The sequence below is a fragment of the Somniosus microcephalus genome, chromosome 10, assembly GCF_052327205.1.
Source record: "Somniosus microcephalus isolate GS21.2 chromosome 10, FLI_Smic_1.0, whole genome shotgun sequence".
Taxonomy (NCBI): Eukaryota; Metazoa; Chordata; class Chondrichthyes; order Squaliformes; family Somniosidae; genus Somniosus; species Somniosus microcephalus.
In genome coordinates, this window is record NC_140996.1 from 134,158,740 (window position 1) to 134,220,867 (window position 62,128).

At 45.4% G+C, this 62,128-nt stretch overlaps 1 protein-coding gene across 2 annotated transcripts; it reads right to left on the reverse strand.

Annotated features, from left to right (window-relative positions):
• Positions 1–6,112: 6,112 nt before the first annotated feature.
• Positions 6,113–51,415, reverse strand: hikeshi (heat shock protein nuclear import factor hikeshi). Of its 2 annotated transcripts, none has more exons than XM_085998815.1 (5): positions 51,125–51,415; positions 41,986–42,223; positions 25,821–25,972; positions 16,803–16,921; positions 6,113–15,263 (listed from the first exon to the last, which is right to left on the reverse strand). In XM_085998815.1, the coding sequence occupies exons 1-5, from the start codon at positions 51,152–51,154 to the stop codon at positions 15,209–15,211; spliced, it is 594 nt and encodes a 197-aa protein (XP_085854941.1). In that variant the 5' UTR covers positions 51,155–51,415; the 3' UTR covers positions 6,113–15,208. The 2 variants fall into 2 exon arrangements, with proteins under 2 accessions (XP_085854941.1, XP_085854942.1); XM_085998816.1 differs by having other exon boundaries at positions 51,256–51,403.
• Between the last annotated feature and the right edge of the window lie 10,713 nt (positions 51,416–62,128).

The following is a 62,128-nucleotide window of genomic DNA, read 5'->3' on the forward strand; positions in this document are numbered from 1 at the left end:
ATTCATGACAGGAAGTCAATCCAGAGAAGTGTGAGGTAAGGCAAGGGAATACAGAATAAATTATAGCATACCGTGTAGAGGAAGAGCGAGACCTTGCAGTGCATGTCCACAGATCCCTGAAGGTAGCAGGACAGGTAGATAAGGTGGTTAAGAAGGCATATGGGATACTTTCCTTTATTAGTTGAGGCATAGAATATAAGAGCAGGGAGGTTATGCTTGAACTGTATCAAACACTACTTAGGCCACAGCTAGAATACTATATACAGTTCTGGTCACCACATTACAGGAAAGATGTGATTGCACTAGCAGGGGTACAGAGGAGATTTATGAGGATATTGCCAGGACTGGAGAATTTTTAGCTATGAGGAAAGATTGGATAGGCTGGGGTTGTTTTCTTTGGAACAGAGGGGGCTGAGGGGAGACTTGATTGAGGTTTATAAAATTATGAGTGGATAGAGTGGATAGGAAGGACCTATTTCCCCTAGCAGAGAGGTCAATAACCAGGGGGCATAGATTTAAAGTAATTGGTAGAAGGACTAGAAGGGAGTTGAGAAGACCTTTTTTCACCCAGATGATGGCGGGGGTCTGGAACTCACTGCCTGAAAGGGTGGTCGAGGCAGAAAGGCTCACCACATTTAAAAAGTACTTGGATATGCACTTGAAGTGCCGTAACCTACAGGGCTATGGACCAAGAGCTGGAAAGTGGGATTCGGCTGGATAGCTCTTTTTCGGCCGGCAAATACAATGCATCGAATGACCTCCTGTGCTGTAAATTTCTACGATTCTATGATTCACACTTCTGTGTTAAATTTCATCTGTCATGTGTCTGCCCATTTCACCAGTCTGTCTAGATCCTCCTGAAGTCTGTTACTATCCTCTTCACCGATTACTACATTTCCATGTTTCGTGTCATCTACAAACTTTGAAATTATGCCCTGCACACCCAAGTCCAGGTTATTAATATATTCAAAAGAGCAGTGTTCCTACTACTGACCGCAGGGGAACAGCACTTTATACTTCCCTCCAGTAACCAGCCAGTGGCTCAGTTGGTAGCACCCTTGCATCTGAGTCAGAAGGTTGTGGGTTCAAGTCCCACTCTAGAGACTTGAGCACAAAAATCTAGGCTGACACTCCAGTGCAGTACTGAGGGAGTGCTGCACTGTCGGAGGTGCTGTCTTTCGGATGAGACATTAAACCGAGGCCCCGTCTACTTGCTCAGGTAAAATATCCCATGGCACTATTTTGAAGAGCAGGGATGTTATTCCCCAGTGTCCTGGCCAATATTTATCCCTCAATCAACATCACTAAAATTGATTATCTGGTAATTATCACATTGCTGTTTGTGGAAGTTTGCTGTCCACAAATTGTCTGCCACATTTCCCACATTACAACGGTGACTACACTTCAAAAAGTACTTCATTGGCTGTAAAGTGCTTTGGGACGTCCGGTGGTCATGAAAGGTGCTATATAAATGCAAGTCTTTCTCTTTTCCAATCTGAAAATTGGTTCACCACTGAACTCTGCTTTCTGTCCCTTAACCAATTTCATATCCATACTGCCAATGTCCCTTTAATTCCATGGGGTTCAATTGTACTAACAAGTCTATTATGTGGTACTTTATCAAATGCCTTTTGCAAGTCCATATACACATCAACTGCACTACCCTCATCAACCCTCTCCATTATTTCAGCAAAGAACTCAATCAAATTAGTCAAACACAATTTGTGTTTAAGAAATCCGTGCTGACTTTCATTTATTAGCCCATATTTTTCCAAATGGCAATTAATTTTGTTCCTGAATATTGTCTATAAGTTTTCCCACCACCGACGTTAAGCTGACTGGCCTGTAGTTTATCTCTCTCCCCTTTTTTAAACAGGGGCATAACATTTGCAATCCTCCAGTCCTCTGGCGCCACCACCATATCTAAGGAGGATTGTAAGATTGTGATTGTGGCCAGAGCCTCTGCAATTTCATCCCTTGCTGCCCTCAATGGCCTAGGAGGCATCCCATCCAGACCGGGTGACTTTTCTACTTTGAATCTGCTGATATACACCCTGGAGAGGCAATATAAACTAAAGGGTACAATTCTAAAGGGGATGCATGAACAGAGACCTGGGGGTATATGTGCACAAATTGTTGAAGGTGGCAGGGCAGGTTCAGAAAGCGGTTAAAAAAGCATACGGGATCCTGGGCTTCATAAATAGAGGCTTAGAGTACAAAAGCAAGGAAGTTATGATGAACCTTTATAAAACACTGGTTCGGCCTCAACTGGAGAGTATTGTGTCCAATTCTGGGCACTGTACTTTAGGAAGGATGTGAAGGCCTTAGAGAGGGTGCAGAAAAGATTTACAAGAATGGTTCCAGGGATGAGGGTCTTCAGTTATGTGGATAGACTGGAGAAGTTGGGGTTGTTCTCCTTAGAGCAGAGAAGGTTGAGAGGAGATTTGATAGGTGTTCAAAGTCATGAGGGGTCTAGACAGAGTAGATAGAAACTGTTCCCATTGGCAGAAAGGTCGAGAACCAGAGGACACAGATTTAAGGCGATTGGCAGAAGAACCAAAGGCGACATGAGGAAAAACTTTTTTATGCAGCGAGTGGTTAGGATCTGGAATGCACTGCCTGAAATGGTGGTGGAGGCAGATTCAATTGTGGCTTTCAAAAGTGAATTGGATAGTACCTGAAGGAAAAAAAATTGCATGGCTGCGGGAAAAGGATGGGAAGTGGGACTAGCTGAAGTGCTCTTGCAGAGAGCCGGCATGGGCTCGATGGGCCAAATGGCCTCCTTCTGTGCTGTAACCATTCTATGACTCTATGATGGTTTTAACAGGCCCCATCTCTCTCCCTAACTCTTTGGACTATGGTTTGAACTCAGGTTGTGTATGAAGGTGACTACCCTGAACTGGGAGCCTCAGTTAGAACCAATCTGTACTTGGACTTCACACATCAAAAACCAGGTGGCATAGACCGACCTGAACCAAATTGAGAGATCGCACAAAGAACAGCGAGCTCAGTGGTTGGGACACTTTTCACAGAGCACATCATCCTAAACTCAACATCAACATTTGTAAGCCACTCCCCTGGGCTCAGACACAAAAAAGGAGAATTTTAATAGAATCATAGAAATCACCCCATTCCTTACCTGTCTCCCCAAATCCTCTTACATTTCTCCTTTTCAAATAGTTATCCCATCCCTTTTTAAATTATATTCTAGTCTTTGGCTCAACAGCCATTTATGGTGAAGCATCCTGTGGTTTAATGGCCTTTTTCTCCGTTCAATAACCTTTCTTACATAGGATATACAGCACAGAAACAGGCTATTCGGCATTTATGCTCTATCAAGTCTCGTCCCGTCTTTCCTCATCTAACTCTATCAGCATAACCCTCTATTCCCTTCTCCCTAATATGCTTATCTAGCCTCCCCTTAAATGCATCTATACTATTTGCTTCAACCACTCCCTGTGGTAGCAAGTTCCACATTCTCACCACTCACTGGGTAAAGAAGTTTCTTCTGAATTCCCTATTTGATTTCTTGGTGACTATCTTATATTGATGGCCTTCAGTTTTGCTCTTCCCCAGAAGTGGAAATACACTCTGCTACTCTATCAAAACCTTTCATCAGTTTAAAGACCTCTATTAGGTCACCCCTCAGCCTTCTCTTTTTAAAAAAAGAAACCCAGCCTGTTCATCCTTTCCTGATCTGGTATCATCAATGTAAATCTTTTTTGCACCCTCTCCAATACCTCTATATCCTTTTTATATGGCAACCAGAATTGTACAAGGTACTCCAAGTATGGTCTAAGGTTTGATACAAGTTTAGCATAACTTCTCTACTTTTCAATTCCCCTCCCATCCCACGCCTCCCTCTAGAAATAAACCCTTGGTTTGCTTTTTTATGGCCTTATTAACCTGTGTCCTTCGCCTTTCCCCCTTGGTTTTTCCAGTGAGGATCCTGAGTCTCCATTCCCTTGTTCCCCATTCGCCCATCTGTGGAAACAATCTTTCACTATTTACCCACAGTAAAGTTCCCAGGTTTCATACGCCCCTTTACTGGCTGCTCCTTTCAGTGCCACTCCCACCATGTTGCTGCTGCTGCTCTTGGCTCTGCAGGAAAAACTGGGCCCAGCTCCTACCCCCTACTCTCCCACCTGCCTGAGCCCCAATCGCCCTCCCTCTCTTTCCCCCACCCCCCCCTTCCTCTCTTTCCGCCCATCCCACATCTCCCTCTCTCCTCCATTCCACAGTCTCCCCTATCCCCAACGCCCATTCCCCAGGAAACAGAGTAAAAGGGCATTTTCTCAGAGCGGTTAGAAATAGCAGTATCCCACAGGGTTCCGTTCTGGGACCACTTATGTTCACTGTGTACATCAATGATTTGGATAGAGGTGTAGAAGGAATAGTGTTCAAATTTGCAGGCAATACTAAAATAGGGAGCACAATAAATAATTCTGAGGATCAAAGGAAGTTGCAAAGGGTTAATGATAATATGGTAGAATGGCAAAGAAAGTGGCAGATGAAATTCAATGTGTGTAAATGTTAGGCGGTACATTTTGGTAAAATTTTTTTTAAAGTAATAATTATACTTTGAGTCAGGAAAATTGGGTGATGTGGAAAAACAGATTTTGGGGTTCAGGTTCACAAGATATTAAAAGCAGCACCACAAGTGGATAAGCCATAAAGAAAGTTACTGGTATTTATGGCAAGAGGTATAGAATATAAAAGTCAAGATGTGATGGTGAATGTATATAAAACTTTTGGAAGACCAAAGTGGGAGTACTGTAGGCTCCACACTACAGGAAGGATGTTGAGGCAATAGGGAGAACACAGCAGTTTCATTAGGATGATGCCCAGTATGAGGAAGTACAATGAAAGACTTAAAAAAATGGAGCTGTGTTCATTAGAACACAGGAGATTAAGGGGTGATTTGATAGATGTATTTACAATTATGAAGGAATGGGTAGATAGAAATAGACTTTTTAGTGATTGAGGGAGTCCAGATCAAGGGGACATAGATACAAGATTAAAAGCAAGAGATTTAGGACAAAGGGCAGGATAAACTTTTTATTAATACAGAGGGTTGTGAAGCTGTGGAATGAACTACCAGTGATTGAAGAGACCATGTCAACATTTAAAAATAGGTTAGAGAGGTGGTTGAAGGAAAGGGAAAAAGGGATATGGGAACAGAACAGAATGGGCATATGAGATTTTTTCAGTCATAGGATAGATCTGCTCATGTGGAAGATAAACACCAACATAGCCATTTTCAGTGTTGTAATTTCTATGTGTCTGACAACTGTCTAGTTTTGGACTAGATAATCCAGCACATTTTAAAAATCCAACAGAAAAAAATGCTTTTTTAAAAAAAGGAAAATAAAAGTCTGCTTTTTCAACGTACCTGTATGGAATTGTTCTATCTGTGAATCCCATACCATCATCCCAAAGGTAATGAACATCCTTCCATGCTTCTGATAGCTTAGGTTGTAGCCTGTTGTATTTTATGTCACTGCCAGCAGCCATTTTTCTAAAGTTATGATTCCACCCCTGCTTGCCCCATTTGGTTTTGGATTTAACAAAGGTGGAAATCCGAATACTATCAACCCTCATTCTGACTCGAGTAAACTGTTAGTTATAAGGTATCACCAGAAATTCTTTTTCCCCACAACAGTGGAGATGTGGAACAGAATCCCAGTTAATCCTGTGAATAAATGTTAGGATAAATATCTATTGAAGATGGCAGTCTTCCTAATTATTATGTGTGGTAAAAAAATGAATTATTAATTTGAATTAAGCAAAATAACTAATACAGCAAAGTGGGAAATTAATGCTCAAAATAAATGATCAGATAATTTTAATTAAGTGACTGAATGAGAGTAGACTGTATATGGATAAGTGCAACCAGAGATGATCAAATATGGTGTAATGTCATGTCAAGGCAAGTAACTACTCAATATTTGAATAGATATGGCTAGATTGATACTCCGAGGTTTCACCTGCTTACTTTTTGGGTCAGTAAGAAACTTTGCAGCATCTTTCCTCAAGGGATTAATTGCACCAGGTAGAGTTCATTACAAGAGAAATTATTTGTGTTATGGAAGAACAGATTTGATACACTGAATAACTTCTATATTTTATGTTCTTGCAAAATACCAGGACTCCATCAATTTGTATTTGGATTACATCTGGGTTTAAATGAATAAAATTCTGTAATTTGTTACATTTCACATACTACTGTTTACGCTCATTAACATTTATTTATCCCTAATGTTACAACTTTACTGTAAGGAAGGCTTACTGATAATGATCTATAGTTGTGTTCTGCAGCCCAACAGTTCAGAAGGTAGGATTAGAATCAAGTTATTAATAGACAATGGCTAACAAAACAGTTCAGAGACAATTATCCATTTATGTAATGACAGGATTACCAAACGCAGTAACTACTGCACTTGGTGGTGATGCACTATATAATGAATAACCAAGTATAACAAACAGGGACCCGGACCTGGTCTTCCAATATCTAAAATTGCACTGAGAGTCACCTGCTGGCTTTTACAATAGTAAAAATGTAGTTTATGTTTTGATGGAGCATGTAATATATACACCAATACATTAATAGAGCATTTTCCTAAGTAGGTAGGCATAAGGCTATGTTTTAGTACCATAGACAACGTTAATTGCGCAGTTGTGACACAATAGTTCTGTTACTTCAGCTTATAAATTTGTACCATATTGCTCAGTATTTGTGACATCAGTTTTAACTTGAGTAAATTGCTGAGATATGCAAGAGCACATCAGTCTTAGCTGCTTTTGTTCACTTCTCAGTAGGCAGCTTTGACAGTGGCCAAGATTTGCTATTTATATAGGCAAGAAGTGTGCATGGTAGGATGTGGTGGCATAAATCAATGGTTTTTCTCCCTTTTCAGAACAGAATTTCTCATTTCAATTCATTCATTGGTAGTCAGTAGAATCACATTTTATACTGCCAGTGCCAGGCTGTCCATTGTCACTATAAATTTATATTTGCCTATTACCATTCTTAAAGGACGAATCCATTTTGAATTGGACTACTGCTATAAACTACAAGAGCACTGAGTTATGATCAGAGGGCAATAATGAAAATGCATACCCACTGTGGATTCAGCAAAGACAAGTCTCTATCAAAGTCAAAAGAGTGATTGTAGCACAAGAAAAATGAACTTAATTTTAGTGCAGCTGTACTCCTGCTTTGAATAAATCTATCTTTCACATACCATTTCCTAACCATGTGAAGACAACTTTGTTATTAAAATTATATGGGGACTGGATGACATTATGGATTAGCATATTGTCCTTTTGACTTTATAACCTGGGTTTTAGCCTAACTCACATCAGTGGGATGAATGTACCTTCTACAGATCCTGCAAGGCCGACATGAGTTTGGGCAGCCTCAATTCAATTCCTAATGGCTGCATGTATAACGCAAAACTGCCCACAATTCAGCATAAATTGGTCATTTTACTCAGTATGTCTGATACTGTTGACAGAAGTTAAACTTCATCCTGTTGCAAATTATAAAATCATGGTACTTATCAAGCTCCTTTTTAAGGAGTCAATTGATGCTGCTTGGACTCTAATTCACTATTCTGGTGGAGTTTCTGAGAAGATGTAGAAGTGTATTCTCCATGTTCACTGGATGCTGAGCCAGAGATGTAGCCTTGTATTTTCAGCACTACTGTCCTAGCATTAGGCATTTGATAGGGTTCTACCTAGTTTTTTGTTTGGAATTCCTATTCTAATATGCATTACTTTATACTTAAATGCACTTGCCAGTCTTTAACCAATCTGCACAATTAGTTCAAAGGCAAAATACTGCGGATGCTGGAAATCTGAAATATAAACAGAAAATGTTAGAAATACTCAGCAGGTCAGATAGCATCTGTGGAGAGAGAAATAGAGTTAACATTTCAGGTTAATGATCTTTCGTCAGAATTGGAAAATGTTACAGATTTTTAGCAAGCACAGAGGCAGGAAAAGTGTTGGGGCGGGGGTGGGTGCAGAGGGGAGGAAAGAACAAAAGGGGAAAGAAAGTCTGTTATAGGGTGGAAGGTAGGAGTGATTTAATGAACAGCAGAATCATTACCAGCACCTGAGCCAGAGATATAGCCTTGTATGTTCTGCACCAGTGTTCTATTATTAGGGCATTTGCTCAGGTACTTGTTGACTGTACTATGTATTATTATTGTATTATTACTGAAGTGTTGGCCATCCATGTTTGAGAAGAGTAAAATTGTTGCAAAACTAGATTGCCCTGAGATCCAGTTTCTTAACAATTTGTGGTAATGAAGGTAAAAAGGGACCAAAAAAGAAATCAGGGTTTCAGATAGCATTGGCACTCATGTTATTCAATATAATCTAGCATACCTACTAAGATTGACATTGCAGTTAGGTCAAACAAGGAAGAAGATGCTGCCAAAGTGGGGGGGGGGGGGGGCGCAAACAGTGAGGATGATACCAATCGACTGCAACAGGACATAGAAAGGCTAGCAGAATAAACAGGGAAAGGCAATATAAACTTAATGGCAGTTTTAAAGAGTGTGCAGGGACAGAGGGACCTGGGAGTTAAGGTACATAGATCCCTGAAGGTGGCAGGACATATTGAGAGAGTGATTAGCAAAGCATATGGGATTCTTGGGCTTCATAAATAGAGGTATTGAGTGCAAAAGTAGAGAAGTTATGCTGAACCTTTATAAAGCGCTGGTTAGGCCACAGCTGGAGTATTGCGTCCAGTTCTGGTCACCACACTTTAGGAAGGACGTGAAGGCCCTTGAGAAGGTGCAGAGATTTACCAGAATGGTTCCGGGGATGGGGGATCTTAGCTACAAGGACAGGTTGGAGAAACTGGATTTGTTTTCATTAGAGCAAAGGAGGTTGAGGGGCGATTTAATAGAGGTGGACAAGATTATGACAGGGTTGGATAGGCTAGACGGGGAAAGGCTGTTCCCACTAGTTAATGGTACAAGAACTAGGCGACACAGATTTAAGGTTTTGGGCAAGAGATACAGGGGGACGTGAGGAAAAACTTTTTTACGCAGCGAGTGGCGAGGACCTGGAACTCGCTGCCAACTGAAGTGCTGGAAGCGGAGACACTCAATATTTTCAAGGGGAGACTAGATAGGCACTTGAGGGAAATAAACTTGCAGGGCTGCGGGGATAGAGCGGGGGAATGGGACTGACTGGATTGCTCTACAGAGAGCTGGCATGGACTCAATGGGCCGAACGGCCTCCATCTGTGCCGTTATGACTATGAGAACGGGATGGGATGCATCCTAGGATGCTGAAGGAGGTTAAGGAGGAAATTATGGAGGTACTTGCCATAATCTTCCAATCCTTAGATATGGGGTGGTGCCAGAGGACTGGATAATGGCAAATATTACACACTTGTTCACATAAGGGTGTAAGGATAAACCTAGTAACTACATGCCAGAGTTTAACCTCGGTAGTGGGAAAGCTTTTAGAAATGATAATCAGGGACAAAATTAACAGTCACTTGGACAATTGTAGATTAAGGAAAGCCAGCACGGATTTGTTAAAGGCAAATAGTGTTTAACTAACTTGATCAAGTTTTTTGATGAGGTAACAGAGAGGGTTGATAAGTGCAATGCTGTTGACATAGTGTATATGGACTTCCAAAAGGCGATTGATAAAAGTGCCACATAATAGGCTTGCCAGTAAAGTTGAAGCCCATGGAATAAAAGGGACTGTGGCAGCATGGATATGAAATTGGTTAAGTGACAGGAAACAGAGAGTAGTGGTGAACGGTTGTTTTTCAGACTGGAGGAAGGTATACAGTGGTGTTCCCCAGGGGTCGGTACTAGGACCACTGCTTTTCTTGATATAGATTAATGACTTGGACTTGTGAGTACAGGGCACAATTTCAAAATCTGCAGATGAGACAAAACCTGGAAGTATAGTGAGCAGTGAGGATAGTGATAGACTTCAAGAAGACAGAGAGGCTGGTGAAATGGGCGGACACATGGCAGAACCTCCCAAACCCGCGACCTCTTCCACCTAGAAGGGTAAGGGCAGCAGGCGCATGGGAACACCACCACTTCCAAGTTCACCTCCAGGTCACACACCATCCTGACTTAGAAGTATATCGCCGATTCTTCATCGTCTCTGGGTCAAAATCCTGGGACTCCCTACCTAACAGCACTGTGGGAGTACCTTCACAACACGGACTGCAGCGGTTCAAGGCGGCGGCTCACCATCACCTTCTCGAGGGTAATTAGGGATGGGCCATAAATGTTGGCCTTGCCAGCGACACCCACATCCCACAAAAAAAATGAAAAAAAAGAGATTTAACGCAGAAAAGTGCTAAGTGATACATTTTGATAGGAAGAACAAGGAAAAGCAATATAAACTAAAGGATACAATCCTAAAGGGGGTGCATGAACAGTGAGACCTGGGGATATAGGTGCACAATTCGTTGAAGGTGGCAGGGCAGGTTGAGAAAGCGGTTAAAAAAGCATACGGGATACTGGGCTTCATAGAGGCATAGGTCGCAATTTTATCGGCGCTGAGAAGACGGGTTTGGAAGCGGGTCAAAGGTTAAATGTTTTGATTAACAGTGGGATCCGATCCTGCTGTCAACCCGCCTCCAAACAATTTTCCCCAAGTGTCGGGTCCCCAATTTGCACAAGGACCCTACCTCTAGCGGCGGGAAGAGGATTAAAGCCAATTACCTGCCTGTTTACAGGTAGTTGAGAGTAGTTAACAGGCTATTTTTTAATTTTGTCGCTTCTGCCTCGGGCTTCCCGACGTCCGGACACCACACCAGGTAAGTGTGGCGTGTTGTGAGTCTGCTGTAATGTTTCTGCATTGATGACAGCTGCAGAAGTGGGGTGAAGAATCCAATGGTGCACTGGTGAGTTTCAGAGATAAGAAAATGTTGGGAAAATCATTTTTAAAGCATTTACACATTTCTTTAGGTAACGAGTTTTGAAAACGCTATCTAGTGCCACCTTATTGGGAGAACCTCTCTCACCAGTGACAGATCGCTTCTGTAAACTCACCTGCAGCTGCCATCTGTTCCAGCCTATGGAGGGAGTCATTGGAGAGGCTGGATGCAAGCACTCACCTTTGTACAGTGATTGTCAGTGTTTGCTGCCCCTCAATGCTGTCAAACACTGAGAAATGAGCAGTCAAAAAAACATTGTGCGTGGTCCCTTTAAGAAAAACGGCAGATGACACATCATCAAATGACATCATCTGACCAGCTTCCTCTTAATTGGCTGGCAAGCCTGCAGGGCGGGCTTAACAAGGTCAATCAACGTAAAATCACGTCCGTGGGCTGGATGCAGTTGGGGGGCAGGACTGGAAGCCAGAAACCACCTGACCCGCTCCCAACCGACAAAATCGTGGCCATAGAGTACAAAAGCAAGGAAGTTATGATGAAACTTTATAAAACACCAGTTCGGTCTCAACTGGAGTATTGTGTCCAATTCTGGGCACCGCACTTTAGGAAGGATGTGAAGGCCTTAGAGAGGGTGCAGAAAAGATTTACGAGAATGATTCCAAGGATGAGGGACTTCAGTTACGTGGATAGACTGGAGAAGCTGGGGTTGTTCTCCTCAGAGCATAGAAGGTTGAGAGGAGATTTGATAGAGGTATTCAAAATCATGAGGGGTCTAGACAGAGTAGATAGAGAGAAACTGTTCCCACAGCCGGAAGGGTCAAGAACCAGAGGACACAGATTTAAGGTAACTGGCAAAAGAACCAAAGGCGACATGAGAAAAAACTAGTTACGCAGTGAGTGGTTAGGATCTGGAATGCACTGCCTGAAAGAGTGGTGGAGGCAGACTCAATCGTGGCTTTCAAAAGAAAATTGGATAAGTACCTGAAGGAAAATATTTGCGAGGCTACGGGGAAAGGGAGAGGGGGTGGGACTAGCTTAAGTGCTCTTGCAGAGAACCGGCACAGGCTCAACGGGCCGAATGGCCTCCTTCTGTGCTGTAACCATTCTATGATTCTATAACAGCATATCCAGGCGCTTGACTGACCTTAACAACCAGTCTAGGATAGATAATATACAGTTGGATAGATACTGAAACATCACAATCACCAGTGTTCAGACTAGCATTGAAACCTCAACTAATTTGACTGGTTTATACTTATATACAGGTCACAGCAAGATCCAGACGGGGAGGATGGAAAAGGTAGCAGGGGAAACAACGTAGGAAATTTATTTTTAAGATAAGAGGATCTGCTTAACTAAGTGTGAAATAGTACAGAAAGATAAAATAGGGAAGCAAGGACAAGCAGAATAGATAAAAGATTACTACAGACAATTTCTGATTGGGATGCAATTAGGCTGCTGGGCCCACTAACATAACTTAACAGTAGTATTCTCAGTTTGACATTTAAAAATAAAACCCATGTTGATTATAAATATTTATGATCTTGGGCCTTAATTAGCTGAAAAAAATGCATTTGGAGATAGTTCTCATGCAAAAGCCCAAATTTTATCATGTAGGTCCCACTTCAAAAAGATGAACCCTATAAAGGCAGAGAAAAAAATGGGAATTAATAAAAAAACCTATGCATCTGGAAGAGTGTAAATACCTGCCATCTGGGCCAAATCCCATAGGTAAATTAATGGTACTGTTCTTTGCAGATGTCTTAGTTCTAGACTATTACCTGTATCAGATATCACTGTTACTATTTTTGATGAATCTTAGAAGGATGATAGATCTTGAGAAGGATCAGGTTTAGTCTTTTTCTTGTTGCTTCAGAAATGCCCTGAAATTTGAAATGAAGGGTGTACTGCATTGTAAAAGCTTTCTTACGTGTGCATCTCTATTGAATTGTGAACAGTTAAAATAGAGAGAATAATTTTTGGAACAAGTTTACTAAATTTTCAATTTATGCAGCTCCAATCCTTTATTTAACTGCTAATGTGTATTTGAAGAGTTTACAAAAGAGATTCTCTTGTTATCTTGCCAACAGATGCAATTGTTTTGAAAGCTGTTCAACTTATGTGGAGACTGACTTAAATGATGTCTGCAATCCCTTCAGGGGATCAATGAGTTTCTGATTTTAGCATAACAATTAGTTGACACTGTTCAGTTCCATTTGCAACTCCTCAGATAATGAAGCAGTCCTTGCTCGCATGCAGCAAGACCTGGACAACGTTAACGCTTATGCTGCTAAGTGGCAAGTAACATTTGTGCCACACAAGTGCCAGGCAATGACCATCTCCAACAAGAGTCTAAACACATCCCCTTGACATTCAACAGTGTTACCATCATTGAATCCCTCACTATCAACATCCTGGGGGGGTCACCATTGACCAGAAACTTAACTGGACCAGTCACATAAATACTGTGGCTACAAGAGCAGGCCAGAGGCTGGGAATTCTGTGGTGAGTGACTCAACTCAACTCCCCAACGCCTTTCCACCATCTACAAGGCACAAGTCAGGAGTGTGATGGAATACTCTCCACTTGCCTGGATGAGTGCAGCTCCAACAACACTCAAGAAGCTCGACACCATCCAGAACAAAGCAGCCCGCTTCATTGGCACCCCATCCAACACATTAAACATTCATTCCCTCCACCACCGTGGCTGCAGTGTGCACCATCTACAAGATGCACTGCAGAAACTCAGCAAGGCTTCTTCGACAGCATCTCCCAAACTCCTGACCTCTACCACCTAGAAGGACAAGGGCAGCAGGTGTGTGGGAACACCACCACTCCAAGTTCCCCTCCAAATCACACATCATCTTGACTTGGAAATATATTGCCGTTCCTTCATCGTCGTTGGGTCAAACTCCTGGAACTCAGCACTATGGGAAGTACCTTCACCACATGGACTGCAGTGGTTCAAGAAGATAGCTCACCACCACCCTCTCAAGGGCAATTAGGGATGGGCAATAAATGCTGGCCTTGCCAGTGACACCCACATCCCATGAATGAATTTAAAAAATTCATTAAACACTACCTATTCCTTCTATGGACTGTACACATTTTTGTTTTGCAGTGTCCGATCAATTAGGACTGCAATGCTCCACTAAGATGACAGTTTCCCTTACTACATATCCATTTCCAATTCCACAAGTATCTTCTGCATACTTAGCTTTTCCCTCAATTTTTTTGCCTTGCGTTTTTTTCCTGCTCACCCTACTCTTCAGCATTTACTGTAAGCACTTTGCCTAGGGGAGAGGGTCCAAGTACATAAAATAGTATAAAGGGAGAGGTAAGTCATTTTCTTATTTAGTGCTAGTCTGCCTACTCCTGTCTGGTTAAGTAAGATACAGCACATCACTCCATGAAATACCCTTGGTTTACTGCAAAACCACTCCAGTTATGTGAAATCCATGACTTCTGACAGGCACCACTTGCTAACCACTCATTTACCCCCATAATTCTACTCAAGGCAGTTTATCAATATGGGACTACATAGCAATGCTTTGAAATACAAATTAGAGCAGAATTTTGGCTCTAATGCATACAGACAGTATACAGCATTCCTCTACACATTTTAAGCACTGCAACAGTCCAATTTTTCAGTTCACTTTCTTCTAGAACTTCAATCAGATCTTAAAACAAGATAGTCATCACAAAGGAAAAGCATCACATGCAGAGGTAATGTACATTACTGACTGGAATGGAGAAATCAATATAGGACTTAAAACATAAGTTAAAGCAGTATTTGTTGAAACAAGGCCCCTCCTCTTCATAAAGTAGACGTAATGACTGGTACTGATGGTAGAAAGAAAAATTTGAAAGTGGAGAATTGAGGACATCTTAGACACTACAGGAAGAAAAAAGATTGCATAGTTTCATAAAGATTTATCTTGAACTGGTATCCGTGAGATTTGTTTTCTAGATGATTGACAACCTACTCATGGCATATGGAGTATAATGAAGTTTTACAACATAATACAGCTTCTAAACTTTCTCAGTGGTGCTCAAATCCAATTTAGATCCAGTTCGTGAGTTAAAATAAAACTGGCAGTTCAAACATGATTAAAAAGATTGTTACTATCCATTGTAACACAAGTGTGACAGGTATCGGAAGCAACATATTCCAAAATAATTTTCAAACCAGCTTGATTACTATGAAAAGCAGCATGTATTCAAAAATGGCATCTTGCAGAAAAGAAAAGGATTTGAAAAAATCAGTTTATACAGATTGAACACCATTGGTTGTAACAATTAACTTCTTTAGCAAATGGTTTATGATTTCCAAAAATTTGGGTTTTGGGATAATCTTCTGTGAAAATTCTCATACCTGAGGGGTAGAAAGAGAGAAAAAATACACAGGGGTTAGCAGCATAATTATCATTACAAAATAAACAACATTAAAATAATTAAAGCATTGGTTTTCTTGGTGTTATCTACAGAATTTAGTATGTATTAGCAGTTTCTGATCCTCTTTTGGTCAATCTCTTCCTTTTGAATCCTTTAAATGCAAAAAATAACATTTAAAACATATTGACTACTACAATTTAAGACGCACAAAAAAATTCATGGGAAATATTTATAATGTATAATGGATAAATTTAGTTTTTGATTTTCCAAGATAATTTAATTTTTATGGATTTTTAGGGATATAAACTAGGGTGGATGAAGACGATAGAAGGCCACTATAAGGAGATTGAAATATTTTTTCCCAGCAGTGTGATTGATCATTTATGTGGCAGCCGCCAGTTATTCAATGGTTGTGTTTTAGTGAAATGAACAAGACAATGAAATAACAGTTTTATGGATAACTTTATTTTAAATGAGTTGCTTACATCTAATCAATGTGCTTCACACCCTGCAGACGCATCAAAAATTTCAACATGCCAATATATTTTCCCAACACATCAAAAATTTCCCCTGCCTTACATATGCAGGCCAGACTTTTATTTCTATAGAAGATGGATTTAAGTTCAAACTTTGGGCAGATCGCTGCTTCGCATCGTATGGAAAATGTAAAGTTCTTAAAAAGTAACCAGTAATGAAGATTAGAATGTTTATTATACACACATGCATATAGCATTAAGAGATGAGGAGGGGAAAATTGAGTCGAGCCCCCTTTGGGGCGCTAACTTCGCCAGGGCGCTACTTTTAGCGAAAAATTGGTGCCCCCCCACAGCCGAAATTAATTGGTAACGCCCCAAGATTACTACTGGAAGTGCCCCGCCTCCCTTTTGGGGCGCTGCGAGTGAATATTGTAGTGCTATGTGCCGCACCGCGGTACTGCAGGTCTTCCTCCCCTTAAAGGGGAGGGGCCTTCCGCAGCACGACCCGGGGCCCCCCTGGGCCACCAGTGATCGGAGTGCCGGCAAAAGAGCCCGGCACTCAACAGAAGTGCCGGGCTCACGGAGCGCAGTCGGCATTCCGCAGGGGGGCTTCAGAGGAGGTCAGGGACAGCAGAGGGGGCAGGTTCTGGCAGGCGGGCAGCAACAAAAATGGCCGCCCGGCACCGTCCCTTTAATTAGTGCCGCCCCGGCTGCAGGTAGGCCACCCTGACCCCGTCGGATATGGCGTCTGGTGGTAAGTCAGGGGGTGCTATTGAAGATCGCTAGCGAAGCGCTGCGCACAGCGATGACATCATTGCCATCGCTGCTAACCTCCCGCTGAATTTCACGGGAGGCGTTGGCACCGCCGCGCCTGGACGCTAGTTGCTTTGCGCCCCATTAGCGCCCTCTTTGGAGCAACTGAATTTTTAGGCCGAGAACTTTTCCAAAACTAACAGTTCAATCAAGGTGTGTACACTTAGGGAAAAGTAACTGTGTTTCTACTTGCTGTTGTAAATAGATATACAGTAGAGATTTATATTTACCATTTCAAGACAATGCTTGCTGGGATAAACATCTCAGAAGGATTTGGGATCATCTGAGCCTGGGTCAGTGCAAATGAGGTTGTAAAATTGTAGAAGTTGTCTAGCATCTTCTGTGTAAACTGAAAGTATGAGAAACTTATAATTATTTATATATATGGCAATCAGACTGTAGCATTCAGTATTCAACATACAACAAGTAAAATACTGGAAATAAGAAAAAATTATGTGCAGCAGCCCAGAGGTTCAAAGACAAATGTTCAAACTTGGTTACTGATCAAAATGTCAGTTTCCAGAAAATGTTACTTCCATAGTAGAAAACAGACACTTTACTGCCATGAACTGATTGCTCATGCTAGCAGATTTTCAGAGCAGCATTTGTATTAGAAATCTATAGAAAGTTTGTATCACAGTTTAGGATTTTTTCACGGAAAGGACTTGACATGAGCTATGTTAAGATGTGCTTTTTAGAAAAAGCATGCCTGAAAGGGATTAGCTTCCCCCCAAAAATTCCATGCTGTGTTATGGATCGACAGGCAGATTAATGATAATTACAAAAGGAAACGTGAAGTTGTTTTTCCCTCAGAGAACCAAACAATCAACGGTTTGTTAGCCATGTCTGGCTATTCAGAAAGACATTTTGGACCTTGTTGTGGAACCTTCCTTTGATCTCTGTGGGGGCTATGAGAGAAGCTTTTTTTAAAAAATCGTACAGAGTCCTTCATTAAGGAAACAGTAGCAGGGCATTTGGAAAATCATAATGCAGTCAAGCAGAGACAGCATGGTTTTATGAAAGGGAAATCATATTTAACAAATTTGCTAGCGTTCTTTGAGGATGTAACGGGCAGGGTGGACAAGGGTGAGCCAGTAGATGTAGTGCATTTGGATTTCCAGAAGGCATTCGATAAGGTGCCACGTAAAAGGATTTCTGCATAAGGTAAGAGCTCACAGAGTTGGGGGTAATATATTAGCATGGATAGAGGATTGGCTAACTAACAGAAAGCAGAGAGTCAGGATAAATGGGTCATTTTCCAGTTGGCAAACGGTAACTAGTGGGGTGCCACAGGGATCGGTGCTGGGGCCTCAACTATTTACAATCTACATTAATGACTTGGATGAAGGGACCAAGTGTAATGTAGCCAAGTTTGCGGATGATACAAAGATGGGTGGGAAAGCAAGTTGTGCAGAGGACTCAAAGAATCTGCAATGGGATATAGACAGGCTAAGTGAGTGGGCAAACATTTGGCAGATGGAGTATAATGTGGGAAAGTTCGGCTGCCCTCAAAAGTTTGTCACTATCCTCCGCCTGCTTCACGACGACATGCAAGCCGTGATCCTGACCAACGGTTCCACCACAGACCCAATTCACGTATGAACCGGGGTCAAGCAAGGCTGTGTCATCGCACCAACGCTCTTCTTAATCTTCCTTGCTGCAATGCTCCATCTCACCCTCAGTAAGCTCCCCACTGGAGTGGAGCTAATTTACAGAACAAACAGGAAACTGTTCAACCTCCGTCACCTCCAGTCCAGATCCAAGGTTGTCCCATCCTCTGTCGTCGAATTACAGTATGCAGACGATGCTTGCGTCTGCGCTAGCTCGGAGGTCGAACTCCAAACCATCGTAAACACCTTCACCGAAGCATACGAGAGCATGGGCCTTACACTAAACATCCATAAGACAAAGGTCCTCTACCAACCTGTGCCCGCCACACAGTGCTGCCCTCCGATTATCAAAATCCACGACAAGGCCTTGGACAACGTGGACCACTTTCCATACCTCGGGAGCCTACTGTCAACAACACCGCCTTCAGTGTGCCAGTGCAGCCTTTGGTCACCTGAGGAAGAGAGTATTTGAAGCCCAGGACCTCAAACCCGGCACTAAGCTCATGGTCTACAGGGCAGCAGTGATACCTGCCCTGCTGTATGCCTCAGAGACATGGACCATGTACAGCAGGCACCTCAAAGCACTGGAAAGGTACCATCAACGCTGCCTCCGCAAGATCCTGCAAATCCATTGGCAGGATAGGCGCACCAACGTCAGTGTTCTTGCTCAGGCCAACATCCCCAGCATCGAAGCTCTGACCACGCTCAATCAGCTCCGATGGACGGGTCACATTGTCCGCATGCCCGATTCGAGACTCCAAAAACAAGCGTTCTACTCGGAGCTCCGGCACGGCAAGAGAGCCCCAGGTGGGCAGAGGAAATGCTTCAAGGACACCCTCAAAGCCTCCTTGAAAAAGTGTAACATCCCCACCGACACCTGGGAATCCCTGGCCCAAGACCGCACAAAGTGGAGGAGAAGCATCCGGGAAGGCGCCGAACACCTCGAGTCTCTTCGCCGGGAGCAAGCAGAAGCCAAGTGCAGGCAGCGCAAGGAGCGCACGTCAACCCAAGCACCCCACCCACCCACCCGCCCCTTCAACCACCGTCTGCCCCACCCGTGACAGAGACTGTAGGTCCCGCATTGGACTAATCAGTCACCTGCGAACTCATTTTTAATGTGGAAGCAAGTCATCCTCGGTTCCGAGGGACTGCCTAAGAAGAAGAGAATGTGGGAAAGTGCAAGGTTATCCACTTTGGCAGGAAAAATAAAAAAGCTAATTATTATTTAAATGGAGAGAGATTACAAAATACTACAGTTCAGGGGGACCTGGGGGGTCCTTGTGCATGAAATACAAAAAGTTAGCATGCAGGTACAAAAAGTAATCAAAAAGGCAAATGGAATGTTGGCCTTTATTGCAAGGGGGTTGGAGTATAAAAGCAGGGAAGTCCTGCTACAACTGTACAGGGTATTGGCGAGACCACAACTTGAGTACCGCGTACAGTTTTGGTCTCCTTATTTAAGGAAGGATATACTTGCATTGGAAGCAGTTCAGAGACGATTCACTAGGTTAATTCCAGAGATGAGAGGGTTGACTTATGAGGAAAGGTTGAGCAGGTTGGGTCTATACTCGTTGGAATTGAGAATAATGAGAGGTGATCTTATTGAAACATATGATACCGAGGGGGCTCGACAAGGTAGATGCAGAGAGGATGTTTCCCCTCGTGGGGAAATCTAGAACTCGGGGGGGGGGCATAGTTTCAGAATAAAGGGTCGCCCTTTTAGAACTGAGATGGGAAGGAATTTCTTCTCTCAGTGGGTCGTAAATCTGTGGAATTCTCTGCCCGACAGCCGTGGAGGCTGGGTCATTAAATACATTTAAGGTGGAGATAGACAGATTTTTGCATGATAAGGGAGTGAAGGGTTATGAGGAGTGGTTAGGGAAGTGGCTTTGAGCTCAAGATCAGCCATGATCTTACTGAATGGTGGAGCAGGCTCGAGGGGCCAAGTGGCCTATTCCTGCTCCTATTTCTTATGTTCTTATAGAGTCATAGAGTTATACAGCACAGAGAGAGGCCCTTCGGCCCATCGTGTCTGCACCGGCAATCAAGCCCTATCTATTCTAATCCCATTTTCCAGCATTTGGTCCGTAGCCTTGTATGCTATGGCGTTTCAAATGCTCATCTAAATATTTCTTGAATGTTGTGAGGGTTCCTGCCTCTACCACCCTTTCAGGCAGTGAGTTCCAGATTTCAACCACCTTCTGGGTGAAAAAGTTTTTCCTCAAATCCCCTCTAAACCTCCTGCCCCTTACCTTGAAACTATGCCCCCTGGTTATTGACCCCTCTACTAAAGGGGAAAAGTTCCTTTCTATCTACCCTATCTATGCCCCTCATAATTTTGTACACCTCAATCAGGTCCCCACTCAGCCTTCTCTGCTCCAAGGAAAACAACACCAGCCTGTCCAGTCTTTCTTCATAGCTGAAGCGCTCCAGCCCAGGTAACATCCTGGTGAATCTCCTCTGCACCCTCTCTAATGCAATCACATCCTTCCTATAGTGTGATGACCAGAACTGCACACAGTACTCCAGCTGTGGCCTAACTAGCGTTTTGTACAGCTCCATCATAACCTCCCTGCTCTTATATTCTATGCCTTGGCTAATGAAGGCAAGTATCCCAAATGCCTTCTTAACCACCTTAACTACCTGTCCTGCTGCCTTCAGGGATCTATGTACATGCACACCAAGGTCCCTCTGATCCTCTGTCCTTCCTAGGGTCCTACCATTCATTGTGTATTCCCTTGCCTTGTAAGTCCTCCCAAAATGCATCACCTCACACTTTTCAGGGTTAAATTCCATTTGCCACTGTTCTGCCCATCTGACCAACCCGTCTATATCGTCCTGTAGCCTGAGGCTTCCCTGCTCACTATTTACCACTCCACCAATTTTCGTGTCATCTGCGAACTTACTGATCATACCTCCTACATTCATATCTAAATCATTAATGTACACTACAAACAGCACCAGTCCCTGCGGTACACCACTGGACATAGGCTTCCAGTCACAAAAACAACCTTCGACCATCACCCTCTGCCTCCTGCCACTAAGCCAACTTTGGATCTAATTGTGCCAAATTGCCCTGGACCCAATGGGCTCTTACCTTCTTGACCAGTCTCCCATGCAGAACTTTGTCAAAAGCCTTACTGAAGTCCATGTAGACTACATCAACTGCACTACCCTCATCCACACACCTAGTCACCCCCTCGAAAAATTCAATCAATTTGGTTAGACATGACCTCCCCCTGACAAAGCCATGCTGACTATCCTTGATTAATCCTTGCCTCTCCAAGTGGAGACTAATTCTGTCCCTCAGAATTTTTTCTAATAATTTCCCTACCACTGACATTAGGCTCACTGGCCTGTAATTCCCTGGTTTATCCCTACTACCCTTCTTGAATAATGGTACTACGTTAGCTGTCCTCAAGTCCTCTGGCACCATCCCTATGGCCAGAGAGATTCTGAAAATGTGTGTCAGAGCCCCTGCAATCTCCTCCCTTGCCTCACACAGCAGCCTGGGATACATCTCGTCTGGGCCTGGGGATTTATCCACTTTTAAGCCCGCTAAAACCGCTAGTACCTCCTCATGTTTTTGATATGGTTCCAATTACAGATAGAGAAAACACTCTTGCACTAGCCAGAATTTAAAAAAACTGATCTAGAAACCAAATTGAAAACAGTGGAAATCTGGAACTATGGAGAGACAGCCAACACATGATACATGGTCATTAGGCTGAATCACAAACCAAATGATGTATAACTTACATTTTTTGTTTAAGTCTTAGTTCTAATCAGGCCATAGAGCCTGCAAAGATTGAACTTCCAAATGGCTGTAATCCTATATTGGATACCACATCTACTGAAAACTATAGCTGTTAGCTAGATGCATATTTACCTTAAAAGCATTCAGAATCTATTCAGTATCTGCAGCCAGTTGGGGTTAACCACAGAAGAATCAGCTTAAAATGCAAAGAAATACCTTGATGGGTCAGAAACTAGCAATCTGTGATCTGACCACAAGGGCTGGCTGCACCAAAAGTAAACAACAATATTTTGCTTCAGCCCCAGGGCTGATACATAGATACATAGAAGATAGGAGCAGGAGTAGGCCATTTGGCCCTTCGAGCCTGCTCCGCCATTCAATGAGATCATGGCTGATCATCCAAATTCAGTACCCGGTCCCTGCCTTCTCCCCATATCCCTTGATCCTTAAGAAATATATCCAACTCTTTCTTGAATATACTTAATGAACTGGCCTCCACCGCCCTCTGCGGCAGAGAATTCCACAGGTTTATCACTCTCTGGGTGAAGAAATTCCTCCTCATTTCAGTCCTAAATGGCTTACCCCTTATCCTTAGACTATGACCCCTGGTTCTGGACTCCCCGGCCATCAGAAACATCCTTCCTGCATCTAGTCTGTCCAGGCCTGACAGAATTTTATAGGTTTCGATGAGATCCCCTCTCAATCTTCTAAGCTCCAGTGAGTATAAGCCCAATCGACACAATCTCTCCTCATACGTCATTCCTGCCATCCCAGGTATCAGCCTGGTGAATCTTCGCTGCACTCCTTCCATGGCAAGAACATCCTTCCTCAGATAAAGCGACCAAAACTGCACACAATACTCAAGATGTAGTCTCACCAAGGCCCTGTACAACTGCAGCAAGACATCATTGTTCTTGTACTCGAACCCTCTCGCTACGAAGGCCAACATACCATTTGCCTTCTTAACCGCCTGCTGCACCTGCATGCTTACCTTCAGCGACTGGTGTACAAGAACACCCAGGTCTCTTTGCACTTCCCCTTCTCCCAATCTATTACCATTCAAATAATAATCTGCCTTCCTGTTTTTGCCACCAAAGTGGATAACCTCACATTTATCCACATTATAGTGCATTTGCCATGTTTCTGCCCAATCACCCAACCTGTCCAAATCGTGCTGGAGTTTCACGACATCCTCCTCACACCATACCCTCCCCCCCAGCTTTGTGTCGTCTGCAAATTTGGAGATATTACATCCACTTCCCTCGTCCAGATCATTAATATATATTGTGAACAGCTGAGGTCCTAGGACCGATCCTTGCGGTACCCCACTAGTCACTGCCTGCCACTCGGAAAACGACCCGTTTATTCCAACTCTTAGCTTTCTGTCCGCCAACCAGTTCTCTAACCAAGTCAATACCTTGCCCCCAATCCCATGTACCTTAATTTTGCACGCTAATCTCTTATGCGGGACCTTATCGAAAGCCTTCTGAAAGTCCAAATACACCACATCCACTGGTTCTCCCTTATCTATTTCACCAGTTACATCCACAAAAAATTCCAGTAGATTAGTCAAGCATGATTTACCTTTTGTAAATCCATGTTGACTTTGTCCGATCCAGTCACTGCTTTCCAAGTGCTCTGCTATTACATCTTTTATAATGGACTCTAGCATTTTCCCCACTACCGATGTCAAGCTTACCGGTCTATAATTCCCCGCCTTTTCTCTACCACCTTTTTTGAATAGTGGGGTAACATTAGCTACCCGCCAATCCATGGGTACCGTTCCAGAGTCTATCGAGTTCTGGAAGATGACCAGCAATGCATCTACTATTTCTAGGGCCACTTCCTTAAGTACCCTGGGATGTAGATTATCAGGCCCTGGGGATTTATCGGCCTTCAGTCCCATCAATTTTCCTAACACCAGTTCCATACAAATACTGATTTCTTTCAGTTCCACCCTTTCATCAGATCCTATGTTCCCGGCATCTCTGGGAGGTTATTTGTGTCCTCCTTTGTGAAGACAGAACCAAAATATGTATTCAGTTGGTCTGCCATTTCTTTGTTCCCCATTATAAATTCCCCCGATTCTGACTGCAAGGGACCTACGCTTGACTTCACCAATCTTTTTCTCTTCACATATCTATAAAAGCTTTTACAGTCAGTTTTTATGTTCTCTGCAAGCTTACTCTCATATTCTATTTTCCCTTTCTTAATTAATCCCTTTGTTGAATCCTAAACTGCTCCCAATCCTCAGGATTATTGCTTTTTCTGGCCAATTTATATGCCCTCTCCTTGGACCTTATGCTATTCCTAATTTCCCTTGTTAGCCACGGTTGGGTCACCTTTTTTGTTTTATTTTTATGCCAAACTGGGATGAACAAATTCTGTAGTTCATCCATTCGGTCTTTGAATGTTTGCCATTGCCTATCCACCGTCAACCCTTTGAGTGCCATTCCCCAATCAATTCTACCCAACTCGCTCCGCAGACCATCATAGTTTCCTTTATTTAAATTGAGGACCCTAGTCTCTGAATCAACTACTTCATTCTCCATCTTAATGAAGAATTCTATCATATTATGATCGCTCCGACCCAAGGGGCCTCGTACAACAAGATTGCTAATTAATCCTTTCTCGTTACATAATACCCAGTCTAAGATGGCCTGATCTCTGGTTGGTTCCTCGACATATTGGTCCAGGAAACCATCCCGTAAACACTCTAGGAATTCCTCCTCCACAGTATTGTTACTCATTTGGTTGGCCCAATCTATATGTAGATTAAAGTCACCCATGATGACTGCTGTGCCCTTATTGCACGCTTCTTTAATTTCTCTTTTAATGCCATCCCCAACCTCCACCTTACTGTTTGGAGGTCTATAAACCACTCCCACTAACATTTTTTTCCCCTTAGTATTTCTCAATTCTACCCATACAGATTCCACCTCATCAGAGCGAATATCCTTCATTACAATTGTGTTAATCCCTTCTTTAACCAGTAATGCTACCCCACCTCCCTTTCCTTTTTGCCTATCTTTCCTGAATATCGAATACCCCTGGATGTTGAGTTCCCAGTCCTGGCCTTCCTTGAGCCACGTTTCCGTAATCCCAACCAAATCGTATTTGTTTACTTCTATTTGCGCAGCCAATTCATCCACCTTATTACAAATGCTCCTCGCATTAAGACACAAAGCCTTCTGATCAACAGTTTAGACTACATTTTACTCTAGCTGCATCACTGAATATGTACAGATCCCTTCTAAATGTTTTACAAAGTCATACCGTCTCCTACCCATTTTCTGCATTTGTACAATTAAGAGAAATTTAAACAGTACCCATTGAGTTAATAGCTGTGGAGGTTTTAACAGATATATCTTAAGTACTTCACAGGCCACCACTTCAATGTATGATGACAATACCCTAAAAGGTGCAAAACAAGTCTGTTCAGCCCTCTGAATATCTCTATATAGTAATTGACATCAATTCTACTATAAGCAATTTTCTCGCATTATAAATGTACTGCCCTCCCAGTAGGCAACAGATTAAGATAAAAGATGTTAATACTTAGGAAATGGCAAATGTGAGGCTACGGCTTACAAATGTGATGTGTCAATGTAAGGTTATGGATTGTAACTTTATCTATACTATACACTCCAGCAATCCCTTCAAATTATAAAAGAGTCAGCATCATAGGATACAAGTTACATACCAAAATAACCAGCAACCAGAGCCATTTTCAATATTCCAGCAGGACAAATCCTAATTTGATATTTTCAAAATGATGCATTTGCACACTATGGGATGATTTATAAAATTCACATTCAGAAGTGATTTTTTTTCAGCCCAATATATCCATGTAGTCTGAATATCTTAGTTATTGTACTTACCTGCGTAAATGAATCAACTGTTGATACAGCTGCACTTGCAACTGGAGTTTGCTGCGTCAATAGTTCCATAGGTTCCACGGAGATCCCAATTTGAGCAACAGATTGAGTTTGTGCAATATTCATCATTCCAAAAGGATGCTGGCCACCTTCCTCTGCAAGGAGATATACATTCCTGCTATTAATATGTAATTTTTCATCAAAAAGCCAGATCAATACAATGTAAACTCTTTTCCAAGCAAATGCAAAATCATAGAATTGTAACACAATGAAGCAGCTTAAAGCTGAAGTGAAAAACATAGAATTATTAACACAATGGCCCTGAATTCGCGGTCGGCATTATGGCATACTCCGAGTACAACGTCATACCGCCTTTGAAATTGACCGCATGCGCTAAATCTCTAACTTGTGATCTGTCAAGCTCCGACTGCGCATCGGCTTCACTGCACATTTCACCTACCCATTCAAATCAATGTACTGGCCAAAAATTGGGCGAATTGCCCACCTACTGTGCATTAATTACCCTGAAAATGTTTACGTCTGGTGAAAACAGGTGCAGGTTGTTGTATCCATGTGTTAATGGAGACACGGAATGCAGGAGTTGGTTTAACAGGTGTTTACTGAACAAAGTCTGGAGGTGAACTAAAAGATACAAGACGCTATACAGGCTTATATACCCGAGTGGTCACTACCGGTATTACAGTACACAGGGGCTCTTAAAGGCACATACACCACAATTCCTCCCCTTTTAGACAACCAGTACATAACATTTTAAGTAATCATTAATTAACATGTTTACAAGAACAATAATCTACACATTTGCTGCAGTTAATTAATTATAAGTCAGTCTCTCTGGAGGCTTCCTGACTCGGTCTGGATAACGCCTCGGTGGTGTAGTAGTTTTCGGTGGTGTAGTAGGTTCTTTTGGCAAGGTCGATTCGGCTTGAATGCCAGTGTCGGGTTCATCTGGTTCCAGTATCACCGGATCGGAGGTAGATACTATGGGTATCTCTGCTTCATCATTAGGCGTATAGAGTTGTGGTGTAGGTTGTCCCTTTTCGGATGACTCTATGATCTGGTCAGCATGGCGCCTTATTATGCTTTCTCCAATGTCCACGGTATACATCAGCGGTCCTAGTCCTGTGCAAATAGTTCCAGGCTGCCATTTCTTGGTATGGTAGTCCCGGGCCAAAACTTGTTGACCTATCTGGAAGGTTCTAGTTGGCCTTTCATTCATGCCTTGAAATTGCCGGTTCTCTACGTCCCTTCTGATGTTTGGCTTGATCAAATCCAGCCGGCATCTTAGTCTTCTATTGCAAAACATCATGGCGGGAGTTTGGTTTGTAACCACGTGTTGCATTCCTGTATGCAAACAAGAAGTTATCTACCTTATGCTGTAGATTTATGTCTTCATTACCCATGGCCTTCTTGAAGGTCTGGACAAACCTTTCAGCCAATCCATTGGTGGCGGGATGGTATGGGGCAGACGTGTAGTGCTTAACCCCATTGTTTTTTTTAAGAACTTCCTGAATTCTTCGGACACAAATTGCGGTCCATTATCAGAACAGATCTGTTCAGGCAGCCCATTCCTGGCAAATATGGTCCTTAATACTGTGATGGTTTTTTCCGTGGTGGTGGAGGACATCTTTATTACCTCCGTCCACTTGGAGTGTGCATCAACCGCGATTAAGAACATTGAGTCCATAAATGGACCAGCAAAGTCAATGTGTACCCTTTGCCATGGAGATGAGGGCCACTCCCATGGATGTAGAGGGGCTTGTGGTGGGGCGTTTTGGACCTTCTGGCATCCTAGACAGCCCCTGGTCATTTCTTCGATGTCTCCATCGATACCTGGCCACCACACAAACGCTCTGGCTAGGTTCTTCATTTTCACTCCACCCAGATGCCCCTCGTGAAGCTCCTTTAGCACTTTATCCTGGAGTTTGGGTGGAATCACCACTCTGGATCCACACATCAAGGTTCCTCGGCACACTGACAGCTGTTCTCTTCTTTGCGAGAATGCTGGCAACAGTGGTTCGCCATGTGCTGGCCATCCCTTCACCGTTAAATCGTAGACTCGTGAGAGAGTCGGGTCATTTCTCGTTTCCTTTTCAATGGTAGAATTTGTTACTGGTAGACATTCCACTATGGTTGAGTGGAACATCTCCACTGGGTCCACTGTAGGTGCCTCTTCTACCGTTGGCAATGGTAGACGCGATAAACCGTCAGCATTTCCATGCTGTTTTGATCCTTTGTATTCTATGTCATATTGCTGTGCCCCTAGGAAAAGGGACCACCTCTGTAGCCTTTGCGCTGTCATAATGGGAACGCCCTTTTTAGGGTTGAATATGGAGACGAGGGGTTGATGGTCAGTCAACAAGGTAAATTTTTGTCCGTGTAGGTAATGGTTGAATTTCTTCACTCCCCATACCAGGCTGAGTGCTTCCCCGTTGATCTGGGCATAGTTACGCTCAGCTGAGTTCAATGAGCGTGACGCAAAAGCTATCGGCCGCTCCGAGCCATCAGGGAATCTATGCGATAATACCGCTCCTACGCCGTAAGGGGATGCATCGCACGCCAGTCTGATTGGCAGTGATGGGTTGTAATGAGCCAAAACTTCCTTGGACGTGATCAAGCCCTTGCATTTATGGAAGGCACGTTTACAGTCTTCGCTCCATTTCCAAATTACTCCCATTTGTAGCAGTTCGTTAAGAGGGTGCAGAACAGTTGACAAGTTCGGTAAAAATTTATGATAGTAACATAGAAACATAGAAGAAAGGAGCAGGAGTAGGCCATTCGACCCTTCGAGCCTGCTCCGCCATTCAACGAGATCATGGCTGATCATCCAAACCCTAGCAACCCGGTCCCTACACTGACAGCCATCACACCCAAGCCCTATCCCCGTAACCCCACGTATTTAATCCCCCCTAACACTAAGGGCCAATTTTTATCATGGCCAATCAACCTAACCCGCACATCTTTGGACTGTGGGAGGAAACCGGAGCACCCGGTGGAAACCCACGCAAACACGGGGAGAATGTGCAAACTCCACACAGAGTTTGTCAATCCCAGGAACGACCTTAATTGTGAGACATTTTCAGGTGCTGGGGCTTTTATGACCGCTTCAATTTTTTCAGGTGACTTATGCAACCCTTCTTCGTTAATTATGTGGCCACAATATGATATTTGTTTCTGGAAAAATTCGCACTTGGGGCGATTTGCTCGTAGGCCCCGTTCTCTCAGCCGAGTGAGCACCTGCTCCAAATTGGCAAGGTGCTCGTTGTCGTTTTCTCCTGTTACAAGGATGTCGTCTAGGTAGCATTGAGTCCCCGGAATCCCTTGCAGGACTTGCTCCATAGCTCTTTGCCAGATAGCTGGAGCTGATGCTTCCCTGTCGATCTGGGCATAGTTACGCTCAGCTGAGTTCAATGAGCGTGACGCAAAAGCCATCGGCCGCTCCGAGCCATCAGGGAATCTATGCGATAATACCACTCCTACGCCGTAAGGGGATGCATCGCATGCCAGTCTGATTGGCAGTGATGGGTTGTAATGAGCCAACACTTCCTTGGACGTGATCAAGCCTTTGCATTTATGGAAGGCATGTTTACGGTCTTCGCTCCATTTCCAAATTACTCCCGTTTGTAGCAGTGCGTTAAGAGGGTGCAGAACAGTTGACAAGTTCGGTAAAAATTTATGATAGTAATTTATCAATCCCAGGAACGACCTTAATTGTGAGACATTTTCAGGTGCTGGGGCTTTTATGACCGCTTCAATTTTTTCAGGGGACTTATGCAACCCTTCTTCGTTAATTATATGGCCACAATATGATATTTGTTTCTGGAACAATTTGCACTTGGGGCGATTTGCTCGTAGGCCCCGTTCTCTCAGCCTAGTGAGCACCTGCTCCAAATTGGCACGGTGCTCATTGTCGTTTTCTCCTGTTACAAGGATATCGTCTAGGTAGCATTGAGTCCCCGGAATCCCTTGCAGGACTTGCTCCACAGCTCTTTGCCAGATAGCTGGAGCTGATGCTACTCCGAAAACCAGTCGATTGTACTGATACAGGCCTTTGTGTGTGTTTATCGTGAGATACTTTTTAGAGGCCTCCTCAACCTCCATCTGTAGATATGCCTGTGCCAAGTCAATTTTGGTGAAACGTTTCCCTCCGGATAGTGAGGCGAAAATATCTTCGATCCTCGGAAGAGGATACTGTACTGTGTGAAGGACCGGGTTTACAGTCACCTTGAAGTCCCCACAGATGCAAATTTTTCTCTTCTTCAGATTTATCATTATTCAACGTTTTCTTCATGACCGGGACGATGGGTGTTGCCCACTCGCTCCAATCTACCTTGGATAACACGCCTGCCTTTTCCAAATTCTCCAGCTCTGCCTCGACTGCTGGACGAATTGCGTATGGCACCGGTCTTGCCTTAAAAAACTTGGGAATTGCCGCATCTTCTACTTTTATTGAGGCGATGACGCCTTTCAAGGTTCCTAGTTCCTGTTGAAACACTTCTTTGGCGTTGGCCAAGATGTCTTTTAATCGTTCAGGTATGACGTCATCATCATTTTTTTTCTTACTGGTCACCGTCAGTGCCTGAATGGAGTGCCAGTCTAAACGTATCTTCCTGATCTATTCACGTCCCAACAGCGGTGGACCACCATCTTGCAGAACGTATAAATACAACTTCTGTATTTCCTTGCCGTTGTATACAACAGGCACCCTTATTTTCCCTCTGGGGTATACTTTCTGCCCCGTATATGTCTTCAAGATAATGGATGTGTCTTTCAAAGGTATATGCGGAAATAGCCGCTCGTAATCCTGTCGACTTATGACGGTCAGAGCTGATCCTGTATCTAGTTCCATTTTAACTGGGGACCCCGCTATCGTGAGGGTAACCCAAATGGTCTGGTAATCTTCTTTGGCAATTACATTATGTAATTTGAGACAGCTTAGTCTCTTGTTTCCGGAGACGCTATCTCTCCTGGTCTTCGGAGCTACTGTCCGTCATCATTTGTACCTTTCTGTACTTTTCCTTATTGATTTTTTTTTTGTCAGTGGATTTTTTTTTTTCCAGATCGGCATACACGTGTTAAGTGTCCCATCTTTCCGCATTGCCTGCATGCTTTGTCCTTGAACCAGCAGTCCCTCTGGTCATGGGTGGATCTGCCGCAGCGATAACATCTCTCGAAACCCCGTGTCATTTCATGGGTGCCGAAGTCCTGTGGCTTTTGCTGTATCTCTGCAGCTCCTCTTGCTGCTGCTTCGTATGATTCAGCCACACTGAAAGCCTTGTCCAGTGTCAAATCTTTCTCAGAAAGTAGCCTTTTCTGTGTTCCTTCACTTAGGAGACCGCAGACGAATTTGTCTCGTAGAGAATCTGCCAGTCCTGCCCCGAATTGGCAGTGCTTTGATAGCTTTCGTAATTCGGTGAGGTAATCAGCGTTACTTTCATTCTTGTGCTGATTCCTCCTGAAGAATTTGAATCGTTCCGCTATCAGCAGCAGTGTTGGGTTTAAGTGCTCCTGTAGGGTATCAACAATCTCCTTAAAATTCTTGTCCATCGGTTTGGCTGGAGTGATCAAGTTTGGTAACAGCCCGTATGTCCTTGCGCCCATCAGATTTAGAAGTACCGATGCCTTTTTATCACCCTCTACTTCATTCGCTGTGCAATATACCTCCACTCTTTCCACATGTGGTCCAATCCTCTATATCACTATCGAAAACAGTAATATTGCCAGTCTTAGGCATCCTGAAAATCAAAAATGGCGCCTCCCGCGCTTTCCTTTCTTCCCTGCCGAGAAAAAATGGCGCCTCCCGCGCTTTCCCGCTGCTGACAACGCTGTTCTCCGCGGTTTTTATTTACACAGATATTTTTAATAGTTGGAGACTCGTTCCCGCTGGACTCTCTGGGACTTTTCCCTCCCTCTGCTTGGTCCGAACGCCGACCTGCTTTGCAGCGCCGGCCGTCTCCCGAGTGCTCCACCCTCCGTCTCGCTGCTCGGTCCCGCTGCAGAGCCACCCGATCGAGCCCCAGCCCGCCGCCCAGGAAGGATTAGTGCAGTACCTGCCACCAGCCCGGCTAGCTGGTGAACTCACAGGTTTTTTTTTCTTCGACCTTCGTCTGAGGAATCGATCTCCTTGAGGTGCTGCCGAATTGCAGGTAAGTCCGTTTCCAATTCGTCGCCACTGTTGTATCCGTGTGTTAATGGAGACACGGAATGCAGGAGTTGGTTTAACAGGTGTTTACTGAACAAAGTCTGGAGGTGAACTAAAAGATACAAGACGCTATACAGGCTTATATACCCGAGTGGTCACTACCGGTATTACACTACACAGGTGCCTGTTGCACAGCGTAAGGGGGAGCGGATGAGAAAATTGTATTAGTTGGCAGCTGCTGACTGACTGGTTGAGTGTTTCCAGCATTTTCTGATTAAAAACTTACTGCCAGACACAAAGCTCTTTTCATGTGTCGAACCACATACAGGGACGAGCATCTTGCAGCAAAATATGGATGTTGGCTGTGAATAGTATTTTGCAACTAGCCGTCTTTATAACTGCAACTCCAGAAATAGTTTTAAAGGTATAGCTGCAACACTGGGAAGTGGGGAAACCTGGGAGAAGACGAAGAGAATCTAGTTGACGGCCAGTGGAAATTATGTAACATAAATCAGGAAATATTTTTATGGGCTAAAAACAGAAAATGCTGGAAATACTCAGCAGGTCAGGCAGCATCTGTGGAGAGAGAAACAGAGTTAGCGTTTCAAGTCGATGACCTTTCGTCAGACGTTTGCACCAGATGTAAAACATTTGCTTTAATATTCTTATGGGCTTTACTTTCGTGGATTTTGCAACTGCTCTTTTGTCACAAAAAAATAAGTTTTGTGGGGCATAACAGCAAAGACCAAAATGGCTAGGCATGAAACTAAAACTACACAAATGTTTTGTTAAGATCGCTCTCTTGTGAAAAAATCCATCGAGCTACGGTTATCAGTAATAGGGGTTGAAATCTGTAGTTGGTGGGGAATATCATTTGTGTGCCGGTTATTTCTCAACATATTACAATAAAAAAAACTACTGATTTATAGAAACGTTTTGTACTGGGGTTTGCTACTTTATGGGCACAATTCAAATAATGGAGCATCTAATCTAATACTGAATAGGGAAGAAGCATATATCTAACAAATGCAGTATTATTATTTACCCATAGTTATGAAAGATGTTTGATCAAATCTATATCTGGCATAACTAAAATATATATACCTACCTTTTTAAATCCCTTCAACCAACATTTCCAATTAAAAGTGGCTATTAAACACTATGTAAATTGTAAATATATGCCAGTAGAAGATTTCTGTCTTCTATTGACATATATTTACAATCTGTTTTAGCAATCTCCTGTTTCCCGATTGGCTAAAGGAGCACCGCCCCACGTGATCCCAGGTTTGCATACGCACAACGGTGCGCCCCTTGGATCCGTGGGCCACTATACTGCGCACAACTCTGCAGCGTTTGAAAGCAACTTTTCAAAGGGGAGTTCATGAGGCAAGTGTGGATTTTGTTCGGATGTTGGTGACGTACTCCTTAGCTAAGCCGCTGACCACGAAGTCAGGGCCATTACTTTTAAGCCACTGGTGCAAAAATTGCACGATGGTATCAATTTATTTAAAAAGTACAGCACAGATATTTGATCTTTGATTTTAAGCTATAGAAAAAATATATTTGAATAATCTAAGCAGCAGAGCCTTACTGGGGGAAATTATTTGTAAAAGCACATTTTTCTACTAGTCAAATGCCACAGTTGAATTCTATCCATTCCAGATGAATTTGGCAATGTACAGAAATATTTAATTTAACCCATTGTTTAAAAAAATCTTTGCATCACAGGATCACAATCTTACTGATTTCTAATACTAATTTATACCTTTGTATTAGTCAAAGTACCATGCACATATATATAATATACACACACACACACCTTACATTTTACTTCCTTCAGTAAACGCATCAAATTTTAGACCATAAGGAATGTTATGAGAGTATGAAGGCGAGGTCCAATAAGAGATACAACAGTAAGCAATCAAGGTACCACAAGCTGCTTGGGAAGTATTTTTAGTTAGTAGGTGTGCAGAAACATGCACTACAGTCCATTCTGTCAATCCACATATTCCATACCAACGCTGGTGAGTTAGCAGGAATGGTTAAGATTATACATTTTAATTGGCAAATTATTAGAGGAGGAAATCTAATGTTAGCAATTCCATTATCAATTAAACTACACATTGTTAACTTACCCCATAAAAAGTCAGTAAAATAGCTTCACTTTTTTGATAAAATGAACTAATGCACATTATAATTTTTGGTGGTCCAGCTGGTAAAGACAATTGTCTGTATAGAAATAAACCATACAAACTAAGAAGGTTCCAGGTCTGTGCTGAGATAGAAGATCTCAACTGGGGGTGGGGTGCTATAATTCACCTCCCCCAGTCACCACATTGTTCAGCTCCATTCAAATTCCTGATTAAGAAGCAGCCCATGCCAGCCTACGGCAGTACCTGATTAACATCCAGGCTTGGACTCACAAGTGGGAGGTAATATTCACACCACATTAGTCCCAGGTAATGACTACCACCAATAACAGAAAGCCCAGCGATCTCCCCTGACCTTCAATGGCAAAGTTAACGTTTCAGGTCGATGACCCTTCGTCAGAACTGGAAAAAGTTGGAGATGGAACAGGTTTTTAAGCAAGTGTAGGGGCAGGGAAAGGGGGGAAGGGAGGAAAGAACAAAAGGGACAGTCTGTGATAGGATGGAAGGCAGGAGAGATTAAGAGACAAAATGGATGATGGCGCAAGGCAAAAGGAGATGGTAATGGGACAAGTTAAAGAACACAAGATGACTCTAGATGAAGTGGAAATGGTAATGGCAGAATGATCGACAGCTGCCATGTGGGAGAGAAAAAAAAAAGATGGGGCAGAGGTTATGATCTGAAATTGTTGAACTCAATGTTGAGTCCAGAAGGCTGTAAAGTGCCTCATCCAAAGATGAGGTGCTGTTCCTCGAGCTTACGTTGAGCTTCATTGGAATAGTGTAAGAGGCCGAGGACGGAGAGGTCAGAGTGGGAGTGGAGCGGAGAATTAAAGTGACAGGTGACCGGAAGCTCGGGGTCACACTTACGGACTAAACAGAGGTGTTCCACAAAGTGGTCACCCAATCTGCGTTTGGTCTCCCCAATGTAGAGGAGACCGCATTGTGAGCAGCAAATACAGTATACTAAATTGCAAGAAGTACAAGTAAATCACTGTTTCACCTGGAAGGAGTGTTTGGGGCCCTGGACAGTGGGAAGGGAGGAGGTAAAAGGGCATGTGTTGCATCTCCTGCGCTTACACGTGAAGGTGCCAGGCAAAGGGGAAGGGGTGTTGGGAGTGATTGAGGAGTGGACTAGGGTGTTGCCGAGGGAGTGATCCCTTCAGATTGCTGAAAGGGGAGGTGAGGGGAAGATGTGTTTGGTGGTGGGATCGCACTGGAGGTGGCAGATGATCCGTTGAATGTGGAGGCTAGTGGGGTGAAAGGTGAGGACAACGGGAGCCCTATCGTGGTTCCGGGAGGGAGGGGAAGGGGTGAGAGCAGAAGTGCAGGAAATAGAACGGACACGGTCAAGGGCCATGTCAACCACAGTAGAAGGGAATCCTCGGTTGAGGAAAAAGGAAGACATGTCGGAAGCACTAGTATGGAAGGTGGCATCGTCAGAACAGATGCGGCGGAGAAGGAGAAGCTGGGAGAATGGAATAGAGTCCTTACAGGAAGCGGGGTGGGAGGAAGTGTAGTCCAGGTAGCTGTGGGAGTCAGTGGGCTTATAGTGAATGTTTGTCAATAGCCTATCCCCAGAGATGGAGACTGTGGTAAACCACTGTTTGTATTCCACTGTGTACATGCCTGTACATGCCTCGGCTGACTCCTCCCACGAATCCAGGTATAAAGGTGACTGCTCCACAGCCCCTTTGTATTCTGGACCGGTCGACCACTCGAGGCACACCTTCATTCTCTTGTTAATAAAAGCCTGTTAATTACTCGCTTAATCTCAGTCTTTTGAGTTATTGATAGCGCATCAATTGTATTAACAAGATTTTATAATAGAGAAGATCCTCACACCAGCATGCCTAGACTTAGACCATCGGGAGGCGGACGCATCCACCAAGTTTACTCACTGGCTGAGGTGCTTTGAAAGATTCCTGATCGCCTCCGCTGAAACAGTCAAATCGGACGAGGACAAACTGGATGTCCTGGCCTCCAAAGTGAACCACCGAGTGTACTCGGTCATCCAAGACGCGACCTCTTACGCGGATGCTATCAAGCTCAAGGACCAGTACTCGCGCCCAGTGAACAAAGTGTACGCCAGGCACCTCCTGGGGAGTCGTAAACAACAACCTGGGGAATCGACCGAGGAATACCTTCAGGCACTGTCTGTGCTTGGCCGGGCCTGTGGTTGTAAGGATGTAAAGGCCGCCGTGTACACAGAGGAACTTATCCGGGACGCTTTTGTAGCGGGCCACAGGTCCAATTACACCCGACAGCGACTGTTGGAGCAGTGACCTCGACCTCAACAAGGCCTCTGAACTCGCACTATCATTGGACGCAGCCTACCGGGGCATGGATGCCTACTCCTCTGCACCGTGGACGCCGCGGGGAACGACAGCCTGGGACACGGTAGGACCGTCTCATAGCGCCGTGCCACCCCAGCCACATCCCAGCAACGGCCCAACTACCGCAGCAGTGTCCCATTTCTGACCTTATGTTGGAGGGAAGGTCATTGATGAAGCAGCTGAAGATGGTTGGGCCTATGACACTGCCTGTCTCTTTCCCTGTAACTTCCTCCATTTTGGACGCCTCCAGCCACATGGGGATCATGGACGCCGCCATCTTGGACGACAGCCGGGGCGCAGCAGGCCCCCAACACCGCCTCATCTGATACCCGCAGCGACACACCGACCCCTACGCTGGCCTCCGTTACACTGGACCAAGCGAGACCGCACCAGCTGGCCAGTTCCACAATGGACATTAAGGTAAATGGTCACGAAACAATCTGCCTTTTTGACTCTGGGAGCACGGAGAGCTTCATCCACCCCGACACGGTGCGGCGTTGCTCTCTCCCAGTCCTGCCTGCGCACCAGCGGATTTCTATGGCCTCCGAGTCCCAGTCGGCGGACATTGGCGGCTACTGCGTGGTGACATTCGTAGTAGACGGGACTGTGTACGATAATTTTAAACTTCTGGTCCTGCCCGACCTCTGCGCTGCCGTTCTACTGGGGTTAGATTTTCAGTGCCACCTTAAAAGTGTTACGATGGCGTACAGTGGACCCCTCCCCCCACTCACAGTCCGCAGCCAGCAGCTTCCAAATTGCCCGCCGTGCACCAGGTGCAACCTCTCCACACTCAGAGTCACCCCCCCCCCCCCACTGTTTGCTAACCTCACCCCCGACTGTAAGCCCATCGCCACAAAGAGCAGGCGATACAGTGCCGGGGACAGGGTTTTCATTAAAACCGAAGTGGAGCGGCTCCTGAAGGAAGGGATTATTGAGGGCAGCACCAGCCCCTGGCGAGCCCAGGTTGTGGTCGTTAAGACCGGCGAGAAGCAGCGCCTGGTCATCGACTACAGCCAGACAATAAATCGCTACACCCTGCTGGACGCTTACCCACTCCCCCGCATAGCTGATATGGTCAACCAGATCGCGCAGTACCGCGTCTTCTCGACCACTGACCTGAAATCAGCGTACCACCAGCTCCCTATCCGCCCTGAGGACCGCCAGTATACTGCCTTTGAGGCAAACGGCCGCCTCTATCACTTCCTTAGGGTTCCCTTTGGCGTCACCAACGGGGTGGTCTCCGTCTTCCAAAGGGAGATGGACCGGATGGTCGATCAAAATGCGTTGCAGGCCACTTTCCCATATCTGGACAATGTGACCATCTGCGGCCATGACTTGCAGGACCATGACGCAAACCTCGAAAAATTCCTCTGCACCGCCAAACTCCTCAACCTGACGTATAACAAGGAGAAGTGCATATTCCGCACAACCCGACTCGCCATCCTTGGCTGTGTTGTGGAACACGGAGTCATCGGCCCCGACCGGATGCGTCCCCTTATGGAACTCCCACTGCCCCACTGCCTCAAGGCCCTGAAGAGGTGCCTAGGGTTTTTCCTCTTATTACGCCCAGTGGGTCCCCTACTATGCGGACAAGGCCCATCCGCTGATCAAGTCCACCTCTTTTCCCGTGACGGCAGAGGCCCGCTTAGCCTTCCACCGTATCAAGGAAGACATTGCCAAAGCCACCATGCATGCAGTGGACGAATCCATCCCCTTCCAGGTGGAAAGCGACGCGTCCGACTTTGCCCTGGCCGCTACCCTCAATCAGGCGGGGAGACCCGTGGCCTTCTTTTCATGAACCCTCCAGGGCCCGGAGACCAGACACTCCGCTGTTGAGAAGGAGGCCCAGGCTATTGTGGAGGCTGTGCGTCATTGGAGGCACTACCTGGCCGGAAAACGATTTACCCTGCTCACTGACCAGCGTTCAGTTGCTTTCATGTTTAACAACAAGCAGAGGGGCAAAATCAAAAATGACAAGATCTTGAGGTGGAGAATCGAACTTTCCACCTACAATTACGAGATCTTGTACCGGCCCGGGAAGCTCAATGAACCCCCGGATGCTCTATCGCGTGGCACCTGCGCCAGTGCACAGATCGATAGACTGCGGGCCCTCCACAATGACCTCTGCCACCTGGGGGTCACCAGGTTCTTCCACTTCATCAAGGCCCGCAACCTGCCTTACTCCATTGAGGAGGTCAGGACCATGACCAGAAACTGCCAAGTCTGCGCTGAGTGCAAACCGCACTTTTATAGACCAGACAGGGCTCACCTGATAAAAGCCACTCGCCCCTTCGAGCGCCTGAGCGTTGATTTTAAAGGGCCTCTCCCCTCCTCCGACCGCAATGTGTACTTCCTCAATATTATTGATGAGTACTCCCGTTTCCCGTTCGCCATTCCCTGCCCGGACATGACCAGTGCCACGGTCATTAAATGTCTGAATGACCTCTTCACCCTGTTCGGTTTCCCCAGCTATATCCATAGCGACCGGGGCTCATCGTTTATGAGCGACGAACTCCGTCAGTACCTGCTAGCTAGGGGTATTGCCACAAGCAGGACCACCAGTTACAACCCCCGGGGGAACGGACAGGTGGAAAGAGAGAATGCGACAGTTTGGAAGGCCGCCCTGCTAGCCTAAAGTCTAGGGGCCTTCCGACCTCCCGCTGGCAGGATGTGCTCCCCGATGCGCTCCACTCTATTCGGTCACTGCTCTGCACTGCCACTAACGCCACCCCTCATGAGAAAATGTTTGTCTTCCCAAGGAAGTCCACATCGGGGACATCGCTACCGCCATGTCTGACGTCCCCAGGGCCGGTCCTACTGAGAAGACACGCGAGGACCCATAAAACGGACCCCCTGGTCGAGAGGGTCGACCTCCTCCACGCCAACCCCCAGTATGCTTACATTGCGTACCCGGACGGGCGGGAGGACACAGTCTCCATAAGAGAACTCGCACCCTCGGGGGCCGCAGTAACCCACTACCACCCCCCCCACGATCCGATATCCAGCCCCAGCAGACGGCAGGCCTGGGCCCCGCGACCCGCTCGACATCTACGAGGACTACACACCAGTGCCCCAGCCTACGCGGGACTCTACGCCGGAAGCTTCACTACCCCTGCCGTCGCCACGTCGATCACAGCGGCAGACAAGACCTCCGGAGAGACTCCAATACACTAACTTTTAATACACTTCACCCCGCCGGACTCAATTTTAAACAAGGGGTGAATGTGGTAAACCACTGTTTGTGTTCCACTGTGTACATGCCTGTACATGCCTCGGCTGACTCCTCCCACGAATTCAGGTATAAAGGTGACTGCTCCACAGCCCCTTTGTATTCTGGACCGGTCGATCACTCGAGGCACACCTTCATTCTCTTGTTAATAAAAGCCTGTTAATTACTCGCTTAATCTCAGTCTTTTGAGTTATTGATAGCGCATCAGAGACGGAGAAGTCGAGGAGGGGAAGGGAAGAGTCGGAGATGGAACATGTGAAGGAAGGGTGGAAATTGGAAGCAAAGTGAATGAAATTTTCTAGTAAGGGCGAGAGCAGGAAACGGCACCGATACAGTCATCAATATACTGGAAAAAGTGAGGGAGGGGACCCGAGTAGGATTGAAACAAAGAACGTTCCACATATCCCACGAAAAGGCAGGCATAGCTAGGACCCATGTGGGTTCCCATAGCAACACCTTTAATTTGGATGAAGTGAGTGGAGTCAAAGGAGAAGTTGTTTAATGTGAGAACAAGTTCAGCCAGGCGAAGGAGGGTGGTGGTGGATGGGGACTGGTTGGGCCTCTGTTCAAGGAAGAAGCGGAGCGCCCTCAAGCCATCCTGGTGGGGATGAAGGTGTAGTGGGATTGGACGTCCATAGTGAAAAGGAGACAGTTGGGGCCAGGAAACTGTTAAAGTGGCGGACGGCGTCGGAAGAGTCGCAGATGTAGGTGGGAAGAGACTGGACAAGGGGAGGAAAAGAGTCGAGATAGGAAGAGATAAAGTTTCGTGGGGCAAGAACAGGCTGAAACGATGGGTCTACCAGGGCAGTCCTGTTTGTGGATCTTGGGAAGGAAGTAGAAGCGGGCTGTGTGGGGTTGGGGAACTATGAGAGTTTGGCGGCCGTGGAGGGAAGACCTCCAGAGGAGATGAGGTCAGTAAGAGTCTTGGAAACGGTGGCTTGATGTTCGGTAGTGGGGTCATGGTCCGGGGGAGGTAGGAGGTGGTGTTGGGAGAGTTGACGTTCAGCCTCCGCTAGGTAGAGGTTGGTTCGCCAAACAGCAACAGCACCACCCTTGTCAGCAGGTTTAATGACAATGTTGGGGTTGGATCTGAGAGAATGGAGTGCTGCAAGTTCAGAGGGAGGTAGGTTGGTGTGGGTAAGGGGAACAGAGAAAGAGACGACTGATGTCCCGCCGGCAGTTTGCAATAAAAAGATCTAGAGAGAGGTTAAGAGGCCAGAGGGAGGGCTCCAGGTAGAAAGAGAATTTTGAAAATGGGAGAAAGGGTCAGCTGTGCAGGGGTGAAGACTCCTGGCCAAAGAAGTGGGCACAGAGACGAAGGCGACGGAAAAAGAGCTGAGCGTCGTGCCGAGCTCGAAATTCATTGAGGTGGGGGCGTATGGGGATGAAGCTCAGGCCTTTGCTGAGGACTAATCAATTGGGGTCAGAAAGGGGAAGGTATTTTGCTTTTGTATCTGTGGGTTTAATAGTTTGCTGAAACAGAGGATGTGTAAGATTTGTGTCTCTTGACTTGTTTTCATGGCCACATAGGAAACTGTTAACCAAGGCAGTTTTGAGATAATGGAACAATGGAAGACAGGATAAAAACAAGTTGGTATCTGTTGTTTTGTAGGAAATACATCCTTTCTAGGGGTCTTGTTCACAATAACACTTGTCATGCCATAATGAATCAGCAATGACAATGTTTGTGAGAAGTGGCCTATAAAGATCTTGAGCTTTCTTTAACAATTTGTAGAGAAAAGCAAGATTGGAAAGGAACAACAATGACAAGTTTCTACCCAGGGAAAAATGGTTGATTTCTCTATGTCTACTGTTTAAAAATATTGTGTGTATCTGGGCTTGGTCTCATACAATAAACAATAGGAGTTACATCCGTATTTAGAGTCAGAAATCAAACTTCTTACAGTACTAAGGGAGTGCTGCATTGATGGAGGTGGTATCTTTTGGATGAGATGTTAAATCAAGGCACTGTCTTTTCAGGTGGACATAAAAAATCTCACGACACTATTCGACGAAGAGCAGGAGAATTCTCCAGTATCCTGGCAAACATTTATCCGTAAACCTACAGCACCAAAACAGATCAGCTAGTCATTTACCTCATTGCTGTTTGTGGGACCTTGCTGTGTGAAAATTGGCTGCTGCGTTTGCCTACATAACAGTAACTACATTTCAAAAGTAATTACTGCAATTGGCTGTAAAGCACTTGTGTGTACTGAGAACGTCTATATAAATGCATGTTCTTTTTCTATCAACATTAATAAAAGAATCACCACATTGATAGGCCACTTCTACTTACCTGTCTTTAAACGTGAGATTTTGAAGATTGCACTAGGTTTTTCATTAGTTATGAATCCCAGCAACTGCCACACTGGCATTCCACTCTTGTCTGGATATGAGAAATACACAGATCCTCCTGCTCCTACAGGGAATGGTGTTGTCCCCAGCATAAAGACCACCACGTGATTGACATTCTCATAATCAGGGAGGTTAAATACAAATTTCCCCTCTGAAACTAGTTGTGCATCTGTCTGCACCTGGGCAAGGGAGAAAAACCCCATTAGTGAACACAGAATACAAGAAATACAAGCCCAAGATATATTCCAACATTTTCACAACAACAGCATGAGGGGGAGATAAGAGTTAAAAAGATGGGGAAGACACACAGAAAAAGAGATGCAAATTTTCTTTTCCATTTTGTTCAAGAGCAATGCCATGTGAGATCAACTAGTAGCAGTTTCCTATTCTCCCAATGTTTACACAAACACACTCAATTTGGGCTGACTCCATTTTTGTAGAAAAAGGAGTGGCTCCAAGGAGATGATCATAAGCAATGTTTCTACTATGAACAGTGATGTCCCATTACATAGTATTACACAATATTTACACCACAGAAACAGGCCATTCAGTCCAACAGGTCGATGCCAGTTTTTATGCTCCACATGAATATATCCTTCTATTCCTTTCTCTCTCATGTACTTATCCATCTTCCCCTTAAATGCCTCTTTGCTATTCGCCTCAATTACTCCCTGTGGTAGCATGTTCCACATTCTAACCACTCTCTGAGTAAAGAAGTTTCTCCTGAATTCCTTATTGGATTTATCAGTGACTTTCTTATATTGATGGCCCCTAGTTTTGGACTCCACCACAAGTGGAAACATCTTCTCTACATCTACGCCATCGAATCCCTTCATAACTATAAAGACCTCTAAAGAGACCCAGCTTCTTCTTCACAATAGTTATAACCACTCAGTTCTGGTATCAACAATGTTCCCTCTAACTTTTTTTTTGGCGCACGGTCCCTTTAAATTTGCTGCACAGCCACACATGTACATTATAGAAACATATAAACATAGAAGGTAGGAGCAGGAGTAGGCCATTCGGCCCCTCGAGCCTGCTCCGCCATTCAATGAGCTCATGGCTGATCATCCAAACTCAGTAACCTGTCCCTGCCTTCTCCCCATATCCCTTTAGCCTTAAGAAATATATCTAACTCCTTCTTGAATATATTTAATGAATTGGCCTCAAGTGCCTTCTGTGGTAGAGAATTCCACTTCCCACCTACCGCTGAAACTGCCATTAACCCAGGGAGTAGTATCAGTTATTACAGCATTCTAATCCAAAGATAACACATCTACAAAGGAAAACAATCCTACAGAAGATGTTAGCAGCTGAGTTTGTGCATTTTTTTTTACCTGTATAATCCTAAGCAACTTCAAAGTGCACTACAATAAGACTTAACCACCTTATGCCCCTGAAACCAGTGTGTGTATCAATGTTGTCTATATGGACTTCTAGAAGACATTTGATAATGTTCCTCACAAGAGATTATTAGCAATAATAAAAGTGCATGGAATTGGAGGTAACCTTGTGATCTAGGTTAGTAATTGGTTGGGATGTAGGACATGAAGAGTAGGGATAAGGAGAATGTACTTTGATCGGCAGTATGTGACAAGTGGTGTTCCCCAGAGATCTGTACTGGGGCCTCAGCTTTTCACCATATACAGGAAACTCTTTGGTATCCGGCACTGACAGGACCGGCGTGTTGCCTGTTAATCAAAAATTCCGGATGACGGAGATGGTTATCTACCGAGGCTATTTTTAACAATGAAAAATAAAAAAATCAAGAAATGTGCAGTATACAGTAATTGGGTACTCCCCTAGAGAATGTTGTGTTAAATGGCTGGTGGAAGATGCTTGATTAAGTACAGTACTGCCAGTTGAGGGTAATGCAATGCAATGACTACCAGCAGCATGGGAGACGCACAGTACCCCTGTAAAATGGCGGATCAGAAGAGACTACCGGCAGCGCGGGAGAGTCAGGCTCCTGTTACAGGGGTATTGAGGTGTTCGGACTTCCGACAGTGCCAAGAAGCCGAGCAGTGGCAGTTTGGAGAACTACCCCCACTGACTAACTCGGCCACTGCGGGAGACTCGGACTCGGCAACATTGCCGGTTATTGAGGTGTTATTTTCGGAGTGAGAATTTTGCCGGTTAATAGAGAATTCCGGATATTTAGGTGCCGTTTAAATGAGAGTTTCCTGTATAGCAATGACTTGGATAAAAAAATATTTAGCAATGACTTGGATAAAAGAATAGAGAGTTGTCTATTCAAATTTGCATGAAACGAAGTTAGGAGGCACAGTAAGTTCAATAGATGGGAGCAGGAAGTCACAAAGGGACATAGACAGATTAAGTGAGTGGGCAAAACTGTGGCAGATGGAGTTCGATGTGGGGAACTGTGAGGTCTTCTACTGTGGATCCAAGAAAGACAAATTGGAATATTTTCTTAATGGTGACTAGGAACTGGAGGTTCAAAGGCATTTAGGTGTCTATGCATAAATCACTAAAAGCAAATGCTCAGCTAACAAAAGTAATCAAAATGTCTAATGGAATGTTGGCCTTTATCTCAAGGGGCTTGCAATACAAAAGTGAAGAATTTATGCTTTCGTTATTCATTTGATCAGACCCCATTTGGAGTACTGCATTGAGTTTTGGGCACCGCACTTCAAGAAAGATATATCGGCCTTGGAGGGTGAACAGTGCAGATTATGAGATAAATTATATGGACAGGTTGCATAAACTTGGCTTGTAGTCCCTTGAGTTTAGAAGGTTGAGGAGTGATCTAATTGTGATGTTTAAAATGATAAGAGTTTCAATAGGGTAGGTAGAAAAAAACTATTTCCTCTGGTGGGGGAATCCAGAACAAAGAGGCAACCCCTGCATCGGTAAAGTGACTTAGGTCATTGTGTAATGTTAAAGATGCTATATAAATGCAAGTTGTAGTTGTTGAATATCTTGATGTTGATTTGTATGATTGGTGGGGTTCCTTTTAGTTGATTTTTTAAAAATCTCTACCTTGTGAAAATTATTTAACTATGAAAACATAACTTTTTCATGTCTAGTAGTTATATACAGTCTTATTATTTTTCTACAGTATACAAACCTTTTCAAGGGAGAAAACATTACGGATCACACCGCAATTTCTATTTGCTGAACTAATAGTAGTGCACTGAACCAAGTATCATGAAACTCAGTAAACCTATTTTATAGAATTTTTTAAAATCCTAAGTTGATACGTCTGCCAATTCTCAGGCAAGAAATCTGTAAAACCCAAGTAAAAGTGAAAAAGGCAAAATACTGCGGATGCTGGAAATCTGAAATAAAAACAGAAAATGCTGTAAATACTCAGCAAGTCAGGCAGCATCTGTGGAGAGAGAAACAGAGTTAATGTTTCAGGTTCTGACGAAGGGTCATCGACCTGAAATGTTAATTCTGTTTCTCTCTCCACAGATGCTGCCTGTCCTGCGGAGTATTTACAGCATTTTCTGTTTTTATTTATTTATTTTTTTTTTTAAGTGAAAACTGGTTGAAAAATCTGAAAGCAATGCAGCCTGCACTTCGTATTATACAACAAATACTTGCATTTATATAGCACCTTTAACATAGAAAAAAATCAAAAGGCACTTCACAGAAGTGTTATCATACAAAAATTGACATGAGCGAAAGAAGAATAGGAGTAAATAAAATCTTGGTCAAAGAGGTAGGTTTTAAGGAGCGTCTTAAAGGAACTAAAGTGGAGAGGCTGAGTGGTTTGGGGAGGGAATTCTAGAGCTTACAGCCTAGGTGACTGAAGGCACAGCTGCCAGTGGTGGGGCGAAGGAAATTAGGGATGCACAAGTGGCCAGAGTTGGAGGAACGCAGAGATCGTGGTGGGTTGTAGGGCTGGAGGAGGTTATAGAGACAAGGGATAATGAGGCCATGAAGGGATTTGAACACAAAGGTGAGAATTTTAAATTGTAGGGAACCGGGAGTCAATGTATATCAGCGAGCACTGGGGTGATGGGTGGGTGGGACATGGTGTGGGTTAAGATATGGGAGACCTGGCAGGAGAGCACTGGATTAGTCGAGTCTGGAGGTGATGAAGGCATGGATGAGGGTCTCAGCAACAGTTCAGCAGAGGCAAGAACAGAGGTGGAAGTAGGTGGTCTTCGTGATGGTGGGGGTATGGGGTCCGTTGCTCAGCTTGGTGTCAAATAGGTCACCGAGGTTGTAAACGGTCAGCTTCAATGCGAGACAATGGCAGGGGAGGGGAATGGAATCAATAGCAAGGGTACGGAGTTTGTCATGGGTACCGAAGATGATGGCTTTGGTCTTCCCAGTGTTTAACTGGGAAAAATTGCAGCTCATCCAGGACTGGATGTCAGACAATCAGTTTGATTTTTTTTTACTTCAATCACGGGAATGTGGACGTCGCCGGCAAGGCCAGCATTTATTGCCCATCCCTAATTGCCCTCGAGAAGGTGGTGGTGAGCTGCCTTCTTGAAAACAACTGAGTGGCTTGCTAGGCCATTTCATAGGGCAGTTAATAGTCAACCACATTGCTGTGGGTCTGGAGTCACATATCGGCCAGACCGGGTAAGGATGGCAGATTTCCTTCCCTAAAAGGACTTTAGTGAACCAGATGGGTTTTTACAACAATCCAGTAGTTTCGTGGTCACCATTACTGATACCAGCTTTTTATTCCAGATTTATTTAATTGAATTTAAATTCCCCAGCTGATGTGGTGGGTAGAGCTGGGTGTTGTTAGCATACATGTGGAACCGGACGCCATGTCTTCCAGATAATGTCAAAAAAAGTAGCGGAACATTGCCTACAAAACAACTCGTCACGATATCTGCGCTCCTCCAATTCTGGCCTCTTGCACATCCCCAATTTTAATCATTCCACCATTGGTGGCCTCAGCTTCCTAGGCCCTAGGCTCTGGAATTCTCTCCCTGAGCCTCTCTGTCTCGCCACCTCTCTCTCCCCCTTTAAGATGCTCTTTAAAACCTAACTCTTTGACCAAGCTTTTGGTCACCCGTCCCAATATCTCATGTGGCTTGGTGTCAAATTTTGTTTAATAACGCTCCTGCAAAGTGTCTTGGGATATTTTGCTACGTTAAAGAATTTATGTAAAATCAAGCTGTTGTTGTCGAGGTGGACCTCATGGACAGGATGAGCTCGGAGGGAGAATGAGGAGAGATAGGAAAGAAACGAATGAAAGATGCGGGTTAAGGGCTAGCACAGGGAAGAGGGAGTGCAGCAAAATCAGCTGAACAGACAGTCTCAATCTTAGTGACAAAGAAATCCATGAACTCCTCACACTTGTTGCTGGAGGTGAGGGAGAAGGGGGCACGGGAGAGGGGTTTATGGAGAAAGTTTATAGTGGAAAAAAGAAGCCGGGTGTTATCTTTACATTCCAAGATGATCCTGGAGGACTGGGCGATTTTGCAGAGGAGAGTGAGGCCCGATAGTGCGTACGCCATCCTAATCCTTCTGTTTGCGCCCCGCAAATTCCGGGTTTCCGCATGCTCTGCACATGCGCGAAAACCCGGAACTTGCGATCTGTCAAGGTATGCCTTGACAGATCTACCGAACCGACTGAGAAATCACTTTCGCCGGTGCAGAGTTGGGCTATTTGCCCAACTACTGCCCAGCAAATGCCCACAAAACTTGGTTATTATAAATTTTAAATTAAAATTTTTTTAATAAAAAATGATGCACAAACACTTAAATTCGTTTATGCAAATATTGGCCTGGATTAAAATGTTTAAAATTATTTTTCAAAAATACTTTAAAAATTTATTGTATTTGGTGTAAATATTAATTTTTTTTAATTGTATTTGGTGTAATTAAGGGATTATTAGTTAAATTTGAAATTCAGGACATTTGTATTTATTAGAGTTGTCTAAATAGTTTAATTATTTGCAGATTCCTGTAGGATTTATGGAGATTCCATTCGTAAATAACTGCAACGGAATCCTCTTTTCTCATTGGAGGACCTGGCCCACGTGACCCCAGGGACACTTACAAACCGCCTGCGTCCCTGGGATCGTGGGCCTCTACGTAGGCGTGTACCTGCAGGCCCAGGACCCGAACTTTCCGTAGCTGTGGTGCCAAGAGACAAGTTTGGAAATATTTTGCAGCTCAGAGGTGTATACGCCTCTGACCGCAAATTCAGGGCCAATAAATAGCTGCTTTTTAAACAATCATACAATCTGCACTAAAAACAGAAAATGCTGGAAATACTCAGCAGGTCAGGCAACATCTGTGGAGAGAGAAACAGAGTTAACATTTTAGGTCGATGAAACGTTAACTCTGTTTCTCTCTCCACAGATGCTGCCTGACCTGCTGAGTATTTCCAGCATTTTCTGTTTTTATTTCAGATTTCCAGCATCTGCAGTATTCTGCTTTTGTATGAAATCTGCACGTTTATTTTATTTTTTCAAATAATGCCTTCTTGCCCTTAATACAGGTAATTTTGAAGCTAAAAATAAGCACACCCCAACCACAACAGTCAAGCATTTCCCAAAATATGTCAAAGATTACAATAGAATTGAAGTCAATTGATCGTTTTTCAAAACACAGCTTTTATTCTTCCCTGCTTCCAATAATGTAACTTTTCACAGATCCAAAAATCGTCGTCTTCTTCTTCTTAGGCAGTCCCTCGGAACTGAGGATGACTTGCTTCCACATTAAAAATGAGTTCGCAGGTGACTGATTAGTCCAATGCGGGACCTACAGTTTCTGTCACAGATGGGGCAGACGGTGGTTGAAGGGGCGGGTGGGTGGGGTGCTTGGGTTGACATGCGCTCCTTGCGCTTGGCTTCCGCTTGCTCCCAGTGAAGAGACTTGAGGTGTTCGGCGCCTTCCCGGATGCTTCTCCTCCACTTTGTGCGGTATTGGGCCAGGGATTCCCAGGTGTCAGTGGGGATGTTGCACTTTTTCAAGGAGGCTTTGAGGATGTCCTTGAAGCGTCTCCTCTGCCCACCTGGGGCTCTCTTGCCGTGCCGGAGCTCCGAGTAGAGCGCTAATTTCGGGAGTCTCGTATCGGGCATGCGGACAAAGTGACCCATCCATCGGAGCTGATCGAGCGCGGTCAAAGCTTCGATGCTGGGGATGTTGGCCTGAGCTGGAATACTCACGTTGGTGTGCCTATCCTGCCAAAGGATTTGCAGGATCTTGCGAAGGCAGCGTTGGTGGTACCTCTCCAGTGTTTTGTGGTGCCTGCTGTACATGGTCCATGTCTCTGAGGCATACAGCAGGGCGGGTATCACTGCTACTCTGTAGACCATGAGCTTAGTGCCGGGTTTGAGGTCCTGGTCTTCAAACACTCTCTTCCTCAGGTGACCAAAGGCTGCACTGGCACACTGAAGGCGGTGTTGGACTTCGTCGTCGACGTCTGCCCTTGTTGACAGTAGGCTCCCGAGGTATGGAATGTGGTCCACGTTGTCCAAGGCCTTGTTGTGGATTTTGATAATCGGGGGGCAGTACTGTGTGACGGGGGCAGGTTGGTAGAGGACCTTTGTCTTACGGATGTTTAGCGTAAGGCCTATGCTCTCGTATGCTTCGGTGAAGGTGTTTACGATGGTTTGGAGTTCGACCTCCGAGTGAGCGCAGACGCAAGTGTCATCTGCGTCTGCATACTGTAATTTGACGACAGAGGATGGGACGACCTTGGATCTGGACTGGAGGTGACGGAGGTTGAACAGTTTCCTGTTTGTTCTGTAAATTAGCTCCACTTCAGTGCGGAGCTTACTGAGGGGGAGATAGAGCATTGCAGCAAGGAAGGTCGAGAAGAGCGTTGGTGCGATGACACAGCCTTGATTGACCCCGGTTCGTACGTAAATTGGGTCTGTGGTGGAACCGTTGGTCAGGATCACGGCTTGCATGTCGTCGTGAAGCAGGTGGAGGATGGTGACAAACTTTTGAGGGCAGCCGAATTTGAGGAGGACACTCCATAATCACTCACGGTTGACAATCTCGAAGGCCTTTGTGAGATCAAAGAAGGCCATGTACAGCGGTTGGTGCTGTTCCCTGCATTTATCTTGTAATTGACGTGCGGTGAAGATCATGTCCATTGTGCCCCTTAGTGGGCGGAATCCACATTGCGACTCTGGGAGGAGCTCTTCGGCCACTGGGAGGAGGCGATTGAGGAGGATTCTTGCGATGACTTTCCCTGTGGCAGACAGCAGGGAAACTCCTCTGTAATTATCGCAATCGGACTTGTCACCTTTCTTGAAGATGGTCACAATTACGGCGTCTGAGATCCCCTGGCATGCTCTCCTCCTTCCAGATAAATGAGTTCATGAATTCGCGCCAGTAGTGCTTCTCCGCCATGCTTTAGTGCCTCAGTGGGGATTCCATCTGCTCCTGAGGCCTTGTTGTTCTTCAGTTGTCAGAAGGCCTTTTCAACCTCATGCCGGGCTGGGATTGTGCTGAGGTGGCGGCGGGTAGCATGCTGCAGGATGGAGTTGAGGACACTCACGTCGAAGACAGAGTCTCGGTTAAGGAGATCTTCGAAGTGCTCCTTCTAGCGAGCAGTGACTGCCTCTCTGTCCTTGATGAGTACCTCTCCATTCTTGGCCCGCAGTGGGGTAGGGCCTTGGGTGCTTGGGTCATAGATTATCTTGACTGCGCTAAAGAATCCACGCACGTCGTGGCTGTCGGCTAGCTGCTGGATCTCCTGCGCTTTCTCCACCCACCATCTGTTCTTTAGGATGCGAGTTTTTTGTTGGACCTCGGCCTTCAGGCATCTGTAGAGCTGCTTTCTTGCTCTCAAGTTCTGTTGCTGTTTCCAGATCAGGAATGCCTTGCGCTTGCGGCTTATTAGCTCCTGGATCTCCTGGTCTTATTTAGAAGCTAAAAATAAGCACTCCCCAACCACAACAGTCAAGCATTTCCAAAAATATGTCAAAGATTACAATGATCAATTGACTTCAATTCTGTTTTTCAAGACACAGCTTTTATTCTTCCCTGCTTCCAATAATGTAACTTTTCACAGATCCAAAAGTATTGCCTCGCTTTCAGCACCCACAAATATTTGTTTAAAAATAAACTATTAAATCCCAATTGTGCATGTAGTGTGCACAAGTGTTGAATCAAAATAAACTTACCAATCGACCCGCAACCAAGCATCCGAACATTATCTCACCAAATGTGCCGTCCCTCTCTAAGAGCCCAGCTCTCGCCAGTCTCTGACATGTCACTGTTACTGTCGCTCGCCGTTCGCCCCGCGGCCACTTACCAAGGGGCAGAAGCTTCTCGAACCCACAACGTCTGGAAGCAGCGGCGCCCCCGCAGGGTCCGCCCTCCGACCTTTCACACCCGGAAACAGTTTGCAGACCACTGTGACTATGGCAACCACAAATGCCGGAAGCCCCCACCGAACTCCGGTGAAGAGTCGCTCTCACGGTTTTTTTGCGTTTAGTACCTTTGCACCGATTACGTTATGAATAGCCGCTAAATTCCGTAATCCGTTACAGTTGCTTCCCAGCAACTTTAATCCTTTGTTATTTATTTCATTGACGTTTGACTCCTGGTGAAAGTTGATTTCATTACCGGCTCTCTAGCAAAACGGACTGTTATCCATAAATATCACTAGAAAATACTCTTCTTAAATTAAGTGTAGGTTCCGTGCATGTTGTTTTGGAAAGATCCCTGTGCGTACTCGTTAAAGGTGAAGTTTGATTTTAAAGGTCGTGGTAACGTGTCGAACCGTTTCCAGGTTGCGCATGCGTAGCCTGGCCTGCGTAACAACAGAAAATGCTGGAAAAACTCAGCAGGCCAGGCAACATCCGTGGAGAGAAAATAGAGTCGACGTTTCGGGTCTAACCCTTTTTCAAAACTGGAAAGGAAATGAAATAGATCAAAAGGCAGGGCTGGGAGAGAACAAAAGCGCCTGTGTATCTCCTTAACCAATCAGATTGAAGAATTGTTAATAAGCAGCGCAGAGTCTGAACCAGGAAATTACGGTTAGAATACTGAATTCAATGTCAAATCAGGTACAGAAAGCAAAACAAAGAGGGAAAGATAGATTGAATTAAAAGAGAACGATAAAAGAGACAGAATGTAAAAGTAAAAAAGTATAATTTTTTTAAATCTCCAACAAAAATTAAAATCTGAAGGAATGAAACTCCACACTTGTAGAAGTTAATTTTCTGACCACATTTCAATTTTTGAAACTAAAAGGAAATCTGACAATTATTTAATTGTACATTTTCCTCCAGCAGAGGTCAGGCTCTTGTAGCCATGGTGTTGATATGGCTGGTCCATTTAAGCTTCTGGGCAGTGGTGGGCCCCCAAGATGTTGATGGTAGGGTAATCGGTAATGCTGGCGACATTACAGATTAGGGGGGAGATGGCTGGTCTTTTTGTTTGTTTGTGTGAAATGGTCATACCAGGCACTTCGGCAGCATGAATATTATCTGCCACTTGTCAGTCCAAGCCTGGATATTATCTAAGTCCTGCTGCAGGCTGGCGTAGGCTGCTCATTATCGGAGGAGTTGTAAATGAAGCTGAAAATTGAGCTATCGTCAGTGAACAACTCCACTTCTGAACTTATGACATAGGGAAGGACATTTATGAAACAGCTGAAGAAGGTTAGGCTAAGAATGCTTCCCTAAGGAACTCCTGCAGCAATGTCCAGTGACTGCAATGATTGGCCTCTGACAACAGCCTTATGTCAGGTATAACTGAAGCACTGGAGGGTTTTCCCTTTGACCATCTCCGACATCAGTTTTACTGGTGTGCCTTAGTGCCGAACACGATGCTAGCTTGGTATTGAAGTCAGCCACTCTCGCCTCTCTTCTGACATTAAGCTCTTGCATCCATGTCTGGGTTAAGGCTGTAATGAGGTTTGAAACCAAGTAGTTCTGGTGAAACCAAATGGTTCTGGTGGAACCCAAATTGAGCATCAGTGAGCAGGTTATTGGTGAATAAGTGTTGCTTGATGACACTATTGATGATTCCTTCCATCACTTTCCTGATGGTTGGGAGGAGGCTAATAGGGCAATAATTGGCTGGATTAAATGTATCCTGTTTTCTGTGGCTGGAACAGACTTGGGCAATCTTCTGGTCTCATAGCTGTAATGGAACAGCTTGGCTAGGGGAGTGGCTAGCTTTGGTGCACAGGTCTTCAGCATTACAGCCAGGATGTTGTTCAGTGCACTCAGCTCTTAATGTCACATGGAGTGAATTGAATTGGGTGGACACTGGCATTTATGATAGTGGCGACTTCATGAGGTCTGTGGTGGATCAAACAATTCAGCCTTGCCTCTTGCATACTGGCTCCACCATGGTTGAGGATCGGGATGTTCATGGAGCCTCTTCCCCGTGTTAGCTGCCTGGTTGTCCACCACCAATTTTGACTAGATGTTATGGACTACAGAGCTTTGCTTTGATCTGTTGGATGTCGGATTGCCTAGCTCTTCTATAGCTTGTTTTTAGTGTTTAGCGTGCAGGTAGTCCTGTGTAGTGGGTTCACTAGGTTAGGACCTCATTCTGTGGTATGTCTGGTGCTGCTCCTGGCATGCCCTTTTACATTCCACATTGAGCAAGAGTTAGTCTCCCAACTTAATGATTGTCAAAGCTTGAAGGATATGGCGGGCCATGAAGTTGCAGATGGTGCTGGTATATAATTATGCTGCTGGTGAGCCAAACTCCGTTTTGGGCTAGATTTGTCCTTCGTGTGTCCCACTTACACTGCAATAGTGACAGACTATACAATGGAAGATGTCCTCATTATGGAGACAAGACTTTGTCTTCATAAAGGCTGTGTGATGGTCAGTGCTATCGTGGACAGACACATCTGTGACAGGTACATTGGTATGGATGTGGTCAACTAGGTTACTTCATGTTGGTTCCTTCACCGCCTGATGCGGGCCCAGTCTGGCAAATATATCCTTCAGGACTCCAGCCAGGACAGCCAGTGGTGGTAGTACCAAGCCACTTTTGGTGGTGGATATTGAAGTGACCTCCCCGGAGTACATTCTGTGCCGTTGCTTCCCTCAGAGCTTCCTTCAAGTGATGGTCAGTTGAGAGGGGGGGGGGGGGAGAGGAGTGGGAGGAGTAGTGGATGATAAGTGATCAGCGTATTTCCTCGACATTGGCCTGAAAAGCCAGGAGACTTTATGGTGTCTGGATTCAATGTTGAGGACTCGCGGAGCCACTTCCACCCAACTGTATACCACTGTGCCCCCACCTGATTGACTTCTCCTCCTGCCCCTGCATAATGAACTGGTTAAGTTGGGATAGGTAGGAATCAACAAACAAGGGGCAGCCCCACAAGAGAGAGGTGGTGAAGAAAGGAATGGTCAACTGCAACAAAAGGCAGAGATCAAGAACAAAGAGGGATAACATGCCACGTTCACATGCAAAAAAGATGCCATTGGTGACCATATTAGCCAATATTGTAAATGGTTTCCTTTCCTCAGACACTGTACCCCTAACAGTCACCCCCTCCTCCGCCGTCCTCACTAACCACTGGTTCATTTCCATCCCTCCAATCAGACTTTTATCCCTCCTACAACACTTAAACAACCCATACCAAAGTCCCTGATGAGTTTCCGTGATTGGTGCATTATCCTTCATCATCTCTGCTGGCTTTGACAGTGGTCTCATTATCCTTCTCCAATGCCTCTCCTCCCTTGCCTGTCACTTTAATTCTCCGCTCCACTCCCACTCTGACCTCGGCCTCTTTCACTGTTCCAACGAAGCTCAATGTACAGCACCTCATCTTTCTATTAGGCACTTTATAGCCTTCTGGACTCAACATCGAGTTCAACAATTTCAGAACATAACCTCTGCCCCTATTTTTTCACATGGCAGCTGTTGATGATTCTACCATTCCCATTTACACCTCTTCTAGACCCATATTTTGTTTCTTTACTTGTTCCATTACCATCTCCCTTTGCTTTGTACTTTCATATCTTTTGTCATTTAATCACTCCTGCCTTCCACCCTATCACAAATCTTCCCTTTTGTTCTTTCCTGCCCCTCCCCTCTTTCCCTGCCTCTGCACTTGCTTAAAATCTGTTACATCTCTAACTTTCCAGTTGTGACGAAAGGTCATTGACCTGAAACGTTAACTCTGTTTCTCTCTCCACAGATGCTACCTGACCTGAGTATTTCCAGCATTTTCTGTTTTTATTATTGCCTCTCCTCCCTTGTTGGTTCCACTGTTACCTATTCAATCATAGCCTGATTCGGCTATTCCCACCCCCTTGCAGTCAACTCTAAAGTCCCAAGAATCCATGCTTGGTCTCCTCTTCATTTACATGCTGCCCCGGCATCATCTGAAGCCACAGGGTCAGCTTCCACATGTAGACAGATGACAGTCAGTTCTAGTTCTTCATCTCTCTCAACCCTTCTGCTGCGTCTGCCATCATACTGCTTGTCCGACCACCAGTCATGGCTGAGAAGTAACTTCCTCCAGCTAACCCCTGGGAAGGTTAAAGCCATAGTCTTTGGCCTCTGCTACAAATTCCCTTGCCACCAACTCCACCCCCTTCTACGGCTACTGCCTCAAGCTGAACCAGACTGCTTCCAACCTCGGTGTCCCTTTCGACCCTGAGCTGAGCTTCCAACCTCGTGCTCTATTACAAAGATCACACAGCTCCAACCCTACTTCAGCCCATTCACGCCTTTGTCACCAACAAACTTGAGAACTTCAATGATCCTCTGGCATCCTATCATTCACTATCGTAAACTTCAGCTCATCCAAAACTCTGCTGCTTGTATTCTATCCCACACCAAATCCTGCTCACCCATTGCCTGTCTTCACTAACCAATATTGGCTCCTGGGCTCAAAAGCCTCATTTAAAATTCTCATCCTTGTGTTTAAAGTCCTCCATGGTGTTGTTCCTTCTTTCTCTATAATCCCCCCCACCCCACACACATTCTGACTGCCCTTGTATCATTTCTTCCCAAATGCCCTCTACCTCCCTCTCCTTGGGCCTCAGCTATTTACAATCTATAATCAATGACTTAGATGAGGGGTTTGAGTGCAAGGTATCCAAGTTTACCGACGATACAAAGCTAGGTGGGAAGCAAGATGGCTCCTGTGCTGGCAGCTCCCTAGGGAGTGCCTTTGCCATCCTTGACAATCCATTGCCATCCTTTCCTCTCTTTCCCCCCAGTCTCCTCTCTTCTGCTGTTTAAGTTCCCCTGGCTCAAATAGTGGGTGCATTTTTATCCCTAACTGCAAGTTCAAGCTGCAAGGTTAAAGTTACCTGAGCCAACTGCCCATCTGTAGGGGTTCACAAAAAATCCCCTCAGCCCCGAAGATACTGGAGGTATTTATCTACATCATGGACAGAGACTGTGCGTGACTTTAAATTGCCTCTGGGTTGGACAATGTTTTAAAACATGCCCAGAACCGCAAAAGACTGCATTGCAGCGCGTGGACAACACCGAGGAACTTCGTGGAAAAATTTGCACACTTTAAGACAGTACATTTTATTAATAAAATTGTTCCCTGGAGTTTGGTCATTTCAAAGTGGGTTTAAAAATGGCCGTCAGAAAAGCACGGCCAGGACAATGGGGCTGGGAAAAGCAGCTCGTGGATGTCTGTGAAAAGTGGGAGGGTCAAGCAGTGGCAGCCAGACTCCGTCAATCAAAAACAGGAGTTTCCCTTCCCTGCTGACAATCGATGTTTATTTACTGAGACTGCTGTCTTGTTGACAAAGAATTATCCACTCAAGCTGCGGTTTCAATGACCGCAGGACAAAGGGCTTCTGTTTACCTAGTAATCCAACCCATTCAAAGCCCCTTACACACAATGAGACACACCGAAACTATGGAAAGGACTTTGATAGGGAACAGTTTAGAATGAATGGGTTTTTGAATCACCCATTACTCCCTTTTGTTAGCCCAGAAACTCCAGATGTGGGCGGGAACATTTCAGCCCCAGAACGAAGACACATTCAAACCACTCCAAGCCCGTTTGAGTCAGCCAATCATGGCCTTTCTCTTGTGTATTCAAACTTTTTGGCACGAATTTGCACACAGACCTTTTCAGCGCCAAAAACAGCAGGAGCTCACAGGATATAAAGATAGCTTCTCAGAAGCTCTCTCTTTCTCCTTGGACCGCAGGTGAGCTCTTCTCTCTCTCTGGACCACAGGTGAGCAGGTTTCTGACTCCTCAGCAAGGCAATCTAGTAAGGAGTTAGAGGGGTGGTAATTTAAGGGAAATTGCTAAGATTGTAAGACTTACATTGTAGTCATTTATCCCTCGTTTTTACCATCTGCCTTCCCCGTTAAGCAATTTTACTTTGATCGTGTGGTGTAGTTTTCTTTAGTTAATAAAGTTTGATTTTCTCGCATCCAGACCATTTTGTCCGTTTTAATATATCATTAATTATAAGTTCCTCCAGTCAGCACTGGAAGGTGGGGTTTAGCGATTCGAAACCGCTGTTTGGAAATTGGTTTACAGTGCACTGCAAAAGCTGTCTGACCAGGTAAGTTACCGTAAACCAGGTATAAAATTGGAATCGGTCACAGTGCAGGCAAAGGCTGCTGACCAGGTAAATTACTGTAAACCAGGTAAAAGATGCCCCCCTGCACATCCCCCAACCATGCCTGTTCTTTGTTCTCAGTGCGCACTGGCTCTTCACTTAAACTTAGCTCCCAAATTCCCAGACCTCTCCGCCGTCAAGACTATGCTTCTCCATTAGACTAGTGATCTAGTGACTAGTGGATCGCGAGTGGAGCTCGGGACCAGGGATCGCGAGAATATCAGTGCCAATTTGATCCTGCGAGAGACAATATCATTCATGTCCAAGGCCGGGACCCAGGAACAAGGACGAGGCCAGCAGCGAGGTCAAGGCCCAGGAATGACGCAGCGTGGACCAGCAGCGGGGTCAAGGCCCAGGGAAGGTGTGGCACGGGCCAACAGCGAGGTCAAGAGGACCACAATGCATCCTACGAAACCCAAGCAGAGAGGACCTGCGGGAAGGAGGGAAGACGACAGTAGCAGTCGGTTTGTGTGTGTGTGTGTGCTAGGCCATTGTAGCAGAGCCTGGTCTCCAATCGTCTTGGATCCCCGTGCCATTGGACCAAGACCTTGCTCTGTCAAGCCCGTGTGGTAGCTGGTGTGCAACGGCCACCCCACGTTTAAAGAATTCACGCAAAGGTATCTTCCACCCTTTAAAATGAAATTCGGGCCCTGGAATGTCAGGACCCTCATGGACAACCCGAACAGTGACAGACCGGAACGGCGTACTGCTATCGTTGCCCGGGAGCTCAGACGCTTCGACATTGACATCGCCGCCCTAAGCGAGACCCAGCGGGCAGGGGAAGGCCAGCTCAAGGAGCAAGGAGGTGGTTACACCTTCTTCCGGAAAGGCAAACCCGAAGAACGCCGCCTCCATGGGGTAGGCTTCGCCATAAAAAATGAACTGGTCGGGCATCTCAGAGACTCCCCTAGCGGTATAAACAAGCACCTCATGACTCTTCGACTCACCCTAGCCAGAAATCAGTGCGCTACGATCATCAGTGCGTATGCCCCAACACTGGAAGCCACAGACAAGACCAAAGAGGAATTCTACTCCAGCCTCAAACAATCCCTATCCAGAGTCCCAACGAGCGACAAGCTGATCCTCCTTGGCGACTTCAACGCCAGAGTTGGAAAGGACACAGACCTCTGGAGAGGTGTGATCGGCAGCGAAGGGGTAGGGAAAGCCAACTCCCAATGGTACCCTCCTCCTGTCAATGCTTAGAACATGGCCTCGTCATAACCAACACCTTGTTCCATCAGAGAGCCAAGTACAAGGCTTCATGGCAGCACCCTCGTTCCAAGCACTGGCATCTGCTGGACTACGTCATCGTCCGAGCGAGGGACCGCAAGGACGTCCGCATCACCCGTGCCATGACAGGAGCTGATGACTGCTGGACAGACCACCGCCTAATCCGCTCTGTCATCTCCATCAAAGTAGCCCCAAAACAGCGGCGGGAGCAGAAACAATGCCGCAGGAAAATTAACGCTGCAGCACACAAAGACCCCGCTAGGAAAGCCCTATTCAGCCTGCGCCTCACAAACAACCTGACGACTCCCATTGATGCAGAGACACAGAGTGCCCACAGCGTCTGGTCTGCACTCAAGGCCTCCATAATCAGCACCTGTGAAGAGACGCTCGGTCACTCAACCAGGAAACACCAAGACTGGTTCGACGAGAATGACCAAGAGATCCAGGAGCTAATAAGCTGCAAGCACAAGGCATTTCTGATCTGGAAACAGCAACAGAACTCGAGAGCAAGAAAGCAGCTCTACAGAAGCCTGAAGGCCGAGGTCCAACAAAAAACTTGCGACCTAAAGAACAGATGGTGGGTGGAGAAAGCGCAGGAGATCCAGCACCATCTTCAAGAAAGGTGACAAGTCCAATTGCGGTAATTACAGAGGAGTTTCCCTGCTATCCGCCACAAGGAAAGTCATCGCAAGAATCCTCAATCGCCTTCTCCCAGTGGCCGAAGAGCTCCTCCCAGAGTCGCAATGCGGATTCCGCCCACTAAGGGGCACAATGGACATGATCTTCACCGCACGTCAATTACAAGAGAAATGCAGGGAACAGCACCAACCACTGTACATGGCCGCCTTTGATCTCACAAAGGCCTTCGAGACTGTCAACCATGAGTGATTATGGAGTGTCCTCCTCAAATTCGGCTGCCCTCAGAAGTTTGTCACTATCCTCCGCCTGCTTCACGACGACATGCAAGCCGTGATCTGACGAACGGTTCCACCACAGACCCAATTCACATACGAACCGGGGTCAAGCAAGGCTGTGTCATTGCACCAACACTCTTCTCGATCTTCCTTGCTGCAATGCTCCATCTCACCTTCAGTAAGCTCCCCACTGGAGTGGAGCTAATTTACAGAACTAACGGGAAACTGTTCAACCTCCGTCGCCTCCAGTCCAGATCCAAGATCGTCCCATCCTCTGTCATCGAATTACAGTATGCAGACGATGCTTGCGTCTGCGCTCACTCGGAAGTCGAACTCCAAACCATCGTCAACACCTTCACTGAAGCGTACGAGAAACATCCGTAAGACAAATGTCCTCTACCACCCTGCCCCCACCACACAGTGCTGCCCCCCGATTATCAAAATCCACGACAAAGCCTTGGACAACGTGGACCACTTTCCATACCTCGGGAGCCTACTGTCGTCAACAAGGGCAGATGTCGACGACGAAGTCCAACACCGCCTTCAGTGTGCCAGTGCAGCCTTTGGTCACCTGAGGAAGAGAGTGTTTGAAGACCAGGAAACCCGGCACTAAGCTCATGGTCTACAGGGCAGCAGCGATACCCGCCCTGCTGTATGCCTCACAGACATGGACCATGTACAACAGGCACCTCAAAAGATCCTGCAAATCCATTGGCAGAATAGGCGCACCGTCAGTGTTCTTGCTCAGGCTAACATCCCCAGCCGAAGCTCTGACCATGCTCGATCAGCTCCGATGGACGGGTCACATTGTCCGCATGCCCGATACGAGACTCCCAAAACAAGCGCTCTACTCGGAGCTCTGGCACAGCAAGAGAGCCCCAGGTGGGCAGAGGAAACGCTTCAAGGACACCCTCAAAGCCTCCTTGAAAAAGTGTAACATCCCCACTGACACCTGGGAATCCCTGGCCCAAGACTGCACAAAGTGGAGGAGAAGCATCCGGGAAGGCGCCGAACAGAGAGTCTCTTCGCTGGGAGCAGGCGGAAACCAAGCGCAGGCAGCGCAAGGAGCACACGTCAACCCAAGTACCCCACCCACCTGCCCCTTCAACCACCTGCCCCTACAACCGTCTGCCCCACCTGTGACAGACTGTAGGTCCCACATTGGAAGCATCAGTCACCTGCAAACTCATTTTTAATGTGGAACCAAGTCATCCTCGGTTCTGAGGGACTGCCTAAGAAGAGGAGGTGGAAAAGTAAGCTGTATGGATGCAAAGAGATATAGACAGGTTAAGTGAGTGGGAAAGGTGGCAGATGAAGTATAATGTGAGGAAGGGTAAAATTATCGCCTTTGATCGGTAGAAAAGCAGAATTTTTTTTTTATTATTTATTTTTTTTTTTTTTTTAAAAAGGTGATAGATTAGTAAATAAATGTTGATATGCAGAAGGATTTAGCGCCCCAAAAAAATTAGCACCCCCGTGCCCGAAATTCACTGGTAGCGACCCAAGAGGGAAGCAGAGCGCTACTGGAAGCAGCCCGCTTCCCTCTTGGGGCGCTATGAGTGAATATCGCGGCGCTACGGCACGGCACGCTGCGGTACTGCAGGCCGGCCCACCAGGGATCAGAGTGCCGGCAGAAGTGCCGGGCTCACGGAGCGCAGCCAGCACCCCGTGTCGGCAGAAGGGCCGGGCTCACGGAGCGCAGCCAGCACCCCGCAGTAGGAGGGGTCTTCACAGGAGGCCGGGGGCAGCAATGGGGGCAGGTGCTGGCAGGCAGCCAGCAACAAAAATGGCCACCCGGTAACTCCCCTTTAATTTGCGCCACCCCGGTCGCAGGTAGGCCCCCTGGACCGTGTCGGACATAGCGTCCAGCGGCGCTATCAAAGATCGGGGCCGGGGCGCTACGCAAGGCGATGACGTCATCGCTAGATGCGCTGTTACCGCTGTCGCTAACCTCCCGTTGAATTTTGCGGGAGGTGTTAGCAGAGCCCGGGCACTAACAGGAGGCGCAAATCAAACGAATTTTTCCCCATAAGAGAATCATGGGATATGGGGATAGGGCAGAAAAGTGGAGTTGAAGTAGATGCTCAGCCATGATCTTACTGAATGGTGGAGCAGGCTCAAGGGGCCGTATGGCCTACTCCTATTTCTTCTGTTCCTCTGAAGACTCTCAAAATTCCCCCCCTTTGACCAAACGTTCGGTCACTCCTCCTTTAGCTCAGTGTCCATTGTCCTTACACTGCTTTTGTACTTTAAAAAGGTACTATATAAATGTAACTGACAGCTCTACGCATACTGTTTCAGATCCTAAGAATTTATATGATCCAGTGGGCACAATCTGTTACTTAACTTACCGTAACCCTTTATAATCTTGAAGACTTCCATCAGGTCATCCCTTACCCTTCACAGAATAAAGAAAGCCTCAACTTCAAGGCTTCCTTCGTAACTAAACCCTCATCAATGG

What these genes read in the sequence shown, in the direction of transcription:
- hikeshi (XM_085998815.1), bottom strand. Translation starts at nt 51,154, where the DNA reads ATGTTCGGATGCTTGGTTGCGGGTCGATTG. An exon ending in AATCTCACGTTTAAAGACAG is followed by an intron (nt 25,973 to 41,985) that starts GTAAGTAGAAGT and finishes ATCTCCTTGCAG; the next exon opens with AGGAAGGTGGCCAGCATCCT. An exon ending in CAGTTGATTCATTTACGCAG is followed by an intron (nt 16,922 to 25,820) that starts GTAAGTACAATA and finishes TCATACTTTCAG; the next exon opens with TTTACACAGAAGATGCTAGA.